General features: G+C 36.5%; 2 protein-coding genes across 3 annotated transcripts; one reads left to right on the top strand and one right to left on the bottom strand.

Annotated features, from left to right (window-relative positions):
• Positions 1-13,192: 13,192 nt before the first annotated feature.
• LOC114316427 (protein IQ-DOMAIN 18) lies at positions 13,193-16,592 on the top strand. 2 transcript variants are annotated; one of them, XM_028263092.2, is made up of 5 exons: positions 13,193-13,599; positions 13,740-14,033; positions 14,997-15,242; positions 15,344-15,487; positions 15,594-16,592. In XM_028263092.2, the coding sequence occupies exons 1-5, from the start codon at positions 13,459-13,461 to the stop codon at positions 16,416-16,418; spliced, it is 1,650 nt and encodes a 549-aa protein (XP_028118893.2). In that variant the 5' UTR covers positions 13,193-13,458; the 3' UTR covers positions 16,419-16,592. The 2 variants fall into 2 exon arrangements, with proteins under 2 accessions (XP_028118893.2, XP_028118899.2); XM_028263098.2 differs by having other exon boundaries at positions 13,211-13,599; positions 15,347-15,487.
• A 21,045-nt stretch (positions 16,593-37,637) lies between these two features.
• LOC114273640 (uncharacterized) lies at positions 37,638-41,527 on the bottom strand. The gene is made up of 3 exons (XM_028215445.2): positions 39,474-41,527; positions 38,804-39,386; positions 37,638-38,694 (listed from the first exon to the last, which is right to left on the bottom strand). Exons 1-3 carry the CDS (start codon positions 41,451-41,453, stop codon positions 37,772-37,774), a joined length of 3,486 nt encoding a protein of 1,161 aa, XP_028071246.2. The 5' UTR covers positions 41,454-41,527; the 3' UTR covers positions 37,638-37,771.
• Positions 41,528-72,089: the final 30,562 nt, after the last annotated feature.

The following is a 72,089-nucleotide window of genomic DNA, read 5'->3' as shown; positions in this document are numbered from 1 at the left end:
GCCCTGTACTCTGTTTACTGTATTACTGTTCTGCAGGCCTTCGGTAATCTCGGATTACTGGCCGGTTACGGTGCTAAACCCATAGGGCCAGGTTTGGGTCGTGACACATGCCCCAGTCACCCGGTGACAAATGCCACGATGCTTCTTTCCACATTCCGGACAAACAAGAGCTGAGTCTCGAGTGGGGGTGGAAGCACTAGACGTTCCTGAATTCTGTTTCTTGTTCGGTGGAGTAGTTGACCTTTTTTATATTTGAGTATTCTGCCTATTTCCCTTCCACTCGAAAATTCGACTTTGAGCAGCAATATTTCCCTCCACCATGACAACTCTCTCTAACACATCAACATATGTGGGTAGCTTCGACACATTAATTCGATCAAGAATGGCATTCCGTAATCCCCCTTCGAACTTTCTCGCATTCGTGTAATCTGTGTCTACCATGTGAGGTGCAAACCGGGCTAATTCTGCAAATTGGGCTTCATACTCCGCAGCAGTCTTGTTCCCTTGTTTGAGAGTTTCAAACTCAGTCACCTTTTTATCTCCCATACAATGCGGGAAATACTTGTCGTAGAAGCGTTCCAGAAATCGAGTCTAGGTCAACCCTTGATGTTCAGTTCTTGTAAGCATCCAGCACCTACGAGCTTTATCTTCTAGAGTGAAGGTAGCCAATTGTACTTTCAGAGTTTCTGTACATGGGAATACCTTAAATAGCTTCTCTACACCCAATACCCACGCCTCAGCTTTCATCGGATCAATTCCCTCTTTAAATGTTGGCGGCTTCATCTTCTTAAATTCCTTTGTAAGAGTAATAGTGCGGTCCTCAGCATGATAATCTTGCACCACAGGTAGCGAAACTGGTGGCGGTGGCGGCTGTGGCTATGGTTGTTGTTGTTGTTGTTGCCGTAAGGTCTCCGCCATTTCCATAATCATTCTTTCCATTCTGTCAAACCGTGCGGAGGTAGAGTCCTCCGGATCATCCGTCCTCATTCTCACAATTTCTGCATAACAATCCATCACCATATGCACAAGAGATATACAACTAGATATGGACAACAACCATTACGGAACACTTGTTAGTAGATATTAAATATACAATTCACGTTGCTATCAATAATTTCAGATGCACCAAGAACGCCATGGATGCTGCCTAAGTCTTTTCTAGACATCCTAAGGCTCAATAAATTCATGTTTGAGATGGCAACTCGTGCTCTGATATCACTTTTCACACCCCAAACTTGCCCCTAAAAGTTTGGGCATGACCAACTCGATAACGGTCTCAAAACTCAACAAATATACATTATGGGGCTTGAACGGAAGCAATTATTAACTTAAAACAACATTCATTGAGCTTAAGTCTACGTGCCAGGATCATAAACATTCATCATAAAGTCCAACGCAAAATGAGCAGACCCATAGGAGATAAATACACATACATATATATATAATCCCATCCCCGCAACTGGGGTACAACAAAAAACATCAGTATAGAAGGATGTATATAACTAATAACAGTTGACAAAAAGCCGGCGGCCAATGCTTGAGTTATGAAAGTAACTTCACAGAAATGATTAGGCTTCACCCAACCGCTTGGATACAGCGGGGTTGACAAAAGGAAAACTCGTAGGGCTGGACTAGAATAGACCTCCAGGCTGAGAACCTACAGAGACAGACATAATACAGAGTAAGCAAGGCTCAGTGAATAATAGTATGTAGAGAATTCAAATGAATAAACTTGAATTATAACGTATACAAGTGTATAGGTCACATGGTTGATTTTATTCTGTAAACATTTCCATAACGGCCTTGGGCCCAATCTTTATACAGGATGGCCTTAGGCCCAATATCAAGAAGAATGGCCTCAGGCCCAACATATCATGCAAAACGGCCTCGGGCCTACATAACAGAACAACTGCCAGAACTTTGGAAGGTAAGTGGTACATCGACATGCACACCACTTCTCTCAGCCATAGGCCAAGCATCATATTTAATTCAAATTACAGTCGGTGAGACATTGACATGCCCTTACCTTCCTCTTTTACAGATTTATCCACACTCGGTGGCTTATAACTGAACGACCTCGGGCCCATCTTTTAGCAAAGCAGAATAATCTCAGGTCCATAAGGGTATCAAAGTTCAATAATGTACACAAATTTCCCAATTGTACATTACAAACCAACATAGGTAACGTACAAATAACGGAACGTTAATAATAACCATTAACGATAATGAAACATATCACTACAGTACTATTACTCACAGTGCTGTGGTGGAGTGATAATCCTTTCTGGGATGAAACCTACACACAAATACAATTCCTACATTAGTTCATTTCCCCTTTTATCAATATTCGATTCATTTTACTTCCATTAAATTTACGAATATTTTTAAAGTCCCAAACACATAATTTAACGATTCTAGAGGGTCAAACAGGAGAAAAGAAATTCACAAATTTTTCCCCCTTGGGCCGCACGTGCGGATGCCCTTAGCCACACGTGCGGGAAGATGGGCCGCACATGCGCTCGCACGTGCATATTTTTCAAAATCCAACTTTGAGTTTCCTTGTTTTCCGCACGTGCGGCTGTGAGCCTCGCACATGCGGTGGTGCTTCCCGCACGTGCGGCCATGACCCCCGCACATGCGGTCGTTGTCCCTGTTTTGTGCAGTCTGAATCAAGGCAATTTCACAACTTGGTAAATACATGGTAAAGCACAAAATATGGAGGAAATTAATGCAACATAATAGCTCAACACCACCATAAACAAGATTCACAAGTTTAATTAGGTTGATATCAACTTCAAATTTGCATACACTACTCAATCCCTCCAAGGTTTAACTATTTGGTACTCAATTATATATAACTTTCAAAATATAAGGATGAAGTCAACATGGAAGAATAAGAGAATAAAAATGTAATTCCACTCCTTATAGTTTATATGTACTTCAAAACAACCCTAAGATAAGAACACCTTTTCATCAATCAATTAACATACTCTCAAGCTCAATTACCACCCCTAACTTGCATGAAGGTTAAGAAATTCCTACTCAAATCCAAGAGGGAGGTCATACAACGTGGATCGAACTTACCTTGAGTTTAGCTCTCTAGAATTCTCCTCAATTTCCCAACTTCCTTCCTTGTTGATGCTCACTCCTCTTTATTCTTCCTCTCCAACTCTCTCTCTCTCTCTCTCTCTCTCTCTCTCTCAAGAGATATTTAGGTTTAGTAGATCAACTTACCAAGTTAAAGTTGAGAAGATATATATAAGAGTTGACACAAAAGGACAAAACTTAATCAGTTTAATCATTCCGAATCAGATTTTCACAAAAATGCATATTATAAACTAAAAATCATGCTGATCACATGTATGAGGTCAATTTCGGATTATCAAGCTTCTAAGGCTTTCAATTGCTATTTTTAACATCTCAATTGTAACAGATATTTCTCATACGTGACAGATATAATCTATAATCATATGATTCACACAATTAGACTTAATTTCACATGGAATTTCACATTAAACATGTAAGTGCGCACAGTAAGGGACTTAAAGTATACCAAAAAGCATATAGAAGGGTCGGGTTATTACACTTTATGCCTTAAGATCCGGCTATAATTGCATCTGTGAGTTTAATTGATTATTATGTGATTTTGTGCACTACCTCGTTTTGAGATGTTTCACATGTCATATGTTAGAAGTCGGATCTGTAGTTTCATTTCATGTGTGAAATGCATTAGGATCTTGTATATAGAAGCATGCATATTTTACTAACATTTGTTTTGTAACTTTTTGCGGGATACCGGTAAATATATAAGCTTTTATGCTTTAACATCCCGTTTGTGTGTGTTTTTCTACTATGTCTAGCATCCTACCATGTGACTATGTGCTTTTTTGCTATAACTCTATGCATGTTTGTTTGTGAAGGTTGTGTTATTCAATTTGGAATAAAATTGATTTTTCATACAATTCAATTTTTTGTGTTTTGTACACTATTCAAAAACACTTTCAAAACAATGAAATCAAATTGTTCCAAAATAGGCGACACAGCCTATATTTGTTTACTTCACATAATAAATTTTAAGATTTTATAAATAACCAAAATATGAATATATAAAGTTAATAAAAATCATTTCATGGTTTAGTAAAGCCCGATTTTTTGGTCGGGTGAGCTAGTGTGCTCAATTAATGACCTTTACTTTTTATGCCTAAGGTTCCGAGCCAAGCATCATTTGTTACGATGAACAGCGGTCTTGGAACGAGTCACGAGTTTCCTAATTCTCCCAAAATAAATATTAGGTGGCGACTATGAGATCTGATGATGCAGTCCATTTCTGGCAAATATTTTTACAATAAAATGGATTTTCTAAAAGTTGTCAAATCTGGACTCTTATCTACATTTCACATTACACTCGTGAGACTAGATCCAAGAGACCGAGGGTTTGAGCTGTTTAACATGCACGGGTAGCCCTTGGGGTGGTGTTACACTTACGTTGTCAACCACAAGCATTGCTACGGAGACGTCATTGCTCATTATGTCGGCAGATTTGATGAGACTCCGCAACTCCAGTGTCCTTTAAATGGTGAGTGCGATTCGAATTTGAATGGCGATTGTGGTGATGTTGTTATTGTCAAAGAAGTTGCGGATGATGATATTTTTGGTATGGAGACAGGTGAAATGGAGATTCTATGGTAGCGGTAGTGGATGATTTCTTTGATCCTCGCTGTGACTCAGTGAGTGTTGGTAGCTTTGCTGGAGTTGATGATTTTGGAAAGCAAGTTGAGTGTTCTAGCTTTAGGTCTAATCACGACGAATTCTTTGATGCCGATGAAGGTTATTTCTCATCCTTTGTATATAGTCTCTCTGGATTTTGTTTGTTGTTCTTAAGTATCCATGTTGATTTGGCTATTGGAAGAGAATTCTCTCTCTTTCTCCCCTCTCTCTCTCTCTCTATATATATATATATATAAAACCTCTTTGGAATTTTGATTTTTTTTTGTTTTTGTTTGTTTGTTTGTTTGTTTGTTTTATTTTATTTTATTTTATTTTTTTAATTTTTAGTTCTGGTTCTCTATTCGAGTGTGTTGGTGATAGCTCTTCATCAATAGCTCTAATGATTGAAGTCATATCTTGATTAGTGCTCTGAATTGAAGTCAGATCTTGGTTAGGTTTTAGATTGAAGTCAAAATAGGTTGCGCAATTCGAATCGAAGTCAAATTGGAGTTGCAAAGAAGAATCATGGGCGAATTGAAATTTGTCAAAGTTGTTTGATGATACAAAAAAACGGAACTCAAATCTTTCCAACAACACTTTGATTTTTAACTTTTAATTAGAGCTCTCCTCTCTCCATCTCTCTCTCTCTCTCTCTCTCTTTCTCTCTCAGTTTCAGTCTCTTAGTGATAGATATGGATATGTATGTATAAAATGTATATCTGTAATTTGCACAGATAAAAGAAACGCCAGTAGATATAGAGATAGATATGCATGTGTGCATGTAATTTGCATAGATAAGAAAGAAACAGATAGGTATATATGAATATATGTATGTATGTAATTTGCACATATAAAAAATGGGTATACAGGAAAAAATGACTTAGTCAATTTCAACAGATAGGAAAAACTATGATAAGAATTTCAATAGATAGTTAAAAAAGTTAAACACATAAAAAAAATTTATGCAGATAAAATTTGGACAAATAAAAAAAAAATTAAACAGATAGATATAAATTTGAACGGATAGAAAATATAAATTTAAACATATATAAATTTGAATAGATAGTAAAAAAAAAGTCAACTGATAAAGAAGAAGTCAACAGATAAATTAAGGAGTAAAATTGAATATAAAATGTCCTTCAAAACCAACAAAAGGACTTTTCACCAAATTATTTCACGAAAGGTGAACCTCTCACCAATAAAAAATATCTATTGGACCTAATGTCTTAGACTCTTTTTAAGTTGGACTTTTCGTCTCATTTTATTTTCTATTTTATTAGTTTCTTATTCTCCAATAATTAGGTTTATTATAAATAATGGTGGTTGGCCTTAGGGCAAGATAGCTTTTGATAATTAATGAAATTGGAAGTTGATATACTCTTTTGTTCTAACATGTGAATATGCTTTTAAGAATCAATTATTGTTGAGCTTTTATTCTTGATATTCTTGATAAGTCAACGAATATAGAGAGAAGTTTTACTGTCAATATTCTTATTTGAATCAACACATTTTAAAATTGTTATTATTTCACGTTCCGCCTACATCAACCACCCCTACAATTTCTTTCCAGTGCCCAACACCAACCCAACTCTCTATTTCTATGTTTCGATGTTAACTCTCAGAATGCAAAAATTATCTAGTAGGTCAATGATAATTTATAGTTCGAACGCTATTTCATTATTTTTAGGGCCATATTTTTTTAACTTTCTGCTATTGGTTCGGCACACCAACATAAAATTTTAGAAGATAAGATAATTATTCATCAAAATAGGTTGGGAATTATGATATGATTGTGGAGAGAAATCTTTTTCTATTTAATTTTATTAACGAGAGAGAAAATAATATCAAGGTTAAAATGTAAAAGATCATTTTTGGTTAATTTCGTTTGCCTGATGACACTGAATTGTCATAAACTTCAAAAATGGTTAGTATAATTAAGAAATAATAATAAAAAAGATAAATTTCCTTGGCTTTAAGATTTAAAAAATATATATAATAAGACACATAATTTTCATATAATTATACTGATCACTTTTTTAGTAAGATTAAATAAATCGAAACTAATGCAGATATTACAAAAATAAACAACGCAAAATATAATATTTTCGTGTAAAAGAGATTACAACATTATTCCTTTTATCCATACAATTAACAAATTATTTATAAAAATGGGATTGAGTATTACCTATCTATCTATCTATATTATTATCAAATGAATGTTAAACTTGGCATCCAAACGTTCACATCATGCCATGTAACAATTTTATTATCAAGTGAATATTAAACTTGGTATCCAAACCTTCACGTCATGCCGCGTGACATTTTTTTCAAGCCTAAAATAAGTAGTTATAGATAGAGAGGGTTTGAACCCTAGACCTTTGGTCGCATTAAGAATACTTGTATCATTTGGACAACAAATATATTATCATATTAATTTCTTGAGTATTTGTTTTTATTTTTATTTATTTGAATTGAGCACACATTGTGTGTGTAACCCACTAACATAAATTAAAATTTTTTTAAAAATTAATATAATTATATTAAAATTATAAAATTTATTACTTTTTTTCTGAACCTTAAAGACGTTAATGTAATTTGCATTTAAAAAAAAAAAATCTTTGACCGCTACATTATATTTCATTCATGGCTGGGACTAGGCCTGTAAATGGATCGGATTTGGATCGGATCTGTCAAAATCTGAATCCGAATCCGATTAAGGCAAACCCGAATCCGATCCAAATCCGTTTAGTATATATTTGATTATAGATATCCGAATCCGATGATTTCAGATAGCCGATCCGATAATCCAATCCGATCCATTTATTTATTTACTGAGCTACAATTTTATATAATTTGATTTTTTTTTCATTTAATGTTTTTTCATTCAAATTGAGAATAGTCGAATCGGATTATCGGATTATCGGGTCGGATCGGATTTGTGCATATTCAATCCGTTTAATAAACGGATTAAACAGATTCGGATTATCAGGTCGGATTTTTTTGTAAACGGATTCGGATTCGGATTAAATCCGATCCATTGACAGCCCTAGCTGGGACTACCCTTCAGTCCACCATCTGGACTAAAGGGTCCAATCCGGTCCATTGGGTTCACTTCTGAGCCTTCTTTTAATAATTCAAACCGTTCATATTTTAAAATTTATTGAGTATATTATTCCTGTAAAAAATCATATCGATCGAATAACGGATACTATGTATTCAGATCATTTTTTTATGAATCGTTAATTTTTTAATCTTCCATTTTTTTCAAAAAAAATGATCTGAATACATAGTATCTATTATCCAATTGACTGTGATTTTTTTACAAGAATAAGTACTCAACAAATTTTAAAATGTAAACAATTCTAATTATCAAAAAAAAAAAAAATCTAAAAACAGATCTAATAAACAAAACTGGACCAAATTATCTCAGATCTAGACGGGAGACACTTCATTATTCCTATTTTTATAGGGTATGTTTGGTTTGAGTTTGGAAGATGAGTTTTAGAGATAAAAAGTACGAAAAATTGTTTGGTTTGGTTTTTTTCAAAAGATGTTTTGGAAAATTATTTTGAAAGAAAAGTTTTGGAAAAAGTGATTGATTTAATGTGTATGAGAGAGAGATTTGTTTGAAAAATACCAAACCAATTTTAGGAAATTTTTTGAAAAAATTTGTTTAGTTTAATTACTTTTAAAAACTTATTTGTAGAGAATTTTTTTCAAAATTTTTTAAAAAACACAAACCAAACAAGGTTATCGTTTCCTAATTTGGAACAGAAATCGATGTATGGAAGTAATAACAGAGGATGAGGACAATTTTGACCGGTCCACTAAAAATTGAAAGCCTCACGTACAAACACAAACGTCCCTCTTACCCAAAAATATGGGATTCCCCTCTCAGCTGAATTTCAGTTGTTGGTCTTAGAGGGGAAAAATCATTTGGGGTGATTTGCGGCAAATTTACCAAGTGTCATAATTTGATATTTAGGTCAAGTTTGACATACTTAAAAAAAAAAAAAAAAGTTAAAAAGTCACTATTCTATTTAAGTCAAATCATCTTATTTAAGTCATATCACTTCTCTAACACATCACTTCAAACTTAACCCAAACTCAACCCATATTTCATAAAAAGTCAAAAAATGCACTTATTTAGATCATCCCAAACAATCCCTTATTATTTAAAATAGTGATATTTATTATTTTTATTAGCTTTTTTGGAAATAATTTAATAATTGTTAAGTAATAATGGTGTAAAATAATATCCTAAAATTACCAAATAATTGCCCGTTCGAGACAGAAAGAGATACAGGAACTTGCTAATAGAAATTTTTAAAAAAAATATTAAAAATTTTACATAATACTTGTGAGTGTGTGAACTGACACTATATAATCCCCATATTTATGTATTGTGTAAAAATTTTGATAACTTTTTTAAAATCTCTAATACTTTGAGAAATTATTCACTCACTCAGTATAATATGTTTTAAATTAAAAGTCATTAGTTTTATCGATCAGAGCAATTCCAATGTCAAAATTATTAGGCTTCTCAAAGCGGTTTTTTCTCTTTTTTTTTTTTTTTTGGCTAGACTCAAAAAACATTTTTGAACCATAAGCCAAATTTCTTATTACAAAATTGACAACCAAATTTTGTATCAAATTTTACTTAAATTTGACAAAATATTTTTTGCCACATCAACAAAACTAAGTCTTACCATAGGAGGTTTTCTAAGAAGAACATCTCTAATGGACGATTTGGGAATTAGTTGTATCAAAATGACTTGTGAACTATTGGAGTGATATAGCCGAAAAATTATGTCATGTTTGGTTTACTTTTCAGAAACATATTTCACAAATTTTTTTGAAAAACTAAAAACTAGTTTGGTGAAAAAAAATGAAAAAATCAAAATCAAAATCAATTATTATTTTTAAATAATTTTATCTTTTTTACAGGGTAGGAATAATTTTTTAAAATTCAAATATATATATATATATATATATATTTGTTTATTTATGTCAAATTAGTTTCTACATTTACAAAAAATAAAAAATTTAAAAAATAATCTCAAAAACTCAAATCAAACATGTTGCACGCTAGCAAGCTAAAAAATGGCTTAAAAAAATTATTTTACCTTTTACTTACAACAATGCTAGGTGACCCCGATTTTTTTGGCACGAATGATTCGAATGTCTTGAATGTCTCAAAACGATGTCGTTTTGGGTATAAAACGACATCGTTTCGTTTTGACACATTCGAGCCATTCAAGTCACACAAATTCGGACCACAAAGTATTTTTCTTTGCCTAAGTAAAGTATGGGAAAATTACCCACAGGTCTTATTTGAAATATGTGTACACTATTTAATCCAATAACTTTTTGAGTAGACCCAAAAGTCCTACTTTTCCCCTCTCTCTCTCTCTCTCTCTCTGCTTTTTGTCTCACTCTTTACGTTTTCCTCTCTCTCTTTTTTTCTACATTTTTCTCTCATCTTTTTTGTCATGGACGACGACCGATGATCACGTCATTCTTATTCTCTTTCTCTTCCTAATATATAATTACGGGTGACCGACGATCACCATTGATCGGGATTCACCAGTAATCACCAACCATCGAAATCAACTCGTGACTTCACCCTCACCGATGGCGAAGAAGATATATTTCCGACGAAGAAGATAAGTAGATCTACTTAGATCTGATGTAGATCTACATCAGATTTGAGTAGATCTACATCAGATTTGGCTAGATCTAAACAAAAAATAATTATCGGAGTACAATTCTCTCTCTATATCCGCCTTTCTCCTTCGATCTCTTATTTTTTTTTATTTTATTTTCTCTGCTATACACTTCTCTTTTTTTGTTCTAATGGAGAAAATTTTCAAATTCTAAACAAGTATTTTTCGAGTTTTAGTTACAGACGATGAAAACTGTAAAATTTTGCAGTTTCAAATTTTTTTGGGTGCTGGAATGAATCATGGTTTAAAACTGTAAAATTTTACAGTTTCACATTTTTTTGGTACTTGAATGAAACATGGTATAAAACTATAAAATTTTACAGTTTCATAACATTCTTTAGAACTGTAAAATTTTACAGTTTCATAACATGTTTTTCAGTTTGATTAATAAGGATAAATGCTTAATAAATTTTTGCTTTGAAATTGTAACATTTTACAGTTTCAAAACTTATTTTTCAGTTTGATTAATATTGGAGATTATTTGTTTAAACTTTACAAAAATTGAAAAATAACATATGTTTTTCCCATTGTTGCTGTTTTTTGTCGTTTCATTTTTTTTTTCCTTTTACTTTATCAATATTTAGCACATTTTACTATATTTTTTTGCTCTAATTTTTCTATTTATTTTTTTTTCCGGCAATATTCTAAACATTCCGGTGAGTCTCTAGTGATATTCTTAATGTCCAGTGAACGTTCTGAACATTCCGGTGACTTCCATCAACATTCTTAACACTCCGGTGAACTTCTGGCGAAACTTCGATGACTTCCCAGCGATACTTCGGCAACTTCCCGGTGATGTTGAACATTCTGACGAGTCTCCGGTGACCGTTTGACAGAAGTTCAACGGTAGTAAGATGCAACAGTGTCTGTAAATTTTAAAAAAATAAAATAAAATTTTTTAGTAACAATTAAAAATGTATAGAACTAACGTTGCAAATGTTTTATTTGAAAATTAACTGGATCTTAAACTTTACATATGAGACTTATCAAGAAGTTGCCCCCTAAGTATCATCTTTTGGGTTGAAGGCTCGCAGCCCGATCAAGATTGCTCGGATGAAGCTAGGCCTTGGGCTTGAAACTTGGCCGCCTCATTGGCCAGCGAAAGGCGATTCATTGGGCTGCCTGTCGGACAAGCAGGTGAGCTCGTAAAAAATTATGAAAAAATAGAAAACAAACGAAAACGAAACAGCATTTTTTGAAATTATAAGCCTTAAATCTTCGCCTGCAGACTTGCAAGCATGAACTCGCTAGAGAAAAAATGCGTGCTTAGGGTCCAGTTTCACAGGTTAGGATGGCTTGATCCTATCCCGACCGTTACTTTCACCATTGGAGTTGCTTTCACTTTTGTATTGATATTTCATAAAGTAATAAAAAAAATATTTTAATTAGTAACACTTTTTGTTTTAATGAAAAATATTTTTTATAATTTTTTTTTTAATAAAGTAATTTTTGTAAAAAAAAAATACTTTCCTATATTTGATTTTGCCCTTTGAAATTAGTGTGACAGTGGTGGTACAAATGGAAGTAGCGAGGTGGTAGATATGGCTGTGGTAATTGTAGAGTTGTGACTGTGACGATTGATGATAGTGTGGTGCTATTTTTTTCAAATACTTAAGTTATATTTAAATGATGAATTTAAATAAAAATTAAAAAAAACATAAATAAAAAATTTGTAAAATATAATTATATTTTATTTATATTTTACCTATATTTTTTTTTTTCAAATGGGTATTCAAATGGGATTGGCTTCCCTCCCGTCTGTAATCGGATTGGAGGGTGTTTTTAGGTCGTGGAGACCTACCACGAGTTCTATTTTGATAATCTAAATCGTTTAATGTGTAAAATCTATTGACTACTATATATTTATAAAAAATCACGTTGATCAGATATCGATACATGATCAAATTAATTTTGTATATAAAAAAAAATAGACCGTAAAAAAATAAACTATTGATAAAAATATGATCGATAAAATAATTATTAATATCTGATCGACGTAATTTTTTATAAACATAATACTCCATAAATTCTAAACATTAAACAATTTAAATTGTCAAAATAAAACCTATAATAAACTTTTTCAAACTTAACAACATACTCCAGTCTCATCACAGTCGGAGGGAAGCCTAGCACCATTCAAATTCACCAACCGAGCCCCCACAAAAATTTCAGTGGTGTCCTTCAGCTGCACATACCACGTGACGCCTTTAGAACGTGTCAGCTAATCTTTAAGAGAAAAATAAAAGCGCTCTCTCTCTCTCTCTCTCTAAATCCGTAAAAGGCATACAGTTTTTAATAAACTTTGGATTCTTGTTTAACAACTCTCTCATATTCATGGCATCATTTTTATTATAATGATTTAGACTATTAAAAAATATATCATTAATAATATTAAGATATTAAAAAAAAAAAAAAAAAACATAAAAAGTAGCGAAACTCGTTATCACATCATTAATGTTCATTCTAATACTCCAACATTTTTTTCATTTTTATATACATTGTCAATGACAAATCACAAACCTCCACATATATATTATTAATTTATTAAAAATGTTTAAAAATTCTAATTTTAGAATAAATTTTAATAATAAGATCCACATGTTTGTATTTTTTTTTATTTTTTTTTCTCTTTTTAATTATTTGTTTATTTATTTTTATTTTTTTATGCTAAATCATTAAAACTTAAATTAAAATTCTACTTTTAAAATTCTTAATCACTGCTCTTAATTTATTTACCCATGCCACTACAAAACACCTACACCTTTAGCAGATACATTGGAGCTCGTACTCTCCTAGATGCTCTGCACATATAAACATACTCATAATAAGATAGAATAAGGCAAGTACTCTTTTTCATCTCTCATTCATTTCTCTTCTTTACAGTTACCCAAATCGAAAAGAATCTCACACACTGCTACCTCGCCGTTCTACCCTCTCTTCTTCCTGCAAAGCGCTGTAAACTAATGTAACAAAGCTTTTGGTTACACTTAACAATTTACAAGTGAAGTGAAGTAGTGTCAATTTTATGGGAAAGCAAGGAAGTACCTCATGGTTGACAGTCGTTAAGAGAGCCTTCAGGTCTCCTCCATCCAAAGAAAATGATAAAAAGACTAGCAGGAGAAGAGAAGAAACTGAACAATATCAAGATGAGGAAGAAGAAGAAAAGGTCTTATATATATATATATATATAAATGTGTGTGTGTGTATTTGATTGAATATACTGAACTATCTCTCTCTCTCTATATATATATATATATTTTATTCATTTTGATGTTTATGGGTTTTGGGTGTTTGTTTGTGGTGCAGAAGAGGGAGAAGAGAAGATGGTTGTTCAGGAGACCTTCATTTACCAATAATAATATACAGCAATGTGAAGCAACAAGCACAGGTCCAGTGATGAATCCTAATAGTTTGGGTGCAGAGCAAAGGCATCATGCGATTGCAGTGGCAGCAGCAACTAAGGCAGCTGCTGAAGCCGCTGTTGCAACAGCCCAAGCAGCTGTTGAGATCATTCGATTGACTTCTTCCACTTCGGTTTGGGAACACAAACACTACTACTCTGCAGCAATAGTAATTCAGACTGCTTTCAGAGGCTACTTAGTAAGTAATATATACCAATACAAACTCACTTCTAATCTTGAAATCCATGTCTCTCAATTTAAAAAATAACAAAATATATGTTGTGTCTGTTGTATCTAATTAAGCAATTTCATTTTCATTCATGCTATGCAATTTTTAGCCATTTATTTCATGGAATTCATGGGTATATTCTTTCGTGATTGAAGCTGAACGAACTCAGCACTCTTTTCTCGACAAGTTTCAACTAAACATTGTTAGGTTCCAAAACTGAATAAATAATGTTAAACTGTCGCACATCATCTCTCTAAGCCACCAAACTAAGGGTTGGTTTGGGATGTCCTAAAAAAGTGCACTTTTTGACTTATTGGTGGGTTTGGGTTGGGTTTGGGTTGGGTTTCATATGATGTGTTAGAGAGGTGATGTAATTTAAATAAGATGATGTGACTTAAATAAGATAGTGACTTTTTGACTTTTTGACTTATTTAGTACATGCCAAACTAGCCCTAAATATACTTTAGACCCTTCAATTTATTAGCAATTCATTGTCAGTTGGATGCCTTAAAATGGTATGAAATTTGGGTCTTGATATTCTCTGGTCTCTCATGTCACTGTCACCTCCACAGGCAATTCATGGGTGAGCTCGCTGGACCCATGTGAAACTCCTGTCCTGTTGGGTATACCTTGTGTGGAATACCAATAAAAGGAATTTGTTTTGTTTTGTTCTGTTTTATTAAAAAATGTGTAGCTTCAATTTTCACTGATGGGTTTCTTAGGTTCAGTTTGTGTTTGATTTTGATAGTGTGAAAGGGACATTTCCATTCAAAAAGCAAAGAAATGTACTTACTTGATTTAAATGCTAACACCAGAACATAAGGGAAAAGATAATAATTGAACAGGCCAGGTGAAGAATTATTGCTGTTTGATAGATAGATGGCTAGATAGATCATTATTGTTTATTAGAAGTGAATTATTGATCGGTTGAAGGCAAGGAGAGCTCTACGAGCGCTTAAGGGGATTGTGAAGCTTCAAGCTTTGGTGAGAGGACACAATGTTAGGAAGCAAGCAAAGATGACACTGAAATGCATGCAAGCCCTGTTTCGAGTGCAGGTTCGGGTGCGTGATCAATGCGCCAGGCTCTCACTCGAAGGAACTAGAAAGTCCATGTTTGCCGAAATCGACAACTCATGGGAATCTAGATATTTGCAAGACATCCGAGAGAGAAAATCAATTGTAAGTTGTTTTTAAAAACTACTCTGCTTGTACAAGATGTACATAATCATTTATCGTGTATGGACCACAATCTCCTCATCTCCTTTGTCTAACAATTGTAGCAGTCCAGAGCTGGCTGTGGCATTGCAGACGATTGGAACAAGTGTCCACGCACACTCGAAGAACTCGATGCTATTTTGCAGACAAGAAAAGAGGCCACTGCTTTAAACCATGAAAAAACCCTGGCACATGCATTCTCTCAACAGGTCTCTCTCTCTCTCTCTCTCTCTCTCTCTCTCTCTCAATTGTTCTTCCATCTTTTGGAATCATGAACTCAAAATCTTTGATATTTTGATACGTACCCATATCAAGATATGGGATTCAGGTAGGAACCCAAACCCTTGTGCTGGAGATGACAAAGAGGCAGATGAAAGAACAAATTGGCTTGATCACCGGATGGCGATGAAGCAATGGGAGAGCAACAACAGATCTTCAACTGACAGAAGAGAAAGTATAAAGATTCTTGAAATTGACACATCCAGGCCTTACTGTTGTCCTAATACCGGTGCTGGTGTTGGTGTTGGTGTTGGTGTGGGCAGATCACAATTTCAAAAGCAATCAAGCGCAGACTCTCTGGCTTCTCCCTACCACAGGGCATCCTATTCATATCCTCAACCACCTGTCACACCCTCTTCCTCCAAAATGAAACCACTGCAGGTGCGTTCAGCAAGCCCCCGATGCCCCAAAGAAGAATCTAGAAGAAGCTACTCAACCGCAAATACTCCAAGTTTGAGATCTGCTCGCTGTTTGAATGGTGGTTTATCTCGCCAGGGAAGTGAAGGTGCTGGTAATTCTGCAACGCCCAACTACATGGCTGCCACTGAGTCTGCAAAAGCTCGTGTTCGGTCACAAAGTGCTACTAGACAGAGGCCCTCAACACCGGAAAGGGAACGAAGTGGGTCAGCTAAGAAACGCCTCTCATACCCAGTTCCTGATCAGCAGTCATACAGCAGTGTTGGAATTGGGATTGATTGTAGTAGTTTTAGCCAGAACTTGAGAAGTCCAAGTTTCAAGAGTGTGCAAGCAGGATTTGTGGGAATGGAACAACAGTCGAATCTGTCTTCATGTTATACAGAAAGCATCGGTGGAGAAATTTCTCCATGTTCAACCACTGATTTAAGAAGGTGGTTAAGGTGAACCAATGGCGAAATGATGACTAATTGAATTTGGGACAACAGCAGTGATGAATGCTTGTTCTATTCTATAACTATTATTATTACCCTTTTGTATTAGAATGTGAGACCTAGATGTAGTCAAGATGGGAATGACCAAATGAAGCAATAAAATGGATTAGTCAATGATTTTTAGGTCCTTTTTGTTTCCCTCTAGCTGTTCTGTTGCAGCTAATTCAAGAAGCAGAATATGTGACATCTTCAACGTCTCTACTATTTCCCTCTCTCAAACTCACCCGCCTATTGCAGAACCATTGACAGAGGAGATGTGCTAATATCACTGGTTTTTATCTCTTTTCTTTGGAAACTTACTACTTTCTTTGGAAATTGATATGAAATCAGACACAGTATTCCGATTTAGTAATTTCAATGAGGTGGTGCTTGCACCATAACCACAATAATTTTGTTTTATTTTATTATCATAATTTGCACCACATTAAATGATGTTGAAGGAAGTTATCCACGCGTTAAGCCCAAAAAAAAAAAAAAAAAAAAAACCAAAGAATTTTTGTAGCCACCGTCTCGTTCTTCTTCCTCAGCACACCGCCTGCAGTTCTCTACCCTTCCCTCTCCATTGCAGCCACATCCACCTCTCTCTCTCCTTAGGAAAGCCACCACTATCTCTCCACAGCAGCCACCTCCTTCCTTGCAACAGCAGCCTCACTTGCTGGGAAATTTCCAAAATAATAATCTTAGTTTATGGGTATTTTTAAAAGCTTCATATTTTAACTTCGAAAAGCTTGAAACAAATATGGATAGGAACTTGTCCAACATTGAAAAAGAGGAAAAGTTGATGGATAATAAAATGTTACATGGAATATAATACTTTGAATATGGAATTATGCAGAAGGATGTTAGTGTGCATGCACCCGAACAATAATCACACATGCACGAGCGTGATGTGGGTTGTATAGCGCTTTGATGGCCCACTTTTCACTTGGCACGATCAAATGCGATGGATCAGATTGCACCTGACTATGATCGGATGCATTCTGTTAGTACACCCATTCGGTGTGAGTCAAGCTCCACACAATCGATGTTAAATCCAACATCAAGATTTCAGTCTAAGCTGATTGGATACGATTCAACCATTCAAGCTATTCCAGAGTTCAGAGTATCTCTGCAATTCTCTCTCACTCACTCACAGCTAGCTTTTTGTTTCCTTTTTCATAATCATTTCCCACAAACTTGAGTATTAGCTGTCTTTGTTCTCTTAATCATATCAAAGGTATTCTAGTTTATTTTTGTCTATGCAACTGTCAGTAGATAAATATTTTAATCAAGATTCCAATGTATTGTGGAGGCAAACTTGTTGTAACCCAGTACACACCATCTGATGGGGCAAAATTGTTTTGAAGGAAACAATTTTTTCGTCAATTCAATGAAGGTTTTTGTTTGCACCCACTTTTGTTAAATTCTTGTCGACAGGTGGATCAATCAGATGGTGACATATAGCAAAGAATGGGAGTCTTCTATTAATCAAAGGGACATGTGGCATAAAAGGAGTTGGTCATGTGCATTGGATGATCCAAGTGGTGGAGCAGTTATTAGGCTAGGTCATGGACTTAGTCGGTTGCCTCAGAAAGGAACATGTGCAAAATAAGGAGCATTAACCTGTTGATCCAAGGCTCAAAATGATGAGGAATATGTGGCAACATAAAGGAACATCGGATTGACAGAGGAAGTTGATGATTTGGTAGAGTGTGAAGGCTTAGAAGTAGGGAAGCAGTTGCAACAGTTAAGCAGTGACAGTTACAGGGTAATGGAAATCATGCAATCATGATGATTTGGTAGAGTGTGAAGGCTTAGAAGTAGGGAAGCAGTTGCAACAGTTAAGCAGTGACAGTTACAGGGTAATGGAGATCATGCAATCATGGGCTAGAGTAAGATGGGAAAATATAAAAGCAGGAGTTGCTAGAGAGAAAGAGGAATCAGCAAATCAAAAACTTAGTTTTATCGTAGGAGTAGTTCTGTAACTTAAGAGTAGTTTCTTCAATAATTTGTATTAAATAATTTTATTTGGAGTTATCTTTGTTTATTTTGTTATTTTTTTCTTTCGACTGTTAATTGTTCCAAAAAATTCTTTGTATTTTCAAGGCATTGGAACCTTTATACGATCACCTGATTCTCTGTTAAATTGTTTTGTTTAAATTATTGCTTAATTGCTGTCGATCAAGGCTTAGCATAATTTTTACTAACAGTTTTTTAAAACACCAAAGTTGAAAACCACATTTCAAGATTGGATTTTTCCAACACTTTCATTGTCGCAGTCATCTTCCTTCCTCACACGCCATAGTAATCAAATAAAAAAAAAGAAAAAAAAAACTCTCTAGAGATGTGTTTCCCTCAAAAAGAAGAAAAACAATTGAGCTTGTCATGACAATGAATGGTGCGCGGGCGTGCCAAAGCCAAGTTTAGTCCAAATGGATTAAATGACTTTTAATCAAACAGACTCTGCTTAGTTGAATAGACAGCCACCGGTTCTTTTTTGACTAAATGAAAAGAACTACATAATTTACTCAAGCAATGGAGATGGATAAACAAAACAAACGAAGAAAACTTTATTATTGCAAAAATAGCAAGGATATTACAAATTGGAAATGTCCTGAAAATACTTGTAAATTAAAGGAAACTAAGTTACGATAAAGACATTGGACTAACAGAGTTCTTGAGACCACCATTAAACAAAGAGAACGAACAATGAATCGGAATACAAAGAGAGGTGATTCAGGTTTGATTATGGTAAAGGTAATAAACAGAGACGAGAGAAATGACTAAGAATAAAGATGAGAAGGAAAAATACAAATGCAAGCGACACGTGTTTCCGACTTCATGTTAAATGTTCATCCCAAGCAACAATACTCATTTTTTCTTTTTCTTTTTATTTTTACGACAATGCTACGTAGCTCAAATTTTGTGGCTCAAAAGTGGCTCAAATGGCCAAAACGACGTCGTTTTGAGTACAGAACAACATAAAAATGGCCAAAACGACATCGTTTTGGTCATTTGAGCCATTTTTGAGCCACAAAATTTGAGCTACGAGACATTTTCTTTATTTTTATTCAATAGATAGGGCTTATATTTCTCAATTAGTCGAGCCAAGCCATGCAATGTGGAAATGCTACATATGTGTTTCCTAACCACGGAGAAGGTATTAGGACTGAATAGCAGAACTCGTACAATTTTTTTCTTTCAAATATAGAATCAATCACAAGCATCTAATTAAGTAAGATTATATATGCATTACATTCACATAAAAGGTATATAATAATGTTAAAGCCCTAATAAACATACCGACTAATGAATAATAATTTATTGTTGCATGCCTGTGAAAGGGTTATCTGTTAAAAGAAACTCAAAAACCTCTAATTTATTAACAGCATGTATAATGTTAATGTCTTTAGGAAACATGCATGTATTAAGAAACTTGTATAATTTTTTAGGAAAATGTTTGAGGGCCCTAATTTCTGTGGCTCAAATGGCTCAAATTTGCCAAAACGACGTCGTTTTGGCAATTTTGATGTTGTTTTGTACTCAAAACGACGTCGTTTTGACAAATTCGAGCCATTTGAGCCACAAAAATTAGGGCCCTCTATCATTGTTGAATTTTTTATCCAAACCTCTGACAATATATGTATATATATAATTTTATAAATTAAATACACTCTCATCTAAAAAAACACACATAAAACATAAGCAAAAGAAAGATGAAATGCTATATATATATATATATATTTTTTTTTTTATTTTTTATTTTTTTTTTGTTATTGATTTATATCAGTACCAATATGGCTTCTCGTGATTTGTTCTTTGTCAGAAATGTATTACTAAAATAATAAAGACAAATAATATGGTTAGTTGCGGAAAAGTGAGTTTTCATGGACGACAGGTGCACTTGCCTTCCCCATGCCCGACTCCTTGGTTTGGAGGTGATTCACTGAAATCAGTATACCAAATGCCAACATATAAATGCAATCACAATGAAATTCTTTTGATTAGTTGAAAAGTACTAAACTTCTAATAATTTTTATTTGGATAAATTATAAATACACCTTCTCAAGTTTGCTTAAAATGTTGGAAGTTTGCTTAAAATATAGATTACCCAACGTTGTTTGAAAAATTACAAATACTCCCTTATTAGAATTTTTTATTTAATAGAATTAACTAAAAAAAAATTCATAATTACTTTTTATATAATAATAAAATTACCTAAATTATTAATTGAAATATATTTTAATCTCATTAAAAATTGTTAATTGATTTGACAATTTATTAATAAAATGAGCAATTTGTTATAAAATTAGAAGTCGTAGGGAGTGAAATGTAATTTCTCAAACCACAGGATGTAATTCATATTTTAATCGAACCTTAGAGAATGTATTTAAAATTTATCCTTTTTATTTTGATTAAAAATTGTTAAAAGAAAAGATTTTCTTCTTATTATTTTTTTTAATCAAACAATAAGAGTATTTGCAATATAGAGAACTACAACCAGATATTCATAGGCCCATAATGAGTAACTAATGATCAGAGAGTAATTATCAATCTTTGCTTTTAGCAAACTTTGACGTTTCACATAAAAGCGTGTATAGAAGTAGGAATGGTAATGGATAATTTAGGGATTTTTTTCAAATTAAGCCCTTTTTGCATGATATTTTTCAAACTAGGTTACTTTTTGACGGATTTTTCAAACGAAACTAAAGTGCTATTACAAATCACGTTTTTACTGTTAGGAGGCCAAAATTTGATGAATAGTGAAATCGCTATTCAAAATCGCGATTTTAATTAAGAGAGCGCTGTTTCAAATCGCGCTTTTACTGTGTATATAATTTTTTTTTTTTTTTTTTTTTTTTTAGAAAACGCGAATTCAAATCGCGTTTCTACTCTTGAGCCAACCCACACTTTGACACACACACACCAATGGGGGCACCCACAACACTCAAGCATCATTAAAATAATATAATTTTTATATGTAATAATAATTTATAATAATCAATTATATAATTTTTATAATTTTCGTAAATATAAATCATTTTTAGGCTATAAATAGTTTGATTTATAATACGTATGTAAAGATAAAAAATTTTATAATCAAAAATAACTTTTACAATTTTTATAATCAAAAATAATTTATAATACGTATGTATTATAAAATTTGTTGTAATAATTTATAATACGTATGTATTTAAATCTTTACATTTTTTATTTAAAATTTTTTACAGTAAACCCATCTTCACATTTTATAATACGTATGTATTATTCAAAAATAATTTATAAAAATTTATAATTAATACGTATGTAAATAATTTAATACGTATCTTCACATTTACATTTACAGTAAACTCATCTTCACATTTACATACGTATGGTTTAAGGGTAAATTTTTTGATAAATGACTTAAATAATAAATCAAACCATCCATAACCTAAATTTTTTTACCCTTACATACGTATGGTTTAAATAATTTATAAAAATTATTGTCATACGTATGTAAAAATCGATTATAAAAATTTCAAAAATTATTTATAAATTGATTATAAATTATTTAAAAATTATTATCAAAAATTATTTATAAATTGCAATTTTTAAACCATACGTATGGCTTGGTATAGGCGCGGGTTCAATCCACGCCAACTCCTATTTTTTTTTTTTTTTTTCACTCACTCTATACTTTATATATTTATTATATAATTTTTTTTATCAAAAAAAAGTAAAACAATTGTTTGGTTAACTAAAATTTTTTTCTATAAGATACAAATTTTTTCAAAATGTCAACATAATTGTTTAAAAAGTATTCAGTATATTTGGTTTGAGTTTTTTGGATTTACTTATTTGAAAACTGAGTTTTTTTATTTTCGTTTTTTTTTTGTTTTTATTTTAAACATTTTTTTTTTTATTTTTTTAGATGCACCTTAGTTATTTCTATCTAAAAAGTAAAAAATTTTAGTACTGATAAATAATTTTTGATAATAATTTTTAAATAATTTTTAAATAATTTTTGTAATTTTTATAATCGATTTTTACATACGTACGACAATAATTTTTATAAATTATTTAAACCATACCTATGTAAGGGTAAAAAAATTTAGGTTATGGATGGTTTGATTTATCATTTAAGTCATTTATCAAAAAATTTACCCTTAAACCATACGTATGTAAATGTGAAGATGGGTTTACTGTAAATGTAAATGTGAAGATACGTATTAAATTATTTACATACGTATTAATTATAAATTTTTATAAATTATTTTTGAATAATACATACGTATTAGAAAATGTGAAGATGGGTTTATTGTAAAAAATTTTAAATAAAAAATGTAAAGATTTAAATAATACATACGTATTATAAATTATTTTTGATTATAAAAATTGTAAAAATTATTTTTGATTATAAAATTTTTTATCCTTGCATACGTATTATAAATCAAACCATTCATAACCTAAAAATAATTTAGATTTACAAAAATTATAAAAATTATATAATTAATTATTATAAATTATTATTATATATAAAAATTATATTATTTCAATGATGCTTGAGTGTTGTGGGTGCCCCCATTGATGTGTGTGTCAGAGTGTGGGTTGGCTTTGGTTTGTGGCTCAACAGTAGAAACGCGATTTGAAATCGCGTTTTCTAAAAAAAAAAAAAAAAAAAAAAAAAAAAAATTATATACACAGTGAAAGCGCGATTTTAAATAGCGTTTTTTTCACAAAATTTTTTTATGTTAAAAGCGCGATTTGAAACAGCGCTCTCTTAATTAAAATCACGATTTTGAATAGCAATTTCACTATTCATCAAATTTTGGCCTCCTAACAGTAAAAGCGCAATTTGTAATAGCGCTTTAGCTTAGTTTGGGAAATCCGTCAAAAGGTGACCTAGTTTGGGAAATACCATGCAAAAAGGGCTTAGTTTGGGAAAAGTCTCGATAATTTATTCTATGAGTATTTATGAAGATTCAACCTAAATACATGAATTTTTTTTTTTTTTTTTTTTTATCCATCGGGTAAGGTAAGTAATATTCTTTAAATTCCTATTTGGGATGGAGCAGGGATGAGTACTCACTAATTTCCCTATATATATATATATATATATATTATAAGTACATCAGAAAATAATTTCTCCATATGTTTTCACTAGAGATGACAATGGAGGTTAATGGGATGGATATTAATTCCCGTCCACATTCCCCTATAATTATTTTTTTCCCATTCTCCATAGGTACTACCCTCTCAATCTCTTAATGGGTTTGGATTTTTCCCAACCTAACTTGACTTTATTTATTTATTTATTTTTAAGATTCACAACCAAAACTAAATATACATTTATTCTTATTTTATTTTATTTGGCTCAATAACAAAATCAAATACACATCAATTAACATTGTCACATTATTCTTGTCAAATTTTATGTATATTTAGAATTTTTAAATTTATTTAGAAAAATTCTATTCTTACAAAAAAAATTTCATCTTCTTTTTTAATTTTTTTTTAATTTTATATATCTCCTTCTCTTTATTAATTGATCTTCAATAATTTGAAAATGAGTTGTTGCTCTGATTTTCATCTTCTTCTTCTTTTCTTTTTTAATTTTTATTTGCATTTATAGAATGAATTTTCTTGTTTCAATAGCTCCTACAATTGTTTTATTGGATTTATCTCTAATTTGATGGTAACCTTAGATTGAATTTTTCAATTTTCATCTTAACTAGTGATCACCTTAATTGAATTTTGTACATTTTTGTCTTCAATTTTCATGTTTTGATTATGATTAATTGCACGTTTTTTGATTGATAGTCATAATCTTGTCGTCATTAGATTGTGGCCATTGCAAATTGTCGTTGCTATAGTGAGAGAATGAGAGAGAGTGAGAATTAGAAATCTAATTGTAAATAGAGTAGTGAAAACATATGGAGAAATTATTTTCTGATGTACCTAAAAAAAATATATGGGGAAATTAGTGGGTGTCTATCCCCAGTGGAGATTTAAAGAACATCACTTACCTACCCAACGGACAAGAAAAAATAGAAAAACCCATGTATTTGAGTTGTGTCTCCATAGATACCCACAGAGTAGCTTATCCATTGTCATTCCTAGTTTTCATTACTCTGTTTACAATTAGAGTTCTAATTCTCGCTCTCTCTCATCCTCTCATTACAGCAACGACGATTTGCGATGACAACAATCTAGTGGCGACAAGATCGCAACTATTGATCAAAAACACGCAATTAATCATAACCAAAACACAGCAATTGAAGACAAAAATGTACAAAATTTCAATTAAGGTGATCATTAGTTAAGATGAAAATTGAGAAATTCAATCTAAGGTTACCATCAAATCAGAGAGAAATCCAATAAAATAATTGCATGAAATATTGAAACATAAAAATTCATTCTATAAATGCAAATAAATTTTTTTAAAAAAAGAAGAATAAGAAGGAGGAGGAAACAAGAGTAACAATTCACCTTCAGATTATCGAAAATCAATTAACAAAAAGAAGAAGGAGATACATACAATTAAAAAAATTAAAAAAGAAGATAGAATTTTTTTGTAGGAATAGAATTTTTCTAAATAAATTTAAAAAATTCTAAATATACATAAAATTTGACAAGAATAATGTAATAATATTAATTAATGTGTATTTAATTTTGTTGTTGACTCAAATAAAATAAAATAAGATTGAATATATATTTAGTTTTGGTTGTGAATCTTTCCCCCTCCCAAAATAAAAAATAAAAAATAAAAAATGATTGTGAACCTTTAAAAAAAAAAAGAGCACGAAGTTAGGTGGGGGAAAATCCAAACCTATTAGGAGATGGAAAGGGTAGTACCCATGGAGAATAGGGAATGGCGAATAGAGAAAATAATTATAAAAAAATAGAGATGAGAAATTAATATTCACTCCATTAACTTCCATTGCCATCCTTATATAGAAGTGCCCCAGCTAAAGTTTTTATTTATTTATTTGGAACGATCAAAAATTTGAAATAGAGTCAATTAAGAGATAATCGCGTCGCTCGCGTCGCACTGTCAATTATTGCTTCATTCAATAGAAAAAGCATTACGTACTATTATCCCAAACCATTTTACCTACACTAACATCTTGTTTGGAAATAAATTTTTTTAGTAATTTTTTAATTTTTTGGTTAAAAAATAATGTAAAAAAAATTAAAATATTTGGAATGATTTTTTAACTTTTTACGAAATGATATGCAAAAAGTAGAGAGAAAACAGAATCTTTGACTTTTTGATATGAGTAGTTAATTTTTTTGATTTTTTTAGTGATATTTTGACTTTTTAACTAAAAAAATTACTTGCCAAACGAAACCTAAATATAAATAATTTCCACTCCATCTATCTAATCCTTTATTTATTGGTATAATTTATTCACACTAATCCTATCTCCCATCACATATTTAATCATTTATTTCATCCATTCTCATGGGATAATTTGTTCTTCATAATTTTATCAATAATTTATATCCAATCTAATATGATAACCAAACATGCCCTATCTTATTATATTACAGAGATCCATTTTAAAAATTAGGTCATTCAATGCTCGAAAACTTTAAGGCAAGGTGTGGTTGGACGGACATGCCATTAGGATTAATAATCTCACATAATGCATAATTCGATGTTTGGTAAAGGAAATTAAGATCCGAATTAATAGTCCATCAAGACATAGTATTCCGAATATGGAGGACTACTAAATCTCAAGAGGGGATGGAATATAAAATGAGGGACTAATGAGAAATTCAAACTGAATTAGTTAAATTGTAAAATTGATAAGATTTTGTCAATCGCATCTTATAATTCTAAACTAATCCAAACTTAAAATAGGATAAACAATCCAACGCGATTAATAATTAGGACTAGCAGTCCTGGACATGTTAATTCCATTCTAATCCACCTTTTAAAAAATTAAGTAATAATATTCATATTTTACTATTAGGATTTCACATTTTCTTTGTGGGAGGTTAAAAAGAATTTAAAAGAAAAAAAAAGAGTAAAAAAGGTTTGAAATGGGTGAATATCATTGATTTTAATGTTTTAATTTCTAAAAATTTTACTTTATGTTTTTGTATGTAGATTGAGACATATTATTTGTGGATATTTTATGAGTTAATTACCAACTAGTCCTGGTAAGTAGACTTAAATACTTATAAGTCTTATTGACTTTTTAAATGCACCAAAAAGTTATCTTCTTTTCTCCCTCAACCATTTTTCTGGAGAGCATCTTTCTCTCTTTCTCTACCATATTTTTTGAAAGCTTCATACTTGCACCATCTACTACCACTATCTACCACTACCGTTGCCATGTTGTCCACTCGTCGCCAACCCCCCGTCATCATTTGGCCGCCACAACTATTCACCAATCACCTCCATTGTTGCCAATATATACTCTGCCATCGTCAATTTACGTACCACCACATTTCTTCGTCACTGTCAACGCCGCACACTTTTCACCATCATCTGCTTTATTTATTACCTTAACTAGCAAATTTCAGATCTAGCAATTTTAATCTCAAATCTTCACTAGTGACTTCAAATCTGGCCATTTTTGAATGCTGATTTGATCATGACATGGTCACCAAAGCTCTTACCAAAGGGATCGAGTCTCTCTCTGTCTTTCTCTCTAAATATATATGTGTGTGTATACATATTGACGGTTCACCATCAATTTGTTTGTAAAAATCCAATTAAACATCTATTATATATAAAATTTGAATAGTAATGAATAAATTTATAGTGATAAATTTATCAGTGTTACTTTTTTTTTTTTTCTTCTTCTTCTTCTTCTTCTTTTGTGTGTGTGTGTATGTGTGTGTATTTTTAAGTATATTGGTGGGTTTTTGTGAATGAATAAGAGTGAATGTGAGTGTAAGAGTGAGAGGTAGTAATTGATTAAGTGGTCTATAAAAATTGAGTAGTAGTGATATCACTCATATTTATTATCTTTCTCATGCTTTCCTCCTTTTATCTTGTCACCACCAAACTTGATGAGGTGGTGGAAGTAGTGTAGTAGTAGAAAATGATGTTGTTTTGCTTGAAAAAATGGTTAGATTATTGTCAAAAATCCTAGCTAGAAAAATATCACCGGAGGTCGAAGATGGCGATTGGCAATTCGCTGATGGTTGGAGACGTTGGTTGGAGATGGTCGCCAGTGATCAGAACCAAGGCCTGGACATGGTTGTTATAGGACGGGTGGACTTATTGCAGTATTGATAATTGACATTATAGGAAAAATAGCCTACAGCAACGTTTCTTTTATGGCGTTTTGGAAAACGCCATTATAGATGGATGAAAGACAACGTTTTCAAAACGTTGTCTTAGAGCTCAGTTGAATGACGTCGTATTGGGTGTATGTATTGACACCGTCCATACTCCATCTGTCACTTTCTGTGTCTCACTTAGTCTCCGTCTCTTCCGTAGTTCGGTCTCTCTTCCTCTCTCTTTCTCTCTCTCTTCCAAAGCCCTCGACTGATATTCATCGAACCAGATCAAAGACACACACACACACTCTCTCTCTCTTTCGCTTGATTGCAGATTTTGCATTGTATATTCGTCGTCGATCTCTGTTTCTCTTCATTGATCTGTCAAACCAGATCGATCTCTGTTGCTCATATCTCAGGTACAGTTTTCATTCTCTTAATCGGTGTTTGAGTTTGAACCAGTGCGATCTCTGTTGGTCTACTTTCTCATTGTCAAATCTGCTGATTGACTCTCTAATTTTTTCATTTTCAGATTAGATCAGATCAGGTCGTTGAACCAGATCGATCAAATCTGGTTTGTAAGTATTCATCTCTAAGAGCTGCTTCATTCTTGTCCTGAATCTGGTTTGTAAGTATTCATCTCTAAGAGCTGCTTCATTCTTATCTTGAATCTTGCATTGTTGACACATAATAAAGCATGCATTAGAATTGAGGTCCTTTTGATTTTTACCAATTATCTCTTAAACTGATCCATAAATGTATAAAAGAGTTAATTTACATAAGAATTCTAAGAATGAGTGGACAAATCAGTTTTTAGATCAATGTATTGAGTAATGTTATTCTAATATTAATGGACGACAACAGAAAAGAGTAAATGATGACCATTAGAATATGACATACTGTCGTCCTCATCATAATATTGCTTCTAGTTTCTTTCCTTGAAGAGCTTTGAGATGACACTTGTGCTGGAAAAAAGTAATTTGAAGTTTTCAAAATGTTAACAAGTTTAAAAGTATGTGGAAGATATGTTTTATCGTAGGAGTAGTTCTGTAACTTAGGAGTAGTTTCTTCAATAATTTGTAACTGCTAACTCTTGTAAACTTAAATAATTTTATTTGGAGTTATCTTTGTTTATTTTGTTATTTTTTTCTTTCGACTGTTAATTGTTCCAAAAAAGTCTTTGTATTTTCAAGGCATTGGAACCTTTATACGGTCGCCTGATTCTCTGTTAAATTGTTTTGTTTAAATTATTGCTTAATTGCTGTCGATCAAGGCTTAGCATAATTTTTACTAACAGTTTTTTAAAACACCAAAGTTGAAAACCACATTTCAAGATTGGATTTTTCCAACACTTTCATTGTCGCAGTCATCTCCCTTCCTCACACGCCATAGTAATCAAATAAAAAAAAGAAAAAAAAAACTCTCTAGAGATGTGTTTCCCTCAAAAAGAAGAAAAACAATTGAGCTTGTCATGAAAATGAATGGTGCGCGGGCGTGCCAAAGCCAAGTTTAGTCCAAATGGATGAAATGACTTTTAATCAAACAGACTCTGCTTTAGTTGAATAGACAGCCACCGGTTCTTTTTTGACTAAATGAAAAGAACTTCACAATTTACTCAAGCAATGGAGATGGATAAACAAAACAAACGAAGAAAACTTTGTTATTGCAAAAATAGCAAGGATATTACAAATTGGAAATGTCCTGAAAATACTTGTAAATTAAAGGGAACTAAGTTATGACAAAGACATTGGACCAACAGAGTTCTTGAGACCACCATTAAACAGAGAAAACGAACAATGAATCGGAATACAAAGAGAGGTGATTCAGGTTTGATTATGGTAAAGGTAATAAACAGAGACGAGAGAAATGACTAAGAATAAAGATGAGAAGGAAAAATACAAATGCAAGTGACACGTGTTTCCGACTTCATGTTAAATGTTCATCCCAAACAACAATACTCATTTTTTCTTTTTCTTTTTATTTTTATTCAACAGATAGGGCTTATATTTCTCAATTAGTCGAGCCAAGCCATGCAATGTGGAAATGCTACATATGTGTTTCCTAACCAAGGAGAAGGTATTAGGACTGAATAGCAGAACTCGTACAATTTTTTTCTTTCAAATATAGAATAAATCACAAGCATCTAATTAAGTAATAATATGGTGGATTATATATGCATTACATTCACATAAAAGGTATATAATAATGTTAAAGCCCTAATAAACATACCGACTAATGAATAATAATTTATTGTTGTATGCCTGTGAAAGGGTTATCTGTTAAAAGAAACTCAAAAACCTCTAATTTATTAACAGCATGTATATATTAAGAAACTTGTATAATGTTAATTGTCTTTTGGAAACATGCATCCTCTGGGACTACCCCTGACCCTTTGGGATGATTGGGGATCATTGGTTAGGTGTGGCTAAGAAGAAGGGTTCGCCGAGGGATTGATCTCCTCTTCGGGGTTTTCTCATCCTCGGAGAAGTCACCTCCTCGGAGAGGTCACCTCCTCGGAGAAGTCACCTCCTCGGAGAGGTCACCTCCTCGGAGAAGTCACCTCCTCGGAGAAGTCACCTCCTCGGAGAGGTCACCCCCTCGGACAAGGTGGTTAGAGAAAATATCCCCCATGTGCCTTGCACATGGGCTCCATCCTACATCATGAGGTGCCTATAAATAGCACCCACCCATAGCTTTACAAGAAATGGATTTTGGAGATTTTTAACTCTTGGGAAAGAACTAATTTCCCTTCTCCATTATCAACCTTGAGAGTGAAAGTGGGAGATCCCTGGGAGAGCCTTGCCATTATTCTATTCTCTAGCCATTTTGCCTTCTTCTTCACCCAATCTCTTATCTCCATCATCTCCTTTGTTGTTGTGTTCCTAAGTTGAGATTATTGAAGAATCTAAGCCTCTCATCATATTCTAGAGAATTCGAAGTTGTTCTTCAAGGATCTTCGAAGATCTTCGAATTTTCCAACTCCTTTCTTGAACCCTCTCCTACATTTTTGGCGACTCTGCTGGGGAGGCGGATTGGTTAATGGTCTCAACGAGATCTGGAATCCACACAACTCCAACAAGGATGGCGGGAGAAGATGAAGTTCACCAACAAGGATCCTCTAATGGTGGTGATGACAGAACCATGGCTCCAGATCAACCACTTTTGCTTGAAGCCATTCAAGGACTTCAAAATACTCAGCAAGAGATTCTTACCACTCTTCAGAATCTCACTCACACCATGTTGGTGATGAGTTCTAACTTTGCACCAGCGCCAAACGGAAATCAAACTGGTGGTGGAGTTATTCCCGCCGGAGCGCAAAATCAAATCCAAGGAGAAGTAGGCCCCAATCAGCCTATGGCTCATGGCAACACGGCCACAGTAACACATGCTCAAACCACAGTAGGCGGCAGCAGTTTGCCCATGCCCGGGCTCCATGGCGTGCCGAGCCAAGATCCAATGGTGACTAGGGGAGTTTCTGGTGTAATGAATGGCGCTCCAACGACTGCTGGTGTCCAGGAAAACATAAGGAGCATGATGGCGCAAAAGGGAGCTATGCCCGTACCTAATCTTGTTACGCCACCAGTGAATGTTACCCAAGCACCAAGCGGGCCTCCTTTGGTGCCGACAACAAATCTGCAAGCACAACCCGGTATAGCGGCGCCGTGCGGTGGACTCTATGGGCCTCAATTCAATATCCCATCACCAACTGGCTTGTCTATAGGCGCTGATGGCCAGTATCGTCAAATGTCCTCACCAATGATGAATTCGCAGCACCAGAATGGCCAAGACGCCCCTAGCTCAATCTTCGGGTACATAAGCCAAGTCCCGGGAATACCACCATCAAACTCTCTCCCTCAACAGTTTCTCACTCTCGCCGATGTGCAGGCCATGTTCGATCTCGAACGGGGCAAGAGGACCTTACCCTCTTTGCCTGATCCAGACGTCAAGCCGCCTTACCCCATTGAGATGCTGAGCTATCCATACCCTGAGGGGTATACAGTGCCGAAGTTCATCAAGTTCGACGGCAAACAAGGAAATGCCCGAGAACATGTTGTGCGATTCATCGAGACTCTAGGTATTCATGGTTCGAACCACGTCCTCCGACTGAGAGAATTCTCTAAGTCCCTCACCGACCGAGCATATAGTTGGTATGTTAATTTGGCCCCAAACTCTGTCCGAAGTTGGGAGGAAATGGTTAACAAATTCCACTCCAAGTTCTTTCAAGTGGCGGAGAAGGTGACCACACTTACATTGTGTAAAGAGAAGCAACAAGAAAGTGAAGACATCCTTGACTACGTCAAAAGGTTTCAGGACAAGGCCGTGGATTGTCATGAAGCAGTTGAGGAGAGTTATCTGGTTCAAATTTGTCTAGAAGGGGCATTGAGCAGGTACAAAATGTTTCTAGTTAACCACAAGCTACCCACCTTCTCGGCATTAATAGAAGCAGCTCGGAACATTAGCATTCCTCAGGCTCAAGAGTCCGGATTTAAAGCTAGTTACAAGACTAGTTTCAAGTCATCTCGTGGACCTATCGTTGCTGCTGCCTCTGCCCCGGATACCCGAAATTCACAAGGAGGAGGTCATAGAGGCCAGAAAAGAAAGCAATATAATGGTGAAAAGGGGAATGTTTCTTATCCATGTGGAATCGAGGAAGTGAAAGCTCTAGTTAAGGAATGGGTGGCTGACGGAGAGCTAAAATTGCCTTATGTTGAAGAAATGCCATCAAAAAAGGACCGTGAGAGCCCTGAATTTTGTGTCTACCATCGTACATTGAAACATCCGACAGAGAAGTGTTGGACTCTCAGGAAAATCTTCAGAGATAAAGTCGAGGCAGACGAATTGAGGTTCAAAAAGCGAGGGACTCAAGACATCCGAGAACAACCATATCCTCAACACCGAGACAAGGGCAAGAATGTTGCTATGATAACTTATGAAGGCCCAATGATCGAGGCTATCGCTAATCTCGATGACGATGACTGTTATCTGGACGACATCCTCGAGCCAGAGGGTGAGCAAGTTTACTATGGAAGTGCTCTCGATCCAGAGGGCAGAACATTTATGACTCATGGCAAAGATCCCTTTGATCCAGAAGGAGGAGAAGAATGCTATGGAAGAGGAGGACACCATGTTTATGTGGCATCTTATTTTGAGGAGACCGAGGAGATGGTTAACTACGAGCCTCCAAGAGTGGAAAAAGATCCGGATCACTATGCCAAAACCCTGCAAGACTGTGTAAAGTTCAAGCAGTTCTTTGACCAGCTTGGACTTTCCAGGGAGGCAAGAACGGAAATCACCAAGTCTATCATTAATATAGCCGAGGCACACCATGAGGAATGCATGTCGACTGAGGGGTCTATCCCGAGGAAGGCAAAAGAGCAATCTAGTGCCATTACTTTCTCCGAGGCTGATCGGAAGTATCCTTTTTCTCACAATCGCCCGCTTTATGTGACTGTTTTTATTAACGGGGTTGAGTTCAAAAGGGCCTTTCTAGATAGTGGAGCCTCTATCAACATTATGACTCGCGCTACTCTAGAAAAAGCCGGAATCTCTGAAGAACGCATTGTGAAGCAGCCGATAGTCATCACTGGCTTCGGTGGAGAAAGGAGAGTTACTATCGGATGCGTAACTGTTGATTTAGCCGTTGGAGAGATTCGCTCGGCCACCAAGTTCCATATTATCGATTCTGAGGCAAATTATCACATCATTCTAGGGAGGACCTGGATGCATAGATATGGGGCTGTACCATCGAGTTATCATCAGTGTGTTAAGGCTAAATGGGGAAAGAAGACGGTGACAATTCAGGCTACAGAAAGGCCTTTCGAGATCCATGAAGCTCATTATTCTGATGCCATCTACTTCACCGAACTGGCTATCGAAGAAGTTCCCACCACCTCTAAGCCTCGAGGGGTCAAAATTCCTCGTTGGGAGGATATCAAAGATGACAAGGAGCCGATGGCAGAATCAAGTAAGCGGGCAATGTCTAGAACAGAAAGTCCGCCTATTCCTCGAAAGGTGATGAAAGTTCGAGAAGGAGGCAAGATGGTGTACTATTTATGAAGGTGCGGGGAGTCGGTTTCTTCAGTCACCGACTCCGAGTCAAAAGAAGAGCCTCCTGACAATGATATAGTAATAAAGCCTGAAGTGGCTCCAGAATGTATGCAAGATGGGCCGAAGCCTCAGCCTGAACAACTTATCGAAATAGATCTGAGTGATGGACAAGATGCACCGAGGCCGGTATTCGTAAGTTCGAGCCTTAGCCCAGAAAAGCGGGAACAGTTGTTAAAGTTGATAAGCCGATACTCAGATGTGTTTGCTTGGTCATATAAGGAAATGCCCGGACTAGATCCTGACCTAGTCTCCCACTATCTTGATGTGTTCCCAAACTCCAAGCCAATTAAGCAAGCTGCTCGAAAATATCATCCAGATCTCGAAGAGAAGATTAAGGAGGAGATTGAAAAACTTCAACAGGCTGGTTTCATCCGGCCAATACAGTACCCCACGTGGTTAGCAAACATCGTGCCAGTAAAGAAGAAGAATGGCCAAATCAGAGTATGTGTAGACTTTCGAGATTTGAACAAATCTTGCCCGAAGGATGAATTCCCTCTTCCTCACATCGACACCCTCGTGGATACTACCTCGGGACACCAGATGTTCTCATTCATGGATGGATTCAGTGGATACAATCAGATTAAGATGGCTGAAGAGGACGCAGAAAAGACTGCTTTTAGAACACCTCTCGGAAACTTCTTCTATACAGTCATGCCTTTCGGACTCAAGAATGCCGGTGCAACTTACCAAAGGGCTATGACTGCAATCTTTCATGACATGATCCATCATGAGGTGGAAGATTATGTTGATGATCTAGTGGTGAAATCCAAGAAAGAAGAAGACCATCTCCGAGACCTTGAGAAGGTATTCAAGAGGTGTCAGAAATTCAAAATGAGGATGAATCCTCTCAAATGTGCTTTCGGGGTGACGGCCGGGAAGTTCCTCGGGTTTCTTGTACATAGGCATGGTATCGAGGCAGATGAAGACAAGGTCAAATCTATCAGAGCAATGCCTCCCCCGCATTCTCAGAAGGAGTTAAAGAAGTTCCTCGGGAAAGTGTCTTATATTCGGAGGTTTATCCCAGCACTTGCAGAGATCTCGGCCCCTTTCGGTTCATTGTTAAAAGGAGATGCCAAGTTCGAGTGGAACCAGGAGCACCAAAAGGCCTTCGAGAGAATCAAGGCAGCCTTGACCTCGCCTCGAACCATGATAGCCCCGCAGCCCGGGGTGCCGCTAATGTTGTACTTAACTTCAACCCCCAAGTCCATAGGGGCATTATTGGTCCAAGATGTAAATGGAGCAGAACGCCCGGTGTATTACATCAGCCGGAAGATTCGAGGAGCAGAAGTCCGATATACCCCGGTAGAGAGACATTGTTTAGCTTTGGTATTCACTGTCCAAAAGCTCAGACATTACTTCTTAGCACACCAGATTCGGATTGTCACTAAAAGTGATCCAATCCTATACCTCCTCAGCAAGCCTGCTCTAACCGGGAAGGTGGCAAGATGGTTGTTAGCACTAGGTGAATTCGAGATCACATGTGTAGCCCCCAAGGCGATCAAAAGCCAAGCCTTAGCTGATCTCCTTGCCCAATTTCCAAGTGGTGACTATGAACCAGTGAATGAAGAATTAAGAGGAGAGGTGCATGCAGCTATGGCTTCCGAGGAAAACTTCTGGACATTGAGCTTTGACGGAGCAGCAGCCGGAGGGAAGGGAGGAACCGGGATAGTCCTTACAAGCAAAAGTGGGGAAAAGTTATATTTGTCTTATAAACTGGATTTCCATTGTTCGAATAACGAAGCCGAGTATGAGGCTCTTATTTTAGGCTTGATAGCAGCTGAGAAGCACAGTATCAAGAAGATTCGGATCCGGGGGGACTCAAAGCTGATAGTGAAGCAAGTTTCAGGACAGTTCGTCTTAAAGGAGCCTGCCTTGGCCACATATCGAACAACAGTCCAAAGGCTTCTTGACAAATTTCAGAAGGTCGAAATAGAGCATGTGCCTCGCTCCGACAACAAGTTTTCAGATGCCCTCGCAACATTAGGGGCAAGAGTTGACATTCCAGAGGAAGAGGCAACAATTGTTATCAAGAAGAGAACAGAACCTTCAATAATACCCGAAGACAAAGGCCTTCCGGAGGACTGGAGAGGAGAAGTCCTCGAGCAACTCAGAAGCAAAGTTGGAAAACTGACTATGGCCAAGCTTGCCCAATTCACAATTATTCAAGGTGAACTTTACTTCCGAGGAGGTACCGGATTCCTAGCCCGGTGTATTGGCCAACAAGAAGCAAGCTTCCGACTACAACAGATCCATGAAAAGTCTTGCGGGGATGGGGATATCAGTCTGTATAGAAGAACCCAAAGACAAGGTTATTATTGGCCCGAGATGGAGAAGGACTCAAATCAATTACAGAGGGAATGCCCCAAGTGTCAGTCATACATCCGGGAGGATGAGAGTTGCTTTGAAATTGATACCCCTGACTGGAGGCAAGTCTACATTGACTATCTCAAAGAGGGAACACTACCTGAGAGCCCGAGGGACATTGCACACCTCAAGAGGAGAGCGAGGCGGTACTTTCTTGATCAGGACAAGCTGTATAGAAGAAGTATTGAGGGCACTCCCCTGAGATGTCTCTCCAAGGAGGAGTCAGATCTAGTCCTCGGAAGAGCCCACGAGATTGAACATCAAGGAGGGGCTCGGCTGTTCGAGCAACTTATACACCTTGGGTATTACTGGCCGACCATGGAGTCAGATGCATCCCATCACGTGAAGAGGTGCCAGACTTGTCAGAAACACGGAAATTTGATCCATGCTCCAGCTGTAGACCTGCATAGTATCCGAACGCCATGGCCGTTCCATACCTGGGCTTTTGATCTGATAGGGCCCATCTCTACATCTTCTAAGGGGTACAAGTGGATTCTCGCAGCCACAGAATTGAGTACAAAGTGGGTCGAAGCAATTCCTCTGAAGAACGCTACGGGGCCTGCAGTTGCGAACTTCATCAAGGAGAATATCATTTGCCGATTTGGAGTACCAAACACCATCCTCTCGGATAACGGCACTCCCTTCATAAACAAAGATGTGAAGAGCCTCCTAGAGACTTACCAAGTGAAGCATCACAAATCCACACCCTACTATCCAAAAGGGAACGGGCAGGCGGAAGCCACAAACAAGACACTGATAAGGATTCTGAGCAAGATGATGGATGAGTTTGGGGGGACTTGGTCCGAACAGTTGATAGTAGCCCTATGGGCGTATCGCACTTCGAAGAGAAAGCCAACTCAAGCAACTCCTTACTCCCTTGTGTATGGGTCCGAGGCAGTGTTGCCTATAGAGTTGGAAACGCCATCTGCTCGAATGGCTCTCGCCTCGGGAATGGTATTGGAGCCTCGAACCACCAGATTGGAAGCATTAGAGGAAAAGCATGACAGAGCTGCAAAAGTCATGGAAAGGTATCATGAGTCCATCGCCCGAGCCTATAACCAGACTGTGGTACCAAGGAAGTTTGAAGAAGGTGATCTAGTATGGAAGATTGTAGACCCAATCATGCGAGGACAGCCTTTACCCAAGTTTTCTCCAAAATGGGAAGGGCCCTACAAGGTGGTTCAGGCAAGCTCAAGCGGGTACTACAAACTTGTAAGGGTTGAAGACAGCTTCCGAACTGGCCCGCTCAATGCAAAGTTTATCAAGCATTACTACCCATAGTTGGACTCATCTATGTTGAAATTCATTTTCACTTTCTTACTTTGTCTAAAGGTTGTATTTCCCTTGCGTTATGAAGAAGCTGGTTTTCTCTATGGTGTATGTTTTATCCCATCACCTACAGTGAATCTATTATGCTTTTGTCAAGAAAGTTGAAGAACTAATGAGAATATTTCAGCTTTTATAAACATGTGCATATGATTGTTCTATCATTCGAAATAAATATTTTATCAAGTAGAATGAGAAAACAATGCGAAAATATCCAAACAACAAAAATTTTGTCATTTCATTGCATTGTCCTAGATAAAACATTTTTATCGAAAGGGGCAAGAAAGTAATGATAAAAAAAAAAACTCAATCTTTCCTAAAGACACCTTCGAAGAAGCTGCCCGTCACATCTACATCTGGAGGACAAACAGTAGAGTGTGCCTCTAAAGTCTCCAAGGCCCGAGCATAACCCGACTCAAGTTCACGAAGAGTTGCCTTTGTCTCATCTATAGAGGTGCGATAAGAGGCAAGCACAGACATAAGTTCCAGCCGATGACTGGCGTTCGAAGCTATATCCAGGCGCTTCCGAAGCCATGATAAGTCCACTTGGTGACGCTCCATGTCAGAGATCCCCTGATACGCCGTCTCGACTACTTTTCCATTAAGGTCACACAACCGTTGCGTGTCCAAGCTATATAAGATAGTGGCAAAAGACTCGAGAAGAGCAGTCTGAATGAGTGGACACTGGCAAGCAAATGAAGCAAAGGTCTCCGGGTAACTTGAATGCACAAGCTGTAGAACTGAAGCAAACTCAGGAGCTACCCAATAATGGAGAAATGATACTTTGCCAGAAGTCGAAGGAGGAATTGGGGCCGGAAAGTTGCTAGTCTCAGGAATCTCCCCAATGTCTATCGGGTTAGATGAACCACCCGGAGGGGTAACTCCCGGCAGAGGTCCCGAGCCTGAGAATGCCGAACGATAAGGGGACAGACCAAAAGCATCACTATCAATGTGGAAATCACTGAGATTCAAATCCAAAATATTTGAAGGCACTGGCGATGAAGAACCTCTGGCAGTCGTCTCAAAGGCAGGTGTTCCCCCTTGAGAAGGAGAACCGTGAGGAGTTACAAAGAGAGTCGGAGTAGAGTCCGGGGCAGGTGAAGACAGGACCCCGGTAGCAGCTAACACTGGAGCAGAGTCCGAGGCAGGTGAAGGCAGGACCCCGGTAGCAGCTAACACTGGAGCAGAGTCTGAGGTAGGTGAAGGCAAGACCCCGTTAGCAGCTAACACTGAAGAAAAGATAAGAAGGCCTTATTAGAGGTAGGGAACAGGAAAGTCATTTAAGTAAAGATTTCTCACAGATATAAGTAAATGACAAACTTCAGAAAGAAAGATTACCAGAGGGAGAATCAATATGCAAAGCAGGGGCAACTGAAGGACTCCTAGCATCAACAAAGTCACTTGGTCGTGTAGAGACCACCTGATCGATCTCAATGTCTGATGAAGCCTGAACAGTAGTAGTCATCCCTGAAGAAGGAAGGAGGGCCGGAGGATGAGAATCACCATAAGTGCCAGAGCGAGTCTCAGAGATCTCTAGCACATCCACCTCCACACCATTCCCAGAGGCGCACCTCATCTCTACATCGCCTCTAGAAGCATGGCCCGCGACATCAATTTCTGTGGCATCAGTCCCTCCAGCAATCTCAACATCAGAACGGTGAGCCCCAACAAACTCGTCACCAAGGTAGTGCTCCTCCTCAGCTACGGTAGGGCGATGACGACGCGTGCGTGGAATAAGGTCACAAAAATGATCGAAGGACTCAGCCTCATCATCATCGTCATCTATAACTGCTATACGAGGGGTGCACATCTTCACAAGTCTTGCAGACAAAGGGAGGGTGTCGTCCAAGTCTGAGTCCGGCCTGGGGGAGGCAGCATGGCCAGGAGCCACGGTACCGAGAACGTCAACAACCGCAGGATCCTACATAACATGGGCAAATAAAAGTTTTCATTTTAGAAGGTATAGTCGCAAGAAGGAAAGTAGCTTCAAATCAAGAATTTCGGGTACCTCACGAAGCCTTTTGGAAAGGCGAGGAGCGGAAGGACTGGCATCAGAAGTCCTCTTGTGAGCCATCTTCTTAAGGCGGGTCGTCCGAGGACCAGAGGCCTTATTCAAAGGGACTGGCTCTGGAGAAGTAATTGCCAAGCTAGAAGCAGATGCCCGAGCAGAAGGGTCAGTTGGAGCAGATGAAGTGAAGAAACCCTCGTACATGTGGTCAGATTTTCGGCTCTCGGGTAGCCGAAGAGAAGAATCCTTCTTATAAATCGGCGGAGGCAAACATACGGTCGGTCTGCTCTGGACAAATGCAATAAACGCATCGATATTCTTCTGCCAATACCGCCTGAAAGAGGGGGTGAAACCCCCTACTCGGCTCAAGCCTGGCATCGTCAAAGAGCCGGATATGGGAAGCACGGTGTGTATAAGCCGGCGACTGAAGCGCCCGTAGCTCTCTGAAAATGATAATAAATGAGGTGCTGGCCCCGGGGCACATTGATCAAACCCGAATTGACATGCTACACGGTCAGGCCTATAAACGGCACTATCAACGCCTTCCTCATGCCACACCGGTAATGAACTCGGACGGATCATAATTAGCATATCAACAAAGGGTGCAGGGATGTTCTTCGGCAAAGGAAAGGACACCAAGCGGGAGGAACCATGATAGATAAGCGGTGTGGCCACACCTACAGGTGGGCATACATACGGCCGTGCCACAAAGCGTCGGGGATCATCCACCAGAGTATTCAAGGATAAGGTGGAAATAGTACGTGACCAACGTGTAATCAACGGCTGGCAAGACTTCGTTTTCTCAAATGTCCGAGACCCATCAGTATCGAGCACGGGGAGGCCATCTTTATCCACTATCTCCCGAAGAACTTCCGCCTCAAATACAGTCGGAGCAGGGGCAAATTTTGGGAACCTCTCGAAGAAGAAACATAGCAGGAACTGGCTGTGAATAAAGGAGACAGGCTCATATCGACCCACGGAGCGAACCATATCTCGATGTAGCAGATCCAGCCGATAATAGAGATTCCCAAGAAATAGGGGAGCCAAAGGGATCCGATCTCCTCTGAAGAGCCTGACTGCCAAGGGGAAGACGAAAGGATTGAGGGAATCCGGAGGTGTGCTCGGAAGAATGAAGAATGAAAGGAAGCAAGCCAGAAATCCCAAGAAATAGAGCCTGGAGCCATACATCGGACCGGCTTCATACTCCCGAGAGTCAGGATCAGCATCTCTGGCCAAGGGCTGAAGATCCTTGAAGAAGTGACGGATCCATGCAGTATAGGAGGCACGGTCCGTCCTTACTCGACTAGTCCTCCTCGCTGAACCATCAAAAACAGAACTCCACCGACCACAAGTTTGAAGATTTAGCTTCAGAGATTGGATCAAAGAATCATCTTCGGGGGGTGTCTGCTCAGGGTCGAAGGCATCAGGGCCGGTCACTTCCAAACGCAGCAACATGAACACATCCTCAAGGGTGGGCCCCATCTCGTGCTGGCCAAGTATAAAGGTGTGTGTCTCGGTGCTCCATCGAAGAGCCATGGCTTCCAGGCTAGCATTGTTGCGACGGATGGATAGAGATCTAGATATTTTCACCGGGATCAATAGCCGGGCCTCCTGAAGTCGTTGACAGAGGCTCCTGTCCGAGAGGACATCATCGACCCACTCTTGCCAACCGAAAGGAGGGTTTGAGAAGGCCTTGAACTGAGGATAACAGTATGGAAAGTCCCCCTGCTCAATTCGAAAGCGTAGCACCGAGGAAGGAGAAATGAGGGCCTCATGTCCAGAGTCAGTGTCCTCAGTGAGACATAATGGAGCCGCCTTCGGAGATAGAAGAGAAGTGGTGGAGGTAGCCGCCCGCCAGAAGGGGTCCTTCCGACCAAAATAAGGAGATTTCCTCCACTCAGATACCGGAGGTACATCCCTCTCTTTCATGAGAGCCGGTTCCGATGACCCCGGGACAACGGGTTTCTTTGGAGAAGACATATGGCTGAAATAACCTGTATAAATATTAAAGAGTTGACCGTATTAAAATTCAGAATATTGTTACATGCAACATGATGGGTTTATCAACAAATTCAACTTCGGACGTCATCAACAATTCATTTTCTTGGATATTCTTCAAGCTCAACAAATTTTAATACCAATGGGTGCATCATCAACATATAGATTTTCGTCTTCTATCATCAATAAGAGGTGCAATGTCATAGGTCGCTTCATGATGAAGTTCAATTGGGTCAATTTCTTAAAGTCACTATGTTCTATATTAAAGGTCCAATTTATACGGGGTTCAAAATTTGGACAGAGTGAAGTTCAATAGCAAATTTCAGGCCCAAGATCCGAAGTATTTTACATTTCTCATCAGTAGCAAGATTCAATGGATTGTCATGTGAATTACAAGAGTGTTCCTCCCAAGTCAATATTATTTGCTCAATTCAAGTGGCAAATATTCTATTACGAGGGCAAAATTCAGCAGCAATGGTTCAAGTTATGCAATAGTCCAGAATTTCTTTGGCAAATTTCAAGTCAGAAAAATCGTTTAAATAAATCCCATAGCCTATTTCAAAAATTGCAAAATCCAAACAAATTCAGGCCTCACATTGGAATTTCAAATCATCAATATTAAGGCTTAGTATATCAAAGTCTTTGAGCTAAAAAAAATGGGAATTAGAAATTCTGAAAAGCTTACTCTACAAAAAAAGTTTACACCAAGATTAAAATATATATTTATATATATATATATATATATATACTTACCCACAGATTTGACGGAGTAGATTTAAGCCAACAATGACAAAGAAGAAGCTGAGAAATAGTGCCAACCGAGAAATGGTGCAAACCGGAGCCGGAGCAAGCCGCAGCTAGAGGCAGTGGCAAGGCCGCAAGTGTGAGACGCACAAGCACGGATCGTAGATATGAAACAAGCACACTCAAGGCCGACGACGAGCTGTGCAGTGCTAGGCAAGACCATACACGTCGCGTTGAGTGGGCGGACGTGTGTGGTCAATGTCGGACAATCCGAAGCCGGAGGCAGCAGTGTTGTCGCAGAGGAGTTGACAACCACACGGGTCCCGTTGAATGGGCAACGGTGTGGTCGTCTCTGGGCAGTCGGGATCGATGGCGAAGTTGCAGCAGAGAGGCCAACAGTGGTCGAGCTCGGCAGCCTAAGGCCAGAAGCGGCAGTGACGTCGTTGAGGAGTTGGTGACCACACACGACGCGTTGAACGGGCGACGTGTGTGGTGGGTACCGGAACAACAGTCAAGGTTGGCGGAGAGGTCGCAACGGAGAGACCGACAGTGGGTTGGCGATGAAGCTGCAGCGGAGGCGATGAACAACGTACAACCAGAAAATTTTCGATAGTGAAGTAAGGAAGACGAAGCTTGGGTTGATCTTAGTTTGCAGAGGAAGTGTGCCGAAATGGGTCCTTGGAGTTTGATCTCCTGCAAATAAATTAAAAAAAAAATTCGTTACTGAGGTAAGGAAGATGAAGCACAGAAAAGAAAATAAATAAATAAAAGAGATGCCGTGGATGCAAGTAACTGGGGTCGGCCTCTGTTATTACAGAAACAGAGCTTTCTTGAAGATGAAGAAGCTGGGTCTCTCTTTTTAGAGAGAGGAAGGGTGCTGCCGAAGGGTGCTGTCCATATCTCCAAAAAGAAAAAAAATATAATATAAAAAGAAAAAGATAAAGTTTGTTTCTGGTGATAAGGCTATGTATATATAAAATATGTGATTTTGAAACTTTACAGGTTGTTGAACGAAAGTAATAAAATAAAATGTGTGTAGCCGTTAAAAAAAAAAAAAAAAAAAAAAAAAAAGAGTACAAAAAAATAAAATTTTTGCTTGTTAATTTTTTCTGTAAATTGAAGTGCGTCATCAATTTTATCCATAGGCTCTGTCGTGACAACATGTTTTTTTTTTTTTGGAAAACGTGACGCGAAGCAGGGTCGAAGAAATGACAGTATGCATGTCTGAGAAATTTAAAATTTCTCATACACGCAAGGGGCAAATGTAAGAGGGGCTAATTTGAGCCCACTAAATTATTTAGGCCCAATAGCCCAAGATTAGTGGGCCCAAATTTATCGCAAGTCCAAGACTGGCGGGACCAGATTTATCACCATCAAACGGGCTAAATGGCTCTAAGCCTCGAAAGGGTTCGGATCCACGAACCTAGAGACTTACTCAGGCCCGGACTCGAAAGGGTATTAGGCAAGCCTAGAGATCCGAGGCACTCGGACTCGAAAGGGTTCGAATCCACGAGCCTAGAGGTCCGAAATACTTGGCTTCGAACGGATTCAGACGCAATCTAGAAGTCGCTCCGTTAATGAGTCCCAGAACACTTGCGGGCTCGGAGCTTTCCGGGATCTACGCACCAGAACCATGGGCGTAATGGAGTTCGAACAAAGGACCCGATCCTGAGGACGGTGAGTGGAGACAAATTCACTCTTCGGTTAAACTAGCCTATACCCGGGTCGAGGTGGCACGACCCCGGGGGGTCCATGAGACTCGGCAATATTTTGCGGCAGGACGTCCTCTGGGACTACCCCTGACCCTTTGGGATGATTGGGGATCATTGGTTAGGTGTGGCTAAGAAGAAGGGTTCGCCGAGGGATTGATCTCCTCTTCGGGGTTTTCTCATCCTCGGAGAAGTCACCTCCTCGGAGAGGTCACCTCCTCGGAGAAGTCACCTCCTCGGAGAGGTCACCTCCTCGGAGAAGTCACCTCCTCGGAGAAGTCACCTCCTCGGAGAGGTCACCCCCTCGGACAAGGTGGTTAGAGAAAATATCCCCCATGTGCCTTGCACATGGGCTCCATCCTACATCATGAGGTGCCTATAAATAGCACCCACCCATAGCTTTACAAGAAATGGATTTTGGAGATTTTTAACTCTTGGGAAAGAACTAATTTCCCTTCTCCATTATCAACCTTGAGAGTGAAAGTGGGAGATCCCTGGGAGAGCCTTGCCATTATTCTATTCTCTAGCCATTTTGCCTTCTTCTTCACCCAATCTCTTATCTCCATCATCTCCTTTGTTGTTGTGTTCCTAAGTTGAGATTATTGAAGAATCTAAGCCTCTCATCATATTCTAGAGAATTCGAAGTTGTTCTTCAAGGATCTTCGAAGATCTTCGAATTTTCCAACTCCTTTCTTGAACCCTCTCCTACACATTCACATAAAAGGTATATAATAATGTTAAAGCCCTAATAAACATACCGACTAATGAATAATAATTTATTGTTGTATGCCTGTGAAAGGGTTATCTGTTAAAAGAAACTCAAAAACCTCTAATTTATTAACAGCATGTATATATTAAGAAACTTGTATAATGTTAATTGTCTTTTGGAAACATGCATGTATTAAGAAACTTGTATAATTTTTTATCCAAACCTCGGACAATATATGTATACATATAATTTTATAAATTAAATACACTCTCATCTAAAAGCACACACATAAAACATACAACAATGATAGAGACCACTAATTTTAGAATTCTAAAAAGACCACTAATGACATGGCACTCAATAAAAAAAGAAAACAAATACAACATCAAGGCCAAAACATCAAATCATTCCTGATGGAGCCCACTGCCACATCATTAATGATAGCACTAATTAGTGCTCTCACTCATTTTCCTAAAACATAAGCAAAAGAAAGATGAAATGCTATGGGTATGTTTGGTAACGTTTATGTTTTCAGTTTATATTTACAAAAATTTTATAAACTGGTTTTTGTTTATTTTTTGTTTATTTTTAGAAAAACATAAACTAAAAACGCGTTTTGTAATTGAAAAAATGTTTTAAAAAATTTAAAAATATAAAAAAGAGTGAGAAATGGCAAGTGGTGGCAAGTGGCGGCGAAAGACGGTAGTAGAAAGTGGTGACGGTGGATTGTGGGTAGCTGGTGGTGGTGGGTGGGTGGTGGTGGTGGTGGGTGAGTGGGTGACGGTGGCGGGTGGTGGGTGGTAGCGAGTGGGTGGTGGTGGTGGTGGTGGTGAGTGGTGGGTGGTGGTGGCAGGTGGGTAGCGGATGGCGGGTGGATGGTGGTGGCGGGTAGGTGACGGGTGGTGGTGGTGGGTGGGTGGGTGGGTGGGTGACGGTGGCGGGTGGTGGGTGGTGATAGTGGTGGCGGGTGGTCAATGGTGATGGCAAGTGCGTGGCGTATGGCGGGTGGTGATGGATGGTGGCGGGTGGGTGGTGGGTGGTGATGGTGGGTGGGTGGGTAACGGTGGTGGGTGGTAGCGATTATGTAGTTGTGGTGGTGGTGGTGGTGGTGGTGGCAGGTGGTGGGTGGTGGTGGTGGCAGGTGGGTGGTGGGTGGTGATGATGGGTGGGTGGGTGACGATGGCGAGTGGTGGGTGGTAGCGAGTGGGTAGTGGTGGTGGTGGTGGTGGTGGCGGGTGGTGATGGTAGTAGGTGGATGGGTGACGGTGACGGTGATGGGTGGTAGGTGGTAGCGAGTGAGTGGTGAGTGGTGGTTGCAGGTGGGTGGCGGGTAGGTGGTGGGTGGTGGGTGGTAGTGGCGAGTGGGTGGTAGGTGGCTGGTGGTGGATGGTGGTGGCAGGTAGCTGGTGAGTGGTGATGACAAGTAGGTGACGGGTGGTGGTGGCGAGCGGTGTATGGTGGTGGCGGGTGGATGGCAGGTAGGTGGTGGTGGTGGCAAGGGTTGGGTGGTGGTGGCGAGTGGATGACAGGTGGGTGGTGGCCGGTAGGTGGTGGTGACGGATGGTGGGTAGTAGTGGCAGGTGGGTGGTGAGTGGTGGTGGCAGGTGGTGGTGATGGGGGGTAGGTGGTGGTGGCGGAAGACAGTGGTGGGTGGTGGCTAGTGTTGGGTGGTAAAAAAAAAAAAAAACTCAAAACTCAAAACGGAAACACATTTTTTGTGTTTTTATTTTTTGGCCAAATTTATAAACTGAGATCATTGATTTATAAATCAAAAATTTTACCAAATAAGTTTTTATTTGATTTTTTTAAATTTTTGTAAATATAAATAGAAAATTAAAAACGTAAGTGTTATCAAACGGCACATATATATATATATATATATATTTTAATTTTTTTTTGTTGTTGATTTATATCAGTACCAATATGGCTTCTCGTGATTTGTTCTTTGTCAGAAATGTATTACTAAAATAATAAAGACAAATAATATGGTTAGTTGCGGAAAAGTGAGTTTTCATTAGGGGTGGGTAACGGTTTATTCGATTCGCAAAAACTGCTCAACCCGTCCATTCCGCACATAAATAGGCGGTTTCGTAAATACAATGCGGGCGGATGCGGTTTGAAATATGGCATCTTTGCAGGTTGCGGGCGGGTTGCGGGTTTAACCCGCACCCGCAAGAAACCGCCCGCACTTTATTTATTTATTTATTTTTTTATCTTAAATATTGTTTTCATTTTTATATCCCACCTAAATATTTTTGTCCAAAACAAAACACCCTTTATTTTTTAAACTTACTCTAGCATTACATTTGCTAATAATATTATATCAACTGAAACTGAATAAATACTAATCATATTATTATTGTTATATAACTGAACTTGTCCCGGATGAAGTGTGATTTGAAATTTTAAATTCCTTAATGAATATGGAGTTATAGTTTAGGATTTTGAAATATATGCTTGTGTTAGTTTATGAATTGATTTAAGATTTTGAATGATTTGTTTGTATTACGAATTGATTTTGTTGTATTTTTAATTTTATAAGTTTTTATTCATTAATTATTAATGTTGGAGCATTTTAGAAAATGGGGAGAAAATGACCCAAAATAAATATTTACAAAATGAGAAAAAAATAAGGCTCAAAAATAATTTTTTGAAGCAAAAAGTCCAATCCGCAAACCGCCCGCAACCGCCCGCACATCCGTGAACCCTACCCGCACAAACCGCAAACCGCACTGCGGACGGTTACGGATTGTCTTTTTTCCAAACCGTATAAATACGAACGGGTCCAAACCGATCCGCAAACCGTCCAAATCCGAACCGCGAACCCGCCTAGTTTTCATGGACGATAGGTGCACTTGCCTTCCCCATGCCCGACTGCTTGGTTTGGATGTGATTCACTGCAATCAGTATACCAAATGCCAACATATAAATGCAATCACAATGAAATTCTTTTGATTAGTTGAAAAGTACTAAACTTTTAATAATTTTTATTTGAATAAATTATAAATACACTTTCTGAAATTTGCTTAAAATATAAATTACTCAACGTGGTTTGAAAAATTACAAATACTCCCTTATTAGAATTTTTTATTTAATAGAATTAATTAAAAAAAAATTCATAATTACTTTTTTATATAATAATAAAATTACCTAAATTATTAATTGAAATATATTTTAATCTCATTAAAAATTTTTAATTGATTTGATAATTTATTAATAAAATGAGCGATTTGTTATAAAATTAGAAACCGTAGGGAGTGAAATGTAATTTTCCAAACCACAGGATATAATTCATATTTTAATCGAACCTTAGCGAATGTATTTAAAATTTATCCTTTTTATTTTGATTAAAAATTGTTAAAAGAAAAGATTTTCTTCTTATTATTTTTTTTAATCAAACAATAAGAGTATTTGCAATATAGAGAACTACAACCAGATATTCATAGGCCCATAATGAGTAACTAATGATCAGAGAGTAATTATCAATCTTTGCTTCTAGCAAACTTTGACGTTTCACATAAAAGTGTGTATAGAAGTAGCAATGATAATGGAAAATTTATTCTGGCAGTATTTATGAAGATTCAACCTAAATACATGAGTTTTTTTTTTTTTTTTTCTTATCTATCGGGTAGGGTAAATAATATTTTTTAAATCTCTATTTGGGAGGGAGCAGGGATGAGTACTCACTAATTTCTCTCTCTATATATATATATATTATAGGTACATCAGAAAATAATTTCTCCATATGTTTTCACTAGAGATGACAATGGAGGTTAATGGGATGGATATTAATTCCCGTCCACATTCCCCTATATTTATTTTTTTTTCCCCATTCCCCATAGTTTACTACCCTCTCAATCTCTTAATGGGTTTGGATTTTCCCCAAACTAACTTGACTTTTTTTATTTATTTATTTATTTATTTATTTTTTTAAGATTCATAATCAAAACTAAATATACATTTAATCTTATTTTATTTTATTTGGCTCAATAACAAAATCAAATACACATCAATTAACATTGTTACATTATTCTTGTCAAATTTTATGTATATTTAGAATTTTTAAATTTATTTAGAAAAATTCTATTCCTACAAAAACAATTCCATCTTCTTTTTTATTTTTTTTTTAAATTTTATGTATCTCCTTCTCTTCATTAATTGATCTTCAATAATTTGAAAGTGAGTTGTTGCTCTCATTTTCATTTTCATCTTCTTCTTCTTTTCTTTTTTAATTTTTATTTGCATTTATAGAATGAATTTTCTTGTTTCAATATCTCCTGCAATTGTTTTATTGGATTTATCTCTAATTTGATGGTAACCTTAGATTGAATTTTTCAATTTTCATCTTAACTAGTGATCACTTTAATTGAAATTTTGTACATTTTTGTCTTCAATTTTCATGTTTTGATTATGATTAATTGCACTTTTTTTTTATTAATAGTCATAATCTTGTTGTCGTTAGATTGTGGCCATCGCAAATTGCCGTTGCTATAGTGAGAGAATGAGAGAGAGTGAGAATTAGAAATCTAATTGTAAATAGAGTAGTGAAAACATATGGAGAAATTATTTTCTGATGTACCTAAAAAAATATATGGGGAAATTAGTGAGTACCTATCCCCAGTGGAGATTTAAAAAACATCACTTACCTACCCGATGGACAAGAAAAAAGAGAAAAACCCATGTATTTGAGTTGTGTCTCCATAGATACCCACGGAGTAGCTTATCCATTGTCATTTCTAGTTTTCATTACTCTGTTTACAATTAGAGTTCTAATTCTCGTTCTCTCTCATCCTCTCATGACAGCAACAATAATTTGCGATGACAACAATCTAGCGGCGATAAGATCGCAACTATTGATAAAAAAACGCGCAATTAATCATAACCAAAACATAGCAATTGAAGACAAAAATGTACAAAATTTCAATTAAGATGATCACTACTTAAATTGAAAATTGAGAAATTCAATCTAAGGTTACCATCAAATCAGAGAGAAATCCAATAAAACAATTGCATGAGATATTGAAACATAAAAATTCATTCTATAAATGCAAATAAAATTTTGTTTAAAAGAAGAATAAGGAGGAGGAAACAAGAGTAACAATACACCTTTAGATTATCGAAAATCAATTAACAAAAAGGAGATACATACAATTAAAAAAATTAAAAAAGAAGATAGAATTTTTTTGTAGGAATAAAATTTTTCTAAATAAATTTTAAAAATTCTAAATATACATAAAATTTGACAAGAATAATGTGATAATATTAATTAATGTGTATTTGATTTTGTTGTTGACTCAAATAAAATAAAATAAGATTGAATGTATATTTAGCTTTGGTTGTGAATCTTCCCCCCTCCCAAAAAAAAAAAAAAATAAATAAAAAATGGTTGTGAACCTTTAAAAAAAAAAAGAGCACCAAGTTAGGTGGGAGAAAATTCAAACCCATTAGGAGATGGGGAGGATAGTACCCATGGGGAATAGAGAATGAAAAATAGAGAAAATAATTATAAAAAAATAGATATGAGAAATTAATATTCACTCCATTAACTCCCATTACCATCCTTATATAGAAGTGCCCCCCAGCTAAAGTTTTTATTTATTTATTTGGAACGATCAAAAATTTGAAATAGAGTCAATTAAGAGATAATCGCGTCGCTCGCGTCGCTCTGTCAATTATTGCTTCATTCATCTAACGATAGAAAAATGATTACCTACTATTATCCCAAACCATTTTAACTACACAAATCTTGTTTGGAAATAGATTTTTTTAGTAATTTTTAAATTTTTTGGTTAAAAAATGATGTAAAAAAAATTAATATATTTAGAATGATTTTTTAACTTTTTATAAAATAATGTGCAAAAAGTAAAGAGAAAACAGAATCTGACTTTTTGATATGAATGGTTAATTTTTTGATTTTTTTAGTGATATTTTGACTTTTTGACTAAAAAAATCACTTGCCAAACGAAGCCTAAATATAAATAATTTCCACTCCATCTATCTAATCCTTTATTTAATGTTATAATTCATTCACACTAATCCTATCTCCCATCACACATTTAATCATTTATTTCATCCATTCTCGTGGGATAATTTGTTCTTCATTATTTTATCAATAATTTATATCCAATCTAATATGATAACCAAACATGCCCTATCCTATTATATTACAGAGATCCATTTTAAAAATTAGGTCATTCAATACTTGAAAACTTTAAGGCAATGTGTGGTTGGACGGACATGCCATTAGGATTAATAATCTCACAAAATGCATAATTCAATGTTTGGTAAAGGAAATTAAGATCCGAATTAATAATCCATCGAGGCATAGTATTCCGAATATGGAGGACTACTAAATCTCAAGAGGGGATGGAATATAAAATGAGGGACTAATGAGAAGTTCAAACTGAATAAGTTAAATTGTAAAATTGATAAGATTTTGTCAATCCCATCTTATAATTCTAAACTAATCCAAACTTAGAATAGGATAAACAATCCAATGCGATTAATAATTAGGACTAGCAGTCCTGGACATGTTAATTCCATTCTAATCCACCTTTTAAAAAATTAAGTAATAATATTTATATTTTACTATTAGGATTTCACATTTTCTTTGTGGGAGGATAAAAAAGAATTTAAAAGAAAAAAAAAAGAGTAAAAAAGGTTTGAAATGGGTGAATATCATTGATTTTAATGTTTTAATTTCTAAAAATTTTACTTTATGTTTTTGTATGTAGATTGAGACATATTATTTGTGGATATTTTATGAGTTAATTACCAACTAGTCCTGGTAAGTAGACTTAAATACTTATAAGTCTTATTGACTTTTTGAATGCACCAAAAAGTTATCTTCTTTTCTCCCTCAACCATTTTTCTGGAGAGCATCTTTCTCTCTTTCTCTACCATATTTTTTGAAAGCTTCATACTTGCACCATCTACTACCACTATCTACCACTACCGTTGCCATGTTGTCCACTCGTTGCCAACCCCCCGTCATCGTTTGGCCGCCACAACTATTCACCAATCACCTCCATTGTTGCCAATATATACTCTGCCATCGTCAATTTACGTACCACCACATTCCTTCGTCACCGTCAACGCCTCACACTTTTCACCATCATCTTCTTTATTTATTACCTTAACTAGCAAATTTCAGATCTAGCAATTTTAATCTCAAATCTTCACTGGTGACTTCAAATTTGGCCATTTTTGAATGCTGATTTGATCATGACATGGTCACCAAAGCTCTTACCAAAGGGATCGAGTCTCTCTCTGTCTCTCTCTCTAAATATATATGTGTGTGTATACATATTGACGGTTCACCATCAATCTGTTTGTAAAAATCCAATTAAACATCTATTATATATAAAATTTGAATAGTAATGAATAAATTTATAGTGATAAATTTATCAGTGTTACTTTTTTTTTTTTTTCTTCTTCTTCTTCTTTTGTGTGTGTGTGTGTATGTGTGTGTATTTTTAAGTATATTGGTGGGTTTTTGTGAATGAATAAGAGTGAATGTGAGTGTAAGAGTGAGAGGTAGTAATTGATTAAGTGGTCTATAAAAATTGAGTAGTAGTGATATCACTCATATTTATTATCTTTCTCTTGCTTTCCTCCTTTTATCTTGTCACCACCAAACTTGATGAGGTGGTGGAAGTAGTGTAGTTGTAGAAACTGATGTTGTTTTACTCGAAAAAATGGTTAGATTATTGTCAAAAATCCTAGCTAGAAAAATATTACTGGAGGTTGAAGATGGCGATTGGCAATTCGTTGATGGTCAGTGATGATGGTTGGAGATGGTCGCCAGTGATCAGAACCAAGGCCTGGACATGGTTGTTGTAGGACGGGTGGACTTATTGCAGTATTGATAATTGGCACTATAGGAAAAATGGCCTACAACAACGTTTCTTTTATGGCGTTTTGGGAAACGCCATTATAGATGGATGAAAGACAACGTTTTCAAAACATTGTCTTAGAGCTCAATTGAACGACGTCGTATTGGGTGTATGTATTGACACCGTCCATACTCCGTCTCTCACTTTCTGTCTCTCACTTACTCTCCGTCTCTTTCGTAGCTCGGTCTCTTTCCCTCTCTCTTTCTCTCTCTCTTCCAAAGCCCTCGACTGATATTCATCGAACCAGATCAAAGACATACACACACACTCTCTCTCTCTCTCTCTCTCTCGCTCGATTGCAGATTTTGCATTGTATATTCGTCGAACTCTCGATCTCTGTTGCTCTTCATCGATCTGTCAAACCAGATCGATCTTTGTTGCTCATATCTCAGGTACAATTTTGATTCTCTTAATTGGTGTTCGAGTTTGAACCAGTGCGATCTCTATTGGTCTACTTTCTCATTGTCAAATCTGCTGATTTACTCTCTAAGTTTTTCATTTTCAGATTAGATCAGATTAGATCGTTGAACCAGATCGATCAAATCTGGTTTGTAAGTATTCATCTCTAAGAGCTGCTTCATTCTTATCCTGAATCTGGTTTGTAAGTATTCATCTCTAAGAGTTGCTTCATTCTTGTCCTGAATCTTGCATTGTTGACACTTAATAAAGCATGCATTAGAATTGAGGTCCTTTTGATTTTTACCAATTATCTCTTAAACTGATCCATAAATGTATAGAAGAGTTAATTTACATAAGAATTCTAAGAATGAGTGGACAAATCAATTTTTAGATCAATGCATTGAGTAATGTTATTCTAATATTAATGGACGACAACAGAAAAAAGTAAATGATGACCATTAGAATATGACATATTGTCGTCCTCATCATAATATTGCTTCTAGTTTCTTTCCTTGAAGAGCTTTGAGATGACACTTGTGCTGGAAAAAAGTAATTTGAAGTTTTCAAAATGTTAACAAGTTTAAAAGTATATGGAAGATATGTTGTGAAGTGTTGATGAGTACCTAGATGACTCAATTAGGTTTTTGACATTTACTATTAAGCGAGTCTCAAATAATCACAGTGTATGTATAAATAGGTGTCATGAGTTGAGAAGAGAAGAAAAAAAGCCTCTGAGAGTGAGGAAGAAAACACCCTTAAGCAAAAGTGTGTAAAATGATTTTAAGTCCCCCGAGTGAAAAGGTGAGGAAGAAGTCTCTATGAGCGACTAAGAAACTGCTACTTGATGTTATTTCTTTATGTAAGTATCAAACATTTAAAATTCCAACAACTTGACGTTGCTCTATGTACTAATTGACCCATCTCTCTCTTGTTGCATTTCACTATTTTTGGAAGAACTTGGCATACACGAGTAAGCAAGCGTGTTATATCACTATTTTTGAAGTCTTTTGTCTCCAAATCTCTCATATAATCACAGTAAGACCCTATTCATATGTTTTAACAAGCATAATAATGTTATGTACAACAATTATAAATGACCCATTTCAAGGCATTGACTGAGGAACTAGAAAAGAAAAGAAAAAAAGAGAGTAATACCAGCTGGTAGTCATCTTTGTTTTATGCATGTAATCTAATAATTGAACATAAAGATACTTTTTTTTTTTTTTGATCGGCGAACATAAAGATACTATAATACCAGCTAGTAGTCATATTTGTTTTATGCATGTAATCTAATAATTGAACATAAAGATACTCTATGAATATCGAATCCACCTAATTTCGCATTTCAGAATTAGTCACTGGTTTTATATAATCATTACATAGATCTCAACCATATGATCAATGAAATGCCCATACTATAGTCTATTACTAACTCATGTCAATTAGAAAAAAGTTTTGCAGGTAAGTATATTGAGAATGATGAGTGTTCTTGAATGAAATTCACTTGGAATTAACCTCCATGTTTTAAAAGATTAGTATGATATCTGATGAACATTTTTGTCAAATCCGCGATTAATTTGTGTGTGGTAGAATCAAGTCCTTATAGAAATGGAGAGAATCTTTATAACCTAATTTATTAGCAAAATGTGTACAATAATTCAACTAAATAGATCACCAGTATCAAATAAGATAACAAATTAATATATGGTTGACAAGGTGAAGCCAAAATATAATCAAACTCTATTAATTTAAGTAGAAAATTTGATGGAATCGAATTGTACAATGACAAAGTTTTTTTTTTTTTTTTGTAATTTTTTTGATTAGCAATTAATGTCAAAACATATAGATCATGTAGTCTAGATTATGGAGAATGATATCTTAAAAGAGTTTTATTTTTCATTTTTTTGGTGTTTTATTACATCTTATCCAGTAATATTCTGCTTTTTAGGTCATAATTAATTTAATTTTTTGTATTACAAAATATTCTATTTGAGGTACGACAATTGATATACTGCTTTCACAGATAGTTGAACCAGATCGATCTCTCTTGCTCTTCATCTCAGGTACATTTTTCAAAGCAATTAATTCTTTGGTAGTTTTGTTTGTTTTTCATTACTTTCTTTGTTTTTCAAATCAATTAACTCTCTAATTTAAGATTTTGTAGATTTGTTTGTTTTCATTACTTTTGAGAGGGGGTGGTAATTGATTTGCAAGACAGTTTGGGATTAGATAGCTTATACTATAGATGGTCTCATGATCTCAGAGTGACAATGTATGAGATTATTTGGATTTTTGCAATTAATTATCTATTTGGCAAGTGTGCTTGGTCTATATTTTTTGTGCTTATATTTTTTGTGTAACATTATGATTTTGAATTTCTAATGTTTATCATAATTTTTTGTTAAGTAATTTGAAATCTACCCTCGTCTGCACAGTTTTCTTTTGGGGCTTTGATAGGGACACAAAAATAGTGCTATACAAATGAAATAGAACACTACTAAGATATATTGGTATGTGTGGGTGTTCATGTAGTAGTGAGAACTTGTTGCTTACTTGTGAGTACAAGAACAAACTAAATGAAGCATACCTAATATCTAGTACTTGCCATTGTTATGTGCTATCAATTACAATCATGGAATTTTTTACTTTGTGATCAATCAGGATAATCTGGTTGTTCTTATAGAATCTTCATTAGAGATACCTAGTCATCTTGATGAAGTTCTATATCATAATCTATCAAGAGCATTGTAGAAACTTTTAGTTTCTTCATTAATATGCTTCATGCTAGAAATGCTTCTAGTATGCTTGATAGTGTTGATTCAAGTTGCACCACAGGGATGCAAAAATCATGACAATTGTTAATTTAGCAAGTAATTATCCATGCATGCATAAATATCCGTAGACCCATCCAAGAATCTCCATCAGAGATACCTAGGCATCTTTGATGAGGCTCTTCTTGGATTGTCCAGTTTGGACAGTTCAGGAGCATAAGTCTATGTTGTAATTAGTAGTTCTACTACTTAAATATAGTCCATCTCGTAGAGATTTCGTGTAGTAGCTCCTCATGTTCTCCGGGTGCATACTAGACAAGGTATAGCAATACACCCAGTTTGTGTAGTGTACTTGGAGAACCATGGGGAGATGCTGCCGAAATTTCGTTAAAGATGGATAGAGCGGTATGAGCTACTTTTTACAATATAGACTGTGCATTCCTGAATGGGAAAGTAGGATGAACCAAACTATTAGAGAAGAGTTAGAGGTGAATGGTGTCATGTCGCATGCATTATAAGGTACTTAATTGAGGTTAAGAATAATTAAAATGAAATCATAATTTTAAACTTTGTTGATTTGACAGTGACATTTGTAGTGTAAGACGAAGTCAGACGGATAAAAGTTGGATAAATCAGCATAGGTAGCATCCAGAATATATAGAAGGGGTTAAGGAATTTGTTAAACTTGCATGCCAAAATAATCCTCTATCAATTGAAGTCACATGTCCTTGTAAACGGTGTCGGAATGTCAAACTAGTAAAGAAAGACCTTTTGGGGGAACATTTAATGGTCAATGGGTTTCTTCCAAGCTACACCAGATGGATTTTTCACGGGGAAGATTTACTGGTGTTTGTGCCATTGAATGAGAATGTCAGTGATTCGAATGATGGCGATGAAGTCAATGAAATGATATATGAGGGGTTCAGACTTCCTCCACCAAGCTTGGTTCATCGTGCTAGTAATGAGACAGGAAGTTCTAATATCGAACTAGGCCCGGATAAGAAAACTGAAAGATTTTTCAGTTTATTGAAGGAGGCCGAAAGAGAGTTGTATCCAGAGTGTCACAAGTTTCCAACGCTCTTATTTGTTGTTCGATTATTGCATATCAAGTGCCTTAGTGGATGGAGCGACAAGTCTTTCACGATGTTGCTTAAACTTTTGAAGGATGCATTCCCAAAAGGTGAAACTTTGCCAAAGTCATTCTATGCAACGATGGCACTCCTTAGGGAATTGGCCCTCGATTATCACAAGGTACATGCATGCCCAAGAGATTGCTCACTGTATTGGAAGGAGACAGCTAGTAGGGATGATTGCATAGTGTGTCAAACGCCTAGATACAAACAGTTTGAAGGTGAGAAGAATGATTATAAAAAGAAGTAACAAGGAATTCTACAAAAGATTGTGAGATACTTTCCTTTGATTCCAAGGCTTCAAAGATTGTTCATGTCATCCAAAACTGCTTCATTAATGAGATGGCATGCAGAGGGCCGAATTAATGACGACAAAATGAGACATCCTGCTGACTCTCCTGTCTGGAAAAATTTTGATACTTTGTATCCCAAGTTTGTGAGTGAGCCTCGCAACGTTAGACTAGGTTTAGCAGCGGATGGATTTAATCCATTCAAGGCAATGAATGTTGCTCACAACAGTTGGCCAGTTATTGTGATGCCTTATAATTTGCCACCGTGGTTGTGCATGAAGCAACCTCATATGATGATGATATTACTCATTGATGGTCCTTCTTCACCTGGCAATAACATTGATGTCTACTTGCGTTTGTTAGTGGATGAACTGAATGAATTGTGGGAAAATGGTGTTCAGACGTACGATGCAGAAACTAATCAAATGTTCCAATTGCACGCGGTCTTATTGTGGACAATAAATGATTTTCTTGCATATGCAAATTTGTCTGGATGGAGCACGAAAGGTGCTTTAGCTTGTCCTTGTTGTAATGCGTACTTGACATCAGTATTTGAAAAATGGAAGAAAAATTTGTTACATGGGGCATCGCCGCTGGTTGAATGCGAGTCACAAATTTCGAAAAGATGGTGCGTCTTTTGATGGAACTTTTGAATTTGAACCATGTCCAACTCGGTTATCGGGGGCTAATGTGTTACGACAGCTAGGGCCTAAGTATCAACCAACTAACAGACAAAAAAGAACTAGGAAAGGAAAGGAAAAAGAGGACAACGAGGAGGATCATAATTGGAGGAAGAGGAGTATTTTCTTTGAGCTTCCATATTGGGAGCATAATTTGATCCGCCACAATCTTGATGTAATGCACATTGAGAAGAACGTGTGTGATAATGTATTGTGGACGATATTAAATGTTGATGGGAAAGGAAAAGATAATTTAAATGCTCGTCGAGACTTGCAAGATATGGGAATTCGAAAGGCATTACATCCTAAAAAAGGGGTTGGGAACAAGTATTATTTGCCGCCTGCATGTTTCGCTATGAACAATAGAGAGAGAGGTTTGTTTTGTACACTCCTGAAGAATATCAAAGTTCCAGATGGGTATGCATCCAATATTTCTCGTCGTGTTAACCTCAAACAACATAGCATATCTGGACTGAAAAGTCATGACAACCATATATTGATGCAACAAATACTTCCAATAGCAGTGAGAAATTTGTTACCGAAGAAAGTTGTTGAACCATTGATTGAGTTAAGCAATTTCTTCAGCAGTTGTTCTCCAAAACTCTAGAGCCAGATGGGTTAGATCGTCTTCAATCCCAAATTGCTCTTACACTTTGCCATCTTGAGAGAATTTTTCCTCCATCATTTTTTGATATAATGGAGCACTTGCCTATTCACCTAGCAGAGGAGGCCAAGATTGCCGGTCCAATGCAAGATCGCTGCATGTACTTTATAGAAAGGTGTGCAATTCTACTCCAATTTACAGGTGTATTCATTTGTTTATTTATAATTGAAAGTCGTGTGCATTTGTTTGTTTATAGGTATCTTATAACACTTAAGTCATATATGCATAATCAAAGTCATCCAGAAGGTTCAATTGCAGAGGGATACTTAGTTGAAGAGTGTATGACCTTTTGCTCAAGGTACTTGGATGATGTCGAGTCAAAATTGAATCGACCAATAAGGAATTACGATGTTAGCGACAATCCTGGGATATTACTAGGTCATGCTTTAGGAAAAGGAAAAGGGTTTGCTTAGACACCCCAGTTTTGACCGTCCTCAAGACTTGGACGTCACCGTTTGAACACTCGGTGATCATCCATGCTCGTGTTCGTTTTGAGTTCTCGGAGGTCTCGGCTACGCGCCTTGCCTTAAGACCTCTCAACTTGTCTGTTTTGTGCTTGGTCATGGACCAAACACTTGTGTTTTTGCTTCCGAGGGCAGGAAATGGCTTGTTGGCCATCCCCACACCTCACCGGCCAAGGCTTGAAGCCACCGGCCCAATTTTATTGCCACCGGCCAAATATTTGGCCGGTCAACATTATTTTTGGTCGGCCAGCCACATTTGTTGGTTAATCGGCCATTTTTGCTGGCCGAACCCTATTCATCTGCTTTTGCAGATATTTTTATGCCAGCTGTCACAGCTGGCATCCACTTTACACCCCCTCCATACACGTGTATGAAGGGATTTGCCTCTTGTTTAGTTTCTCTTGGAAGCCTTAGAAATTGGATTTTTATAAGAGGGAAGGCCCTCCTCCCTTCTCAAAGGTTCTGGAATTTAGGGTTAGAGTTGATATATCTCTCTCTATATATATATTTGTGTGTGTATTTGTGACCAAAAGTGTTTTTTGTTCACATTTTTGCACTAAGACACCTAGTGTTACACCATCCTTGAGTTGCTGAGGTGCTAAGGAGTTGGTTTTGGAGTTCTTGAGTTGTTTTGAACTCAGAAAAAGTGCTGGAGTGTTGTTCTTGAAGAAAGTCTACAAGGGTGAGAAACTTACCCTTTTATTCCTCATTTTTGCACAAGCTTTTAACCTATCTTGCATCCGTTTTTAAGCTTAGTGTGTAACTGAGAAAAGTTCTGTTTTTACTTGCTTTTGAACTTTGTTTAAGGTCATTTTGAGGTTTGGGGTTGTCTCCCCCCTCTAAGGCCTTGTTAGGCCTTGTTTTAGGCCATATCTTTTGGCCATTGTTTTGGTCTTTGCATGACCTCTCTACGACTGTGGTTTTGAGGTCCTAAATAGGAGAGGGTCATCCCCTCTCCTTGTTGTCTTTTATGCTTGCACAAATAGCTTGTGTTGTAGCTTGTATGCCTAGCTTGCTTTAGCTTCATTTCAGTAGGTATTTGGTGTTATTTTGCCATGATTTACCTCTGTCCAAAGTTGGTTTAGACATGCCATGCATGCTTTGTATACTTGTCTTGTAATTCCATGAAATTGCCCCCAATATGCTGTGTGCTTTGAGCTTTGTTTCTAGCATGACTTTGGCTTGACTCCATGAAGCTTTTATGCATATTTTGGCATGCTTTAGGTCTAATTTTGGTCGTTTGGGTCATCCATGATTTGCTTTGTATAGCTATCATGCAATCTAGCTTGTATGCTTTGAGTGTTGGTCCCTCTACCATGTTCTATTTGTATCATTTCAGTGGTTTGACATCACTCATAGTGTCATTTCAGTCCATATAGCATGCTTGAATGCTTGCATACATAACTCCTTTAATGCTTTAAAGAGTTAGTGTTGTATACCTCATGAATGCGCCATTGTGTATGCCATCATGCTTAGACCATTTAGATGCCATCTAAGTGGGTTTTTGGGCTCATTTTAACATGTCATATCTCTGATTTTTGTTGCTTGAATCATGCCATGTTTAGTTGTCTTAGGTGTAGTGTAACACCTCTTTGTTGGTTTTGCATGCCTCATGTTTTGGGAGTTGTGTCCTAGCATGTTTTGGCCTCTTTCCTCGCATGTTTTAGGCTCATTTGGACTTGCCTTAGGACTGTTTTAGGTCCTATTGGCCCTTTGGGGCTTGCTTCATGTAGCCTTGGTTTGAGTCCTTTGACTAGTTTCGAGTTTTGGGTTTGGTTGCATGCTTTGCTTGATTTGTTTAGTTGGTTTGGCACCATTTCTAACATGGTTTTAGAGCTTACAATGTATGCCATTTGTCCATGTTCATCCTCTTTTAAGTGTGCTTAAGGGTTGCCCTTTTGTGCTTAAAGTGATGGGCCATTAGCATGCATGTTTGTATGTGGTTTTGTCCCTTATCCCTTAGCATTTTGGCTGCTAATTTGGACCTATTTGAGAGCTGTCCATATTGGTTTAAGAGCATCCTCCCATGTTGTCGCATGCATGTCTTGCATGTTGTCGCATGCTTGCTCCATTTTCCCTTTTGTTGTATGCCATGTATGGTTGCATTGTTTTGGTCATAAGCTTATTGACATGTTGTAGCATGTTACTTCAAATGTACCTTGTTGTATACTTGGCCCGTGGCATATTGTTGCATGTTTAAGTTGTGATGCATTTGGCATGCATTCTTCCTTTTGTTTTGGTTGCTTAACATGTTATCCGTGTTGCATCTTACATGCTTGCATGCTTAAGTTGCATTTTGCATGCTTGTTAGCTTGCATCTTGTCATATGCTTAGTATGTTGTTGCATATTATCGCATGCTTGTTACATGTTTGAATTAGTTGCATGCTTGTTCACATGTTCATGTTGCATGCTTAGTTTGCATGTTTAGGTTGCATATCATTGCATTCATCTCTTGCCTCTTGAATTAATTATGATAGGGGTTGGAGGCCTCTTATTTGATTTGTGTGCATTTCATTTGATATTGAAGTTGCACACTTGACTTCTTGGGCCATCATGCATTGAAATGCGTGATTTATGGCCTGAGGGTCGAGAACCATGCTCCTCTAAGTCTCAAACATACTGAGGAGGGTGGTGGTGCATAAATTGCTTTGAAAATGCATTGCCATGTCTTGTCTGTCCTCTGTTGCAGCAAACCAGTCTTCTGTAGGGAGAAATGGCCGACCGACAATTTTCAGTGCCGACCGACTCTCAAAACCCAGCCGGTGGTATAATTTTTGGTCGATGGCCAGTTCTCCACAGCCGGTGGTGTTTCCCCTTGGTCAGTGACCTCCCACAGTGCTCAGGGAGTAGTCCAGAAGTAACCTTGAGACTTGTGCAGTCCTCAGAGGTGCGGAGCAGTGTAAACAGAGGCAACATGTGACATGGCGGTGGATTTCCGACCGGGGCCGAGCGTGCATGCATTCGTCCCTCTTCCTGAGGCTGTTTTACTACTTTCAGTAATTTAATTAATTTGTTTAATTAATTAAGGGTCTGTAATATTTAATTAGCTTGTTAGTTAATTAATTTGTACTATTCATTCGGACCCTCCGAGAGAGGGCAATTTTGTAATAAACGTGCGTGTGTGTGATGCATGTCTTTCAACCACCATTTCTTTCTCCCTTTTACTTAACCGCTTATGATGGTTAGTTCTAGGGCACGTTTCAATTAGCATCCTTATGCTATGCGTGTTTGCATCATTCATCTGTAATGCATACACCGGGCTCAGTGCATCATACTTACTACATAGTATTTCAAATTCCAAGTTGAATACGTGTATCGAGTTGTTGCACCTCATATGCCATTCTTAGGATAACCGAGCCTATCTTAGTTGCATTTTGCATGCGTTGCATTAGCCATCTTAACATGAACTAGGATCATGCATGATTACTAACTAGTTTCTTATTTTGGCTCGGAGTACACTGTAAGTGTTTATGCTTTAGCATCTCGCATGAGTGTGAATGTTAACATGACAACATGCTTGCCATGAGGCTAATTGCTTATGTGATATAACTGCTTGAATGCCTGTGAGTGAAGGTTGGATTACTTGAATTGGATCAATTCATTGAAATCCGTGTTTTAGCCTACTCGAGTGTAGCAAACCTTAAACCATTTTTCAAACAAAACGGGTATGCGATGCTTTGTTCCAAATTAGGCGATCTAGTCTATACTTGTGTGTTGTGCGCATCACATAGTAAATTCTAGCTAATTAACTAGAATAAGAATACATATGTTTTCAAAACTCGATATCATGCTTAGTACAGGCCGATCTTCGGATCGGGCGAGCGGGGGTGCTCATAGCTGACCTTCCCTAATCGTACCCAAGTTCCCGAGCCAAGGCAACTTTGGTGATGATGGACATGTGGCCTTAGGCAATGAGTCAGGGTTTCCTAAATTTCCCCAAAATAAAATATTTAGGTGGCGAATCTGTATCTGGCAAAGCAGTCCATGTTTGGCACTTCTTTCTAAAAATCTGTTTTTCAAAACGATTTGCCGGATTTGGACTCTTTGGTGATTTATCAATCTCACATCGCACACTGTGAGATCAGATTAAGAACCGTGACAATTTGAGAGTCCGAACTGTAGTGAGCCCAAATGAACAAAACGGGATTCCCTCCTGGGATGTACGGGCGCGTCTACAGTTTGCGCTTGATAACACGTCATGGGTACAAGCTCATTGGTATGTGTTATTTAACACTGCTGCGGTTGTCCCATATCGAGAGTAAGATACAATCTTTGCTCCAAAATTTTATTGATACCATTAATAAGTATCTTGCATTTTATAAGTACTTTAAATGTATAGAGAACATCGTGATTTTATTAAGTGGTCACATCGTCGTCTCAAAGATTTTGATGTGGATCGCCGTCACAATGATGAGTTTCCCAGATGGTTAAATTCTCATGTAAGTACTAATAACTTACATGTTTCTAATTTTCAATTCTCATGTTTTCAATTTTTAATTCTCTGTTAGTTGATGTTTAATTTTGTTGACTTTTTAAAAATAGGTTGAAGAACTTCTAGCTATTGAAAATGCTGTGTTGTCCGATGAGATAAAAACTAGGTATAGTAAATAATCTTTCCACAAGTATCTAGAGATTAGGGGAATCAAGCCCAGCACAACCAATTTCTTGCATGAGTACATGATCAACAAAGACAGCAGAGAATACATGATGTGGTTGAAGAACCTTAAGAAGTTCATTTAGGCATAAGTTTTTAGCCGTTAGAACAATTTTGGAGATTGTATTGCACGACTTAATTTTTTTTATTTGTGTTTTCTGTTATTTATTTTGCATCTTGATCAACTGCTATTACTATTTATGTGCACCATATCATTTAAGTTTCAAGTTACATCATTCTCAGTTTCAAGTTAGTTTTAGAAACTTTGATCAACCCTCTAGGGACCTGGCTGAACTCCCATGACTTTTATTGGTGATATTCAACCTTCAAGGACAAGTTTAGAATTGTCTGTTTCCTTCCATCTCTACTTTCTTTATTGCACTTAATTATCAAGAACTGTTGTTGGCTCTGATGGCATGACTTGATCAAATACTATGTTACATTTGGCTTGGATTTGTAAGTATGCTTTTAGAATCCTGCTAACTGTTTCTTATGTTTCGACTCTATAATGCCTGTCTAGACGTTTTGGTTTCTCATGCAAAACAGCTATTGTCATGTCATGTCATTATGCTACTTTTGCTTTAATAGATTTGTTTCTATATTATCGGCATTAGGATAATTGGTAGGAAAAAGGTTTAATCGTTATTGTTTAATTTTTTTTTTTGTTGATGTTATATACCATATAAATGGATAAGAAAAATGAAAAAGGTTCTATGCTGGTAATTATTTAACCATGGTTGAGGTTGAGCTAATCCATTATAGAATTTATTAATTATTCTTTTTTTCAAAATTGATTATTGTCATGAACTTTACCCTCTAGTTGATCTTCATTCAAAGTTAATGTGGTTTTAGTATGGAGGAAAGCTACTTTTGTATGGCGTGGCTTCACTTACCCATTTAGCTAGTAAGCATAGAAAAATAATATTGGAGAAACATTTAGCCAACCAAACACTAGTTGAAGGGAGTTCAAAGTGGAAACCTTATCTAAAACTTTATTACTTGATGTTGCATTGAAGCTATTTTTCCTAGCAAATACAGGAGCCAATAATAATTAGAGCTGTGAAAGATTTGCCAATGTAGTATACAGACAGACTGGTTGGTTGGTTGGAAAATGAAAATGCTTCAACTGTTAGAAGCCATCAGGCAGGGCAGTAAAAGTTTCACTTGGTACATTTTTTAAAGCAAAACCAAGACACAAACAAGAAGCTGAGATTCTTCATTTAAATGGTTGAATAGAACAGAACTGAAGGCATGCCCCCCCTAGCCTTGATTAAAACACAAAAACTAGGTATAGTATATAATCTTTATTTGATTCAAATTCAATGTCACACACTAGCCAGTTCTGAACTAGATCTCTCTCTCTCTCTCTCTCTCTCTCTCTCTCTCTCTCTCTCTCTCTCAAATTAAAGCTCGAAGAAACCTGTCATCACCGCAGATCAGGGTTAATCATAGTCTCTCCTTTTACCTTCACTGTGGCAGCACCCCTAGGATAAAATCCTAGTTCCACCCTTGGTACCAGTTACAGCATGATACCAAACAAATCTACCATAGTGATTAGAATAAATATTTCTAGGAAAACAGAAAATATAGCAGTGAATGTTGAGCAGAGCAGTATATAGAACACATTAGGAGATCAATATTACTATGGATGATCATTGTATGTAAATGTTTCATTCATTGACTGCCCAATTTTTGTTATGAAATAGTTGTAGAACACATTTGTGATTTTATTGCCTTGCTCTTGATCCCTCCATTCTTGTATTAGTTTCCTAGAAAAATTTATTGAAGGTTATTATGGCTCTCTGAAGAACATGAAGTTCTGCTTTGTGAATAATTATGATGAAAAATTCTAATTTAAGACCTCCAATACACCTTTCCTGACATGGACAAACCCACTTGAATGTCACCCTCTCACGACGACAATGAATAATTTATCGATGATGTGATGTTTTGTTGACAATTACATTAATTTCTTTGACAGTTTTGTGACTGGAACGCAAGTATCTTATCAATTTTTATCATTCTTTCTAGTATCTTCTAACTTGATATTGATATTTGGATGAGTAGGTCATAGTTCGAGAGGCCCAACACTCATGCATGGTAGTGATTGGAACCCAAGTGGTGGCATTTTACATATTGTGCCTAATGAGTTGAACCAAGTGGTTGACAGGTATACACCCTTGGCTTCTCGTTTGGGTGTTTTAGCTCGAGTTGGGAACCTTATGCCCCTCACTTATAGAACTTGGAGCCATGTACCGAAGGAAAACAAAGAGAGAATTTGGAGAGAAGTAAAGGTAAAAGAATTATTTCATTTTACATATCAATTTTAATCTTAATTTGTTATTATTTATTTTATCTGTTTCATATTTTATAGTTGATCAATTTTAAGCTTTGATTTTTTGGAAAGCTTACCTGCTTGGCCTTGCAGAGATCAAATTGCAAATTGGAAGTGAGAATTAACTAATTATAGATCCAGGAAATTTGTTTTTGATTGATAATGTGAAATCTATTATAGATCCAGGAGAAAGTTGTTACCTTTGTAATTTATTGCTATTGCTTGATGAATTGAGCTTCATACTTGTATTTTTTAATGTCGGAGTGGACTACTTGTGCTATAAAATTTTTAAAGCAAGATCTGTGGTTGAGAGTTCATGGGCAGGTTTTTTTAGAACTAATCATTGGTGCCAGAACTAATAAATATATTCACCATTAGGGATGATAATGAGTTGGGTTTTTTTTGTTGAAATCACTTTTAATGATATTGATGTTATCATTTAGGGTGATATACGTGCATTATTTGTGTGTTTGTGCACAAGCATTAAAATGCTTACAGATAAGCGCTGCTGTGTGTATACTGGTCTGTTAGCTACTACTGTCGACTTGCTACTGTGTATATGCAATAGTGACAAAGTTGCCAATTATTTGCAGGTCAATACAGATGCCGATGAGTCAATGAAGAAATTTGTTTTGGCATTTGTTGGAAAAAAATGGAGAGAGTGGAAGGCTAGAGTTAAACAAATGAGGTATACGCCATTCGACAACGATGTTGATAGGTTAACTCATCGACCCGAAAGAGTACATGAGCATCAATGGCGAAGCTTAGTCTATTATTGGGGCACTCGAAAGGCACAGGTCTCATTTAAATTGTTTATTGATCTCTATCGTAATCTCATAAGATGAGTTTGTTAAATTAATAAATTATCTTATGTTTGTGTTCATATGTAATAGAAAAAAGTACAAAAACCAAAGAAATTTGGAAGAAGAAGACATTAAATCACATAACTGGCAGAAAACTATTCTCAGTTGTTTGAGTAGAGATATATGGCTCCTTTATATTTTAAATTGAAATTGTATATTTTGATTTTGTTACTTAATTTTAAGTGTAATTATAGGAAACTAATAAGAAGAATGGAGTTCCTGCAACTCGCTTAGAGGTATGGATGGCTGGGTACTCGAAGGATAACAAACCAAGTAATGATAAAGTTGCTGAGGTCATGGTATGTAGCACCATAATTATAATAATGCATTTTGTAGAACATTGACAGCTATGATTAGTTTGAGATATGATTTCAAGTGCTCACTCTAGAGACTAAGTGGAGCACTGGCTTCAAGATGTTTATGATATCAACCCAAGTAATTTTGAACTCTTATTGAATTAAAGACATAAATCTACTACTAACATATATATAAGGTAGTCGGTAATTATTTTTGGTTGGTGTATTTATTGATGAGGATGATAATTTGTGCTTTGCAATTGTTTAAATTTTACTGGTAGTTTGTTTGGTTTTAATCAGTAAATCACAAGTAACAATCCACTTACTCCAAACCAATCGGGCAAATATCACAATTCTGTAGAAGACTATATATACCTTTCCACATAGGCACACAAGTGAGAGTTGAATCATAGAGACTATGAACAGATTTGATGTAGAAACTACCTGATGAATAAAGTAGAAATCTAAACTTGAAGAGAGACAAAGTAGATAGTTAAATTTGATAGAGAGTTACCTTTAATAGTGCCTGCAAATTGGAAGTGAGAATTAACTAATTATGTCTTGCTCGTAGGCTGAATTTTATTGGTGGCTAATTACTAATTAACAATTGTAGACACAAATGAAGGATCTTGGGGCGCAATCCAATGCAACAGATGAAGAAATTATCACACAGGTTCTAGGGCCTGAGCGACTTGGTCGTGTTCGAACATATGGATTGGGTCCTTCTTCGACAGATGTCTTTGGAGGCGGATATAGGCAATCGCAAGAACAAACTCGTATCATCCAAATGCAAGTCCAAGAGCAACTTAACCAATATAAAGCACAAATGGAGATGCAAATGAAAGAGATGATGGATGCTATGCTTAATCAACAGAAAGTACAAATGGAGATGCAAGGAACAATCCAAGCTCAACAAGCACGAATAGAGCAATTGGAGTCTCAACAGGCCATGGGTGGGCATGTTGCACCAGCTGCTACACATGTGCATTCACAACAACAATCCCATGCATACACCTCATCGTTTAATTGCCATCGTTCGTTCGAGGAAGTGAGTAAATAGTTAATTATGAAATTTTCATATGACATTTTATTCATGCTATTTGTTCTTATAAAATGCAGGTTCACATATCAAAGAAAGAAAAGAAGAAGAAGAAGAAGAAGAAGTAGATATGACAAACTCAGATTCATTCTAAACCATTCTAGTTGGATTGCTTTCTCCTTCTCACTTATTTGTTGATTGGCTTCAGGTTCAGTCTAGTTAGTTGAGTTCTATGATTTGCATGGTCATAAACATTTTAAGTCTTTGATTGACTTGGCTATTGCATATGGATTTATATCATCATCAATTTATATTAAAATATTCAACATTGGGAAGGTGTTCACTTGATATTTTGCTGCATTTATTTGCTTTCCCTTAGGTGGAATGGTGAGAGATGCTTTGTGGAGAGTGCTTTTGTCACTGATATTTTCAATATAATTGGTGAGAAATGTAATTAACTTGGAGTTTTCAGACTACAAGAGGTTGATAAACAATAGCATTGTGCTACAAAACATCAGATTTTGCAGAAATGTTTTTGTTGCTCATTGCTTTCGGCTTAATAGCAAGTAACGAATATAGTGCACAGTGCACAACAGAATTGGGAGACGCAGAATCTAAAAATTGCTGCTCTTACCAAAGATATGATTTGCTTGCTCCCTAAGTCCGGAGCGATTTAGGAAACACAGACGATACTCTTTTTCATTTTTTTGTAAATCACAACTGTTTTGTTTTTCAAGTTAGTTTGTAATTAGCTAGAAATGAACTACATGTTTTGGATAATAGAGTCAATGATACTGTGTTGTTATGGGGCATAGTTTGTAATTAGCTAGAAATGAACTACATGTTTTGGATATTAGAGTCAATGATATTGTGTTGTTATGGGGCATGACTTGAATTGCAGAGATCCAGATATACTTTGTTGTTGGGTATAATCACTGATGTTGAATAAGGGGTGAACAACCCATAGAGATCAAGAGATTGATGAATTGCTAGTTTTAAAATGTAGAACATTACTTGATTTGCAGGTTTTAAAATGCTACACACCTGGAAAAAATGATAGAAAATAAAATGTGTAGAACATATTCATTCTAGGTATACTTGCAACTGCACTAATTTAGAATCCCACCCCCCTCCCCCAAAAAAAAAAAGAAAAAAAAAAGTGCATTTTCTGAAAAAACGCCACAAAATGACGTCATTGTAGGGCGCAGAACAAATTAAAAAAATAAAAAAACAGTGGCGTTTCTTGAAAAAACGCCACTAAATGACGTCATTGTGACGTCACACGTTAATTTGGGACGGAGGGTGAGACGGTCGTCAAAGATTTTGCGGCGTTTTAAGAAACGTTGTCTAATATTTTTAGCGACGTTTTTTAAACGTTGGGTAGCTATTGCGGCGGCCCTATCAGCGGCAAAAATTTTACACGTCATTATAAGATATTACGGCGTTTTTCAGGATTTTTGCAGCGTTTTCAAAACGCCGCTAAAAAACGAATTTCCTGTAGTGTGGGAATGAAGAGGAAAATGACATTTTGGGTATATTAATAGGAAAAAAAAAATATGAGTAGAACTTATAAGAAAGCAAGTCTAGTCAACAGAACAGGCCCACAAGTGCCCCATATTGTGGAATAGTTTGGACCAAAGAAGATTGTTGTACCCCTAGATTAAATTATGGGATAATGGTTATTTTGTGCAACTTATATAAGTCTGTATGGGAGTGTTTGATAAAATTTGTACTTACAATTTATAAGGAAAAATAAATTAGCAAAATAAATTTAATTATTTCATAATGGTTGTTTTAGAATATGTTTATATATTGTCAATTTTGAGCTTAGAACACACTTCACAAAAACAGGCCCAATAGCATTTTGCCGATTATAACCATAGTGACTATGGTCATATCTCTATCCCCATTTCTACTGTTTTGAAAGAGTGAATACATTTCGATGTTTTTTACTTTTTTTTAATTCCAAAAATATCCCTAAATGTTTAAACTAATAAATGACACATGAACATATAAGAGGATGACAAGTAAACAGATAGATGACACTAAAAAATATAAGTGAACAAATAGGTGATGTAAATAATGAACAAATAGATAGATTGGTAGGGATACCCTAGAAGAATAGACTTTAAGACTATTGCCTCAAAAGTTTTTCAAAATTAACTATAATTGAATTATTATACCCTATAAAATTAAAATATTGTTGGCTGTATAATTTGTAAAAGCCAATCACAATTCAACACGTGGCGTGAAGAGGGCAATTTGGGAAGTTAATACAAGTTGCCAACCATAGTCAGACACGTGTCAACCCGTATTAATAATAATGAATCTGCGTAGCACTGGAACAATTAAAGGATATAAAGTGATGTGACCTAACGGTTACTCACAAAGTTCAAATTCATAATCAGGAGGGAAGCCTAACTGCAAGGATGGTGTAGTGGGACTGATTGTGAGAGAACATGTTCAGCAATCATGGGAGGACATTTCGACGGTTAGAAGTCTACTTTAACGGTTATCATTGAGAAGTATAAATAGCAAAGAAGGCCCCAGAATGAGGGATCCAAACTCAGATAAAAAAACCAGTTTTATTTACTTTGTTTTTTTTTTTTCCAGTTTTTATAGTTCTTTATATTTATGTACTTCAAATTTCTATATTGCATTTCATTCATAGGAGTAGTTTCAAATAATTTGTTGTTGTAAACCTCTATGAGGTTGGGTCAGATTATTGTAAGTTTTTCATTTTACTTAATGAAATTCTGAAATTATTCTTCACTTAATTGTTATTTACTAAATTCTCTTAAACAAGCCACCAATAAAAATCCTCTTCATTGAGGCTGAGAGAATTGAAACATAATCGTCTGATAATTAGTTAGCAATTAATCTTCTGTAAGGACTGATCGATCCTTACTGGCATGCTTAAAATTACAATATTAACCTTTGAAAGCCAAAAAAGCCAACATATATTTTTGGCACGCCTGGTGGGACAAATTGAAATGGCTAGACGTAGGAGACAAGGAGAAAATGAACGCCTAGAAGAAGGTGTGGAAGGAGAGGTAGAAGCACCCGATCCCGAGGATAATGTGATAACACATCCTATGGAAGCACCTATCTCATCAGAACCTATGGTCGAACAAACCAGTAATTCAAAACATGCACCACATGTGCAAAATATTGGACGAGGCCATGGAATTGGACCATCTATTGTTCCATCTACTCAGCCAATGAATCCATGGGGAGGCCTGGTAGATGCCATAGGACAGCAGTTAATGAAAACAATGTAAAGATGAGCAATATCCTTTATAGATCGAATGAATTCCCATCAACCAACTAACACAAGGCATATGGAGAAAAATTCAAATGTTCCTCAGCAAAGATTGGCTAGAGATGTTGCCTATGCAAAGAAATGGACATACTAATGGTTAGACTAGTAATCAAAATTATAAAAGACCATCACCTATACCTCAGTCATGGTATGAGCCTCTTTCAAGGCCTATAGTACATCAAAATGCCTCATTACCTAACAGCGAAGCCATACAAATTGGTAGATCTGGGCCAACACAAGAAAATGGCATGAGAATGTTTCCAAATCTCATGTTCGAAGCCATACCTGGCACAAGGGGGTTCACTAATCCTCTGTTCGAATTCACACCCAGGGGGTTGGAAGGGTTTCTTGTGGCTGGGAGAGAAACAACACTTGTTTCTCCTATTGTAGCCCCTTTCGCAGGTCCTTTCACAAGACAAGCTTAGAGAGGTCAACCATACCCTCAGCAGCAACTAGTACCACAGGGATAGCCAGTCCTAAATATACCTCCCTATGGACCAAGAGGACCTTAAGCACAATGGTTTCTACCAAATCCTGTGTTTGTTCCTCCAGTGGTAGCCCAACAAGCACAAAATATGGTTCCTAGGGACCAAATCACTAATATTGTCAGAGAAATGTGTGGACTTATGGCTCGGGGGGTTAAAACTCCTGTG

Source organism: Camellia sinensis, chromosome 4 (assembly GCF_055761805.1).
Source record: "Camellia sinensis isolate YWXY chromosome 4, ASM5576180v1, whole genome shotgun sequence".
In the NCBI taxonomy this organism is placed as follows: domain Eukaryota; kingdom Viridiplantae; phylum Streptophyta; class Magnoliopsida; order Ericales; family Theaceae; genus Camellia; species Camellia sinensis.
This window is presented reverse-complemented; position numbering and strand designations above follow the sequence as displayed.

What these genes read in the sequence shown, in the direction of transcription:
- LOC114316427 (XM_028263092.2), top strand. Translation starts at nt 13,459, where the DNA reads ATGGGAAAGCAAGGAAGTACCTCATGGTTGACAGTCGTTAAGAGAGCC. An exon ending in CTGCTTTCAGAGGCTACTTA is followed by an intron (nt 14,034 to 14,996) that starts GTAAGTAATATA and finishes GATCGGTTGAAG; the next exon opens with GCAAGGAGAGCTCTACGAGC. An exon ending in CACATGCATTCTCTCAACAG is followed by an intron (nt 15,488 to 15,593) that starts GTCTCTCTCTCT and finishes ACCCATATCAAG; the next exon opens with ATATGGGATTCAGGTAGGAA.
- LOC114273640 (XM_028215445.2), bottom strand. Translation starts at nt 41,453, where the DNA reads ATGTCTTCTCCAAAGAAACCCGTTGTCCCGGGGTCATCGGAACCGGCT. An exon ending in TTTCCAAAAGGCTTCGTGAG is followed by an intron (nt 39,387 to 39,473) that starts GTACCCGAAATT and finishes CATGTTATGTAG; the next exon opens with GATCCTGCGGTTGTTGACGT. An exon ending in GCATATTGATTCTCCCTCTG is followed by an intron (nt 38,695 to 38,803) that starts GTAATCTTTCTT and finishes TCTTTTCTTCAG; the next exon opens with TGTTAGCTGCTAACGGGGTC.